This window comes from Eucyclogobius newberryi, unplaced genomic scaffold (genome assembly GCF_026437365.1).
Source record: "Eucyclogobius newberryi isolate DKJ021-1_F unplaced genomic scaffold, fEucNew1.0.hap1 SCAF_20, whole genome shotgun sequence".
Taxonomy (NCBI): domain Eukaryota; kingdom Metazoa; phylum Chordata; class Actinopteri; order Gobiiformes; family Gobiidae; genus Eucyclogobius; species Eucyclogobius newberryi.
In genome coordinates, this window is record NW_027315835.1 from 10310954 (window position 1) to 10375273 (window position 64320).

General features: G+C 39.8%; 2 protein-coding genes across 8 annotated transcripts in view; both read left to right on the top strand.

Annotated features, from left to right (window-relative positions):
- Positions 1 to 12667, top strand: part of sdk2b (sidekick cell adhesion molecule 2b) — a 565983-nt gene extending 553316 nt beyond the window's left edge. For 4 of the 7 annotated variants that reach the window (XM_072455684.1, XM_072455686.1, XM_072455685.1 and 1 more), the window contains 2 exons: positions 11108 to 11164; positions 12201 to 12667. In XM_072455684.1, the coding sequence (XP_072311785.1) occupies positions 11108 to 11164; positions 12201 to 12629 (486 nt within the window). In that variant the 3' untranslated portion in view covers positions 12630 to 12667. The remainder of the gene's footprint in view (positions 1 to 11107; positions 11165 to 12200) is intronic. The other 3 variants (XM_072455687.1, XM_072455689.1, XM_072455690.1) reach the window with 1 other exon arrangement.
- A 9105-nt stretch (positions 12668 to 21772) lies between these two features.
- cdc42ep4b (CDC42 effector protein (Rho GTPase binding) 4b) lies at positions 21773 to 60076 on the top strand. The gene is made up of 2 exons (XM_072455707.1): positions 21773 to 21861; positions 57004 to 60076. Exon 2 carries the CDS (start codon positions 57156 to 57158, stop codon positions 58146 to 58148), a length of 993 nt encoding a protein of 330 aa, XP_072311808.1. The 5' UTR covers positions 21773 to 21861; positions 57004 to 57155; the 3' UTR covers positions 58149 to 60076.
- Positions 60077 to 64320: the final 4244 nt, after the last annotated feature.

Consider the following 64320-nt stretch of genomic DNA (forward strand, 5'->3'; position numbering starts at 1 on the left):
TTACTGTCTAATAGTCAAGTGTTCCCTCATCAGGATTTGGTGTTAGCGTGCCATCTACCTGCAGCAGAGGGAATTACCATGTGAAAAAACAAAACAAAAGCTAGCTTGCCCCCGACATGCTAAGTACTCAGTTGTAAAAGATGTGATTTGACGGCAGAAATGCTTAGCACGAGTCTGGTGATGATTTGTGGACTTAAAAACAGCACAAGAGACCTCAAGATCTCTCGCTATGATGTCACAAATCTGGGAATTTTGTTTTTGAGTTTCTTGTGAGGCGCCGAGGAGACAACCTTGTAAACAGGATAAATGAAAGAAGCTAAATGAAGCAAAATACAACTCCAGATATGTTTTTGGTGATTTTGGAACAATGTTATAAACTCAAACCAAGTTCGATTTGTCAAATATGTGTCCTTTAAAGAACATTAAATTACCATGGTAACAAGGCCACCATTTCCCCGTTCCCCTCTGCAGGTTGCAACCTTATTGACTTCCTCATCTTTACTGTATAGATTGTCATTTTTTACTCCCCAAGGTTTACCCGTGTGGCGTGCAGCTTTGTGTGTGTCGTTTTAAACCGGGTCGAGACGAATGATCTAATCGCAGAAGCTGGGAAGGATTGCAGATGGTTGTCTCTCAGCGGAGTGGCATTCAGCGGGAGAAAAATGGAGGTGTCAGCTTTGGCTCACATGCTCTACTTCTCTGTCTGTCAGACTTTACTGGCAAATATACAGACGGCACGTATCTCTGTAGTAGTAGCGAGCAAAGCTACGGCGCACTTTGTTTTGACTGGATTGAGTCGCGGGTGATGACATGGGTGAAGCAAAGGAAAATTGTGGATTTAGTTTGGAGTTTTTGAGTTGCATAACACAGAATGGGTGAAAGAGGAGGGATTTAACAACCTGATTTTGGAATTAGGAAAATGTTCTAACTATAGAGCCCGACTAAAGCTAATTAAACTGCTGATTAAAACTTTACAAATGCAACACACAGGTTCACAATAATCAGTGCTTTGTAGTTATAAATTGCGTCTTGACACACAATACACAAGAATACACAATTTGACGTAAATCCATCCGTTTCTAGTCAGAAAAACTTGCAGGCGGACGAAGTTAGACTCCCAACCCTATCTCGCAATGTTAAATACATAAAGAATCTTTTAATGACAGGGTTAAACTTATATTTATATTGCAAAATTGACTTTTAAGAGCTTTGAACCATGTTGTAATTATTTCCACTTCTCATTTGTACTCTCAAAGTCGTTCTTTTAGTCCAATAGATCGACGGGTGTCATAGATTAAGACTATAAAGCAGACAAAAGCCCAATATGTCTTGTTTCAGAATAATAAGTGCTCTATTAGTCAGAAAGAAAGCTAAATATATTTTGTTTATGCCTCTAAATTCAAGAAAATTCATATATCATGTCTCTATAGGGATCTGGATTATGTCTGCAATAAATATTCCGCAGCATTGGAAATACACTATTGCAAATCAAAATAACTATAACATGCTGTTCACTTATAGCCTCAAGATGTAAGTTAGTGCGAAACATAAACCCATTTGAGGCGTTGCCATGGCATCCATCATTTTAACATGTGCCCATGCAAGACTGCTCCACTCGTCGTTGGACAAAGTTCAAAGATGAAGAGTTTGACAACTAAAAAACACCCAACTTAACTTTAAATTGATATCCCAGCATGCCTCAGTGCGCTTATTCTCCTGCCCCCAGGTTCTTTCTTCAGCCACAAACCGAGATAAACAGTTGAAAAATGTGTGCGCTCAAATGTGTCAGGATTTTTATAATCTCCCCGTAGTCCATAAACTGTTATTGTCTCTGGGACCCCCGCTGTGCCCACTAAATCAATAAGAGTGTCGTTCGCTGCTCTCCCCCCCTCCCCCCCTTCTCTTCCCCCGCCCTTGCAATAATCCATAACTGAAGGACAAAAGGACTGACCCACTCTGAGTCATCCTCGGGACCGTGAGTTCGTTTTAGGGGGATGGATGCCCGCTTGACCAAAACACCCAATCTCAATCTCATTCCGCTTTTTACTTAAGCCATATTATTACCATTGGGATTGGAGCAGGGGGGTTTAAGAGGCCCACCGCATAAACAACGGTGTCATATTGTGTTTAAGACATGGCGACATCATTTCAGAAAACATCAGACGGATCACAAATAACCACAGACGGGAAAGTCAAAAGGCTTTTCAGAATTTATGCTACATGTCTTTGATTCAGAAGATATACTACAAAGAAGCGCTTGAACTAAAACATCACCACGGTATGTCAACAATAGACCCTTCCAGAGTTTAACGTTAGCCACCAGACATCGCAAACAAGGGAAACCAGGACTATTTCGGCGACTGAAAAATGCAAGTGACATCAGAGTCTTGTGTAGCAGCGTTAAGTTATTGATGCGTAGAGGCAGATAGCGCGCTGACGTCTAGGGACAGTCAATCTAAAAGCGATGTGCCCGTCCCGGAGACGCCTGTCACGCTGGCAATGTCAAATAAAGTGTGCCAGTGTGGTCCGATAGATTTGGTTTTCCATCTGGCGAATCACTAAGCACGAAATTGTTGAATCGAATGAATGGAAATGAAGGTTTTGTGATTTCTGTTTATTTTTTAATCTCTTTTTTTTTTTTTACATGTAAACATACACAGAACAAGGAACACGACCAGAGAGCAAGATAAAAAAAAAGGAATAAAATCATAATACCGTATTTTCCAGAGTATAAGTCGCACCAGCCAAAAAAATGCATAATAGAGAAGAACTGGAGTATGAAACGCGGTTGCAAGTGTGAAAATAACAAATAATATCACCTATAAGTTGCTCCGGAGTATAAGTATATAAGTATAAGTCTGGAATTTCCCCATTATGGAACAAATAAAGGCTTATCTTATCGCACCCCGGCCAAAACTATGAAAAAAGTATAAAAAAAAAAATAATAATATCAACCATAATAATCAGAATAATAAAAGTCATCATAATAAATAATAACTGTGATACAAACGGCACAGTATGACAACATAAACATAATTAAGCACAACTCACTACCCATCGTCACACCTCCTTGACACCTTGCATTTATAGTGATTAAGTTTGGGAGTCGGGTTGTTTAAGGTTCTTATCAAAGCCGGAGCGATGCAGAGTGCCAGCAGACATAAACACGTCGGCTTTGCTGTTGGAGCCAGCGCGCTCCATTGAGAAAATTGCACTAAAGTTTTGCTGTCTCAGTCCATACAGCAGGTTGTTGATGCAATCCAGCAAATAAATTCATTAGAACAACATTTTTTCCTCATTTCTCAGCGGAGGCAATAAAAGACGCGGTTGAAAGTGATGGCGGCGTTTCTCCTGACATTGATTTTCGCGGTTTAAGACATCTGCCCCTGGCTAAGGACATGTATTATTTAGATGCGGATCCACCTGCCTTCATAAAATATTCTCACGGAATCCCCCAGAACTTTCTAATACTTTATACATTCCCAAATTGGTATACATAAAGAATTCATCGCAGACTATGAAGTATCCTGGCTCAAGGTAAAAAGTCAATGCATAGAGACACATGCTTCCTTCTAAAACACAATATTACCTGTTTTAACACAGTTTTTGTGAAATTGGTATGCTCAAGTCGTCCCTAAATAATTTACAAATACTTAACGTATTTTGGGACGACTTCTGTGCCAAAATAAGAAGAAAAACACAAGTATGACATGAGTAGTAGCAGGTAGAACTGTCACGTTAACACATTATTAAGTGCGATTTATTGCTACATCAAAATATCACGATTAGCAATAATTAAACAGCTTTATGCCACGGACACAATAACTCTAAAGCTGCATAATTCCAGTATCTGTATCTACATGTACATTAGCTGTGTAACATGAGTTGCAACATATCCATAATTTGTCGTAGAAGTTGCTTAAAAAGTATAAATAGTCAAGTAGTGCAAAGAAGATAAGATAAGAAAATGTACACTGATTGATTCCAGAAAAATATTGTTCCAACTAATATTTATTGAACCATAAGTCGATGACAGTAGTAATTATCGTAGTTATATAACCATATAAAACCATTAGTTGTAGTAAGTAGGAGTAACAGTAGTTGTTGTGGTTGTACTATAGTTGTAGTTGTAGCTGTTGGAGTAGTTTGAGTAAATAGTGGTAGTTGTACTATAGTTGTAGTTGTAGCTGTTGGAGTAGTTTGAGTATATAGTGGTAGTTGTACTATAGTTGTAGTTGTAGCTGTTGGAGTAGTCTGAGTAAATAGTGGTAGTTGTACTATAGTTGTAGTTGTAGCTGTTGGAGTAGTCTGAGTAAATAGTGGTAGTTGTACTATAGTTGTAGTTGTAGCTGTTGGAGTAGTCTGAGTAAATAGTGGTAGTTGTACTATAGTTGTAGTTGTAGCTGTTGGAGTAGTTTGAGTAAATAGTGGTAGTTGTACTATAGTTGTAGTTGTAGCTGTTGGAGTAGTTTGAGTAAATAGTGGTAGTTGTACTATAGTTGTAGTTGTAGCTGTTGGAGTAGTTTGAGTAAATAGTGGTAGTTGTACTATAGTTGTAGTTGTAGCTGTTGGAGTAGTCTGAGTAAATAGTGGTAGTTTTAGGTCTGCCATAATAAACCCCTATGTTAATAAATTAGAGCTGGAACATAAGTTTTGGAATATTTATCGTGCGCACCTTTTATTTACCTGAATCCTCACGATATTTGTCCATCTGGTCGGGTTTGCGGTGTTCAGTTTGAGGCACACTAAACATTCACGTAAAACAATTTGCGGAGCTCTTTGACTCTTTAACTAATGCTAAATTGACTCAACTCATTTGTTCCAAGTACGTCCCTCATCTTTGTATCCTCGTTGTTTCACGCGTGGAACTCATCGCTGACAACTAAATCTTGTTTGTATAAAAACCACTTAATTGACTTGATTTCTCTCACTTTTGTTCAGCCCAATTGAACACCGTTTCACAGGCAGTATTGTAATCGAATGCTTACAATACTGGTGTCCATCTTCCCCCTTGGTTTTGTGCAAATTGGAGCAGATTCCCCCCGAGGCTCCTCCGCGGCGCCGCATCTCGTGCCTTAAGGCTGTTTTTCCCTGAGCATTCGGCGCTCGTAATTAGCTCGTAATGAGTGGAAGCAGCGAGCGGTGCGTGGCTCACCTCCAAACAGCCCTGTCCTACTGTAGAGACATCTATTTCCACTGGCTGCCATCCAAGTGTTTGCATTGGCTGGTGCGAGCGTGTAATTTTATGTCATAAACAAGGCCGACTTGAATTTGTCTCATTGGATTTGAAGGGGAATCGCGTGTAGTCAGCAGCGCAACATGAATTATTGATATTTATTCGGAAGGGGGCGAACCAGAAAGCGGGACAGAACCAGGAAGTGACCGTGAAGTGAGTCAGGATCAAAAGAAGCTCCCGTGTGAGATCGATGACGTGACAAATGATTCGCAAAAAGACGTGAAAATAACAGGAGCAGGTCAAAGTCTGGTTTAGTTATAATTATTGATTATCACGTGAAAATATATAACCGTTTTCAGTGATTATGCTTACAAAAATACCATTGTTTTAAAGATAAATGGCTTAAAACGGCTTTTACGTCCAGTCATAAGCGAGTAAATGTGATGATGTCATACCTTTCAGAGTCTTTATATAAACAGCTGAGACTTTGATCACAGTTTCTTTACCCTGAGTGATCCGCAAAAGCCAAAAGAATTCATCCAAACAGCGCTAAATCCCGCTCCAGGTCCTCATGTTTCCCTGTCATTCCTGTGGCTGATATTGTACACAGTGCCTCTACAGGCCAGGTGGAGATGCGTCTTTCTGGACATTTAGTTAGATTTTGATGCGGCCTAAATCATAATTTTCACCATTTATTGAGCTGTTTTGTGAAAAGTTTTGACTTTTTGCTGGATGTCTTCTTGATTCATCATTCTTCTTCCAGTGTCTGGGTTTGGGTTGGAACAAATAAGCATTGCATTTAACGGACCATCTTAAAATCACTGCATTACTATAGTAGTAGTAATATTGCATTTTCAAATTGACTTAAGACTGTAAAAACTAACCAACACTCTTAGTAAGTCAACATTTCTTAATAATTAAACATATGACTTTATAATAAGTGAAAAATTCAAATTAATAAGTAAATAAGACAGTTACCTAAAGCCAACAACAGTCAAAGTTTATTCTTGTGAGGGTATATTTTAGTATATTTTTTGGATAGAGATCGGACTACATTTTGTCTTTAAATTTAGCCTATTTTATTTCTGATGTGGACTTGGTTTGGTGCTGTTCTAGTCCTTTTTTGGTCCAGGTTTAGTTGCAGCTTTAGTCCTGGTTTAGTTGCAGCTTTAGTCCTGGTTTAGTTGCAGCTTTAGTCCTGGTTTAGTTCTAATTTTCATGTGGTGAATGTGCGAGTTGGATAATAATCAGATCTTGGTGTACGTGGAAACTGATTTCTGGATTTTTCTAATTATTTAAAGTGAGAGAAAATGATCAGGAAGAAACTTATAAATGTTTTTTTTCTTCTGCCGTTTGCTTATCATTTTATTAATCCTATAACTCCAAACTTGTGATGATCAAAAACTTACAATTTACTTTTTTTCTGGCAGTTTATTTAAAAATTCCATCTCAACTCGAGCAAATAACAAGTTAACAAGCTATTAACTTGTGAGTATCGGAAGAAAAAATAAAGTTGAGAGAATTTTTTGAGAGAAAAGAGAGATCTATTTTTGTAAATGAACTATTATAGTAATACATTTGCTGTGCCAACATTGGGATCGAACAATGAATAATAAACGTTATGCCAAATATCCAATCTTGTACAATTTTTAAATATCGGTACAAGCCTTTAAATAAGGTTGTTCAGTAGAAATATTTGCTCTATAATAAAAAAGTGATGCATATTCTAATTGTATGAACAAAAGTGTCATTTAAAACATTTTATTTCTGAATTACAACAACCAAAATGAAAGCAGGGAGCCACATTTGCATCTCCTGTCTTTTGCATCTATTTCCAACACTGGTTTTGGTCCATACTCTGTGTTTGGAGGGCGATTTGAGGGCGATTGGAGGGCCCGACATCTGCGTTCCACGAGGACAAACACTCTCTGTGTAAACACTTGGGTCGCTCTCATGCGTAAGTGCTTCGTCTCTCTCTTTGCCGTGCTAATTCTTTTCGAGTGAGGTAAGAAAACTCAGAGTAGATCAGCTCTTCTTGTTCGTCGGCCTTGTAGTGCAGTGTCGCTAAATTCACAGGCACGATGGGACTCTCGTGGGCGTCGAGTATTTGAAAGTAGCTCTCTTTATTATTACATGCAGAGAAACGAGGACAAACACTGCTTGTGGAGGATTAGATGTAGTCTTGTAGTTTTTATTTAAGTTCTAGGTAAATCCAAACTGAAAGAGTACGTACTTTGATCTCTTATTTCCTTGTGGTTGCAAATGTAAATTAGTAGTAGTTGTAACTCACAGTACTGCAACGTCTAGTAGTGTTAGTGTAGTAGTTACTAATCAAGATCAAGACCAAGACAGATCGAGACCAAGTCAAGACCAATTGTAAAAACACGCCAAACTAAGACATTGCCCAGGACCAGACGGAGCCCAAATATTTTTTATTTTTAGGATTATGACAATCTTAACGGTCATGCAAAACGAGGCTTAATCTCACTGTCTTAAATGGGCTTGGTTACATCCTCCAGTCACTACTGAACAGAGTCGAGACAAGTCTGAGTCCGTTACCTTCGAGTGAGAGACAAGAACGAGTCTAAGAACTCTCAAGACCAAGACAAGATAGGTCTCCAGGCTGGTCTCGGGTACTACGACACTGAGTAGGAGTAGATGGAGTAGTAGTATACTCATATACCGGAGTAGGAGTAATAGGAATAGTTGTAGTAGTTGTAGTAGTAGGAGTAGTACCAGTAATTGGAGTAGTAGGAGTAATAGGAATAGTTGTAGTAGTAGCTGTAGGAGGAGTAGTTGGAGTAGTAGGAGTAGTAGGAGTAATAGGAATAGTTGTAGGAGTAGTAGGAGTAGAGTGATTTGTGTAGTTTTGCATTGTGTCGATCGTCAAACTTTGTTTGACAAAGTAGAAGTTGTAGTTTTTATTTGTTAGAGTGTAAGTAGGAGTATTGTAGCTATAATAGTATTTCTAGTAGTATTTTGGTAGTTGTATTTATAGTAGTATTAGTGAATGGATTGGAGTTTCAAGTTTAGTCCTGGTTTAGTCCTAGTTTGGACCTGGTTTGGACCTGGTTTAGTCCTGGTTTAGTCTTGGTTTAGTCTTGGTTTAGTCCTGGTTTAGTCCTGGTTTAGTCTCTAAGTTAAATGTCTCTTTATTTTAGTTGCAAATGTTTAGTCTCCTGCTGTTCTTGTACTTTGCAAGTTGAATGTTCCCATTGCGGTACAAATAAAGGTTTATCTTATATAGTAGATGTTGTTGTAGAGAATAAAATACCTTTATTTCTAATAATTGTATGTTGAAAGTTCTTGACACAAACGTCTTCTATCAGAGAAAATATCACTACTAGTATACTTTGGTTGTATGATAAAGTAAAATGAATGTCCAGGAAGTGATATTTGACATAAATACATTGTAATCTTGCCGTGGTGAGTAATGTCAAAACTCAGTCCAATCCTTATGCAAACGTGGCAATAGAAAGAAATTCATTAAGGTGGAAGGAAAAAGCGAGACGGCATAAAAGTTCACAAAATAGACAGCACATATTTTCCATTGACTGAACTTTAATAGGATCTGACAGAGCTTCTCCTGCTCAGTTATAGAAAGAGTGTGTATAGGCGACTGGCATAGGGGACACATGAAGAGGAAACCTGAGCCCAGAGCCATATGCATCACATATGTGCAGCGCAGGAGAAGTTGTCCCGAGAGACTGCCAGCAATCAACAATCAAACCTGGAAACAAACGGACAAACAAATGAATGTGAACGTTTATTTACGGAGCGACATGCACTGGAACCCTGCCCAGCTTCAGACCATCTTGTACTCATTAAATCTTAGCCGTATTGCCGTACTATGTTCACGTAGTTCCGAGCAAGTCGCGAAGTTGTATTTTTGTAACTTATGTAACAAATTGTTGCATTTAAGTGTAATTACCCGGTGCTGCGTTTCGACAAATGTTCTCTAATTGCTGTATAAATGTGACGATTGTTGGGGAAAACTTTCTTTACCTGATGAAAACTCATACTACTTTTCGATTAAGGTGCGCTTACAGGACATTATACTATGCAAATGTGTTAAAATGAGCTTTTAACTATGATATAACACTGTTCCCTCATCAAAAAGTTGCATTTTGCTTCATTTGGGGTGTTTCATTAATCTTGTTTACGAGGTTGTATTCTCTAAACGCTCACAAATCACTCCGTTTGAACTTTCCCTGGATTTTTCTAAAAAATCTGGACTTCTCCTAAGCAGTTTTTAAGTCCATAAACCATCACCAAACTCTAACATGGTTCAAACTGTGTTCACAATGGCACATTAACATAGGTTTCATGTTGCCTAAGTGCTTCATTTAATCATTCTTTTCATTACCCGGTGCTGCGTTTCGACAAATGTTCTCTAATTGCTGTTTAAATATGACGATTGTTGGGGAAAACTTTCTTTACCTGATGAAAACTCGTACTACTTTTCGATTAAGGTGCGTTTACTTTACCATACAACCAAAGAATACTTGTAGTGAACATTATACTATGCAAATGTGTTAAAATGAGCTTTTAACTATGATATAACACTGTTCCCTCATCAAAAAGTTGCATTTTGCTTCATTTGGGATGTTTCATTAATCTTGTTTACAAGGTTGTATTCTCTAAACGCTCACAAATCACTCCGTTTGAACTTTCCCTGGATTTTTCTAAAAAATCTAGACTTCTCCTAAGCAGTTTTTAAGTCCATAAACACCAAACTCTTTCATGGGTCAAACTGTGTTCACAATGGCACATTAACATAGGTTTCATGTTGCCTAAGTGCTTCATTTAATCATTTTATTTCATTTTTTCGTTCCCTCTGGACACCGCTCCAACACTGAAATAGCTCATGGAAACAAAAGGTGCAATGGAAGCGTGTTTTCCAAATGTAGACATTATATTAAGTTAAAAAAAATGGAAATACTAATCCCAAAAGCATGTTTAAACGGAAATTAAAGCCACACAAATGCATTAAATGTCCACTTTAAAGAAAATGCTGAGCACCTGCAAACCAAAGTAATGAACCGATGAAAACTTGAAAAGCAATTTCTGATCCAAAGAGCCGTGTAGTGAGGAAACTTTTCACCAGCCCGTAAAATGTTACGTAATCTGTGTCCAAATCAACAATTAGCCTCTTATTTTCGCCGAAGATAGTTGACCGTGAGGCGCTTTAGTCCGAGTGTTGAGCCCTGGCCGTGCTTTTGCTTTGACAGATGGAATGTTACTTGACACGAATACAATAGCGTTTCAGCTGCTGCCTGCAGCAAGGTGGAGGGTCAGGACGTGCCAGCGGTGCGCGCCAGGGTGAAATGGAAACCAAATTAACTTTAGCGAGCGTTAAGGCATGAAATAAGAAGCTACAAATCTACAAAGACACGTTTTACAATTAACTTTAAGGATGAACTTCATTCGAAAAACGGTTTTGTGGAATTTAATTAGCAAAAGATTGTGACGACTGACTGGTCAACTGAAATAGATTATGTAATTGTGTTTAAAGTTGGGTTATTTTTGGCAGAAAATTGGAAAATGGGGTTCAATCGTATAAAATTAAAGGGTGTGTACTCGATTTTGAAGAGTGAAGAAAATGTTTCAGAATTAACTGTTGGCCTCGCCCTCTTGGTCTGCATCTTTATAGCAACTTTGGGCTTCTATTTTTGGAATGGCACTTGCGACGTCATGAAAGAGGTGATTTTTGTGCCTTTTTTCAGTCCGTATGTTTCCCCAAAATAGGCCCAAAACAAGCGTATCTCAATATAAGCGCGTCTCATTAGCGCTTGTTCAGCAGCGACACACCATATGAAACTAGTTACTTACTGTATATAAGTATATTTTTTAATGCCTAAAGTCATGATCTCACTTCTTTAAAAAAAACGTATTCTGTACTGTAAACCCCATTGTTTTGTCCACCCATAGGAGGCGCTGGTGTTTTCATATGGGACAGGTGGCCTACATACACTACCACTGCATTTGGTGAGGTTCTCGTGGCTGCCTGCTTTTCAATGTTAAACCATACAGTATTTAGTAGTTCCCTGTATATTTAGACTCCCATGTAAAATCCCCATAGCAAACCTCCATGTTGCTGGATGCAGAGGTATTGCCCGTAGTGACATGTTCCAGGGGTAATTAGGGTTAAATCCCCTTTCAGCCCGTAGATGATGGATCAGTTTGCAGTGCACGCTCCAGTTTGAGTCCATGTTTACATCATTTCTCCATTCGGTGTCCATGTGTGCTCGTGTTGTGTAGTAAATGTGAGACGTGTGTGCATGTCTGTGTCCAAAAATGTGTGTGATTCAACGGAAAGTATCAATAACCTCATGTCCATTTGCATTCATACAGTTAAGCCCAAAACAGGTTGATGGAATGTTATTATTTGCAGTTCAATATTATTTTTTGCGCATGAATTTTTGTTTTTTTGTATACAAATGTTAGTTTTGTTTTGCGGTTGAATTTTTTATTTTTTTTGCTTTTCAATTATTATTATTTTGTATTCCAATTTTAGTTTTATTTTGCATTTTATTTTATTTTTTTGCTTTTCAATTGTCATTTTTTGTATTCCAATTTTAGTTTTATTTTTGCATTTGAATATAATTTTTTTGCATTTTTTTTATCTCAATTTGTATTTTTTTAGCATTTCAATAATTTTAATTTTTTTTGTTGCTTTTCAGTAATTTTTTTGATATTTCAATTATATTACTATTTATTTATTTTTTCAATTTTATTAGATTTTTTGTATTTCTTTTTCTTTCTTTTATTGTTGCTAGTTTACTTTTTTTCTTCTTTTTTTTAAACTTTATTTACAATTCCAGTCAGAATTCTTCCTTATTTCAATCCTTTTACCTGACCATCGTTCATTTGGTCCGTGACTTTCACGTGGATGACCAAGACAACTCTTTGGGCTTAGCTGTAGCACTTCTAACTGTCCCATATGAAAACCCTGAATACACATAACCCTTTGCTTATAACGCTGTCTCAAACTATTCTTTTTTTTTTCCTTTTTTGTCCACAGGGGAGCGACAGCGAGTACGAGGTGGACCCCAACCGCCAGAAGACCCACTCCTTCGTGAACCACTACATCAGCGACCCGACCTACTACAACTCGTGGCGCCGTCAACAGAAGGGCATCTCGCGAGCGCAGGCCTACAGCTACACCGAGTCGGAGTCAGGCGAGCCGGAGCACTGCGCGCCCCCGCCTCTGCCCCCCCTGCCGCCGCTGCCGCCCCAGCTCAGCTCCCCCACCCCGCCGCCGCCCCAGCAGCAGGCCCAGGGGCAGCCTCAGGGTCAGGGCACCCTCTTTAGACCCAAAGGCAGCCGGACTCCCACGCCGTCCCAGCAGAGCGCCAATCCGCCCAGCCAGCACAGCACCCTCTACAGGCCACCCAGCAGCCTAGCACCCGGCTCGCGGGCGCCCATCGCCGGTTTCTCCTCCTTTGTTTGAAGAGCGTCAATGTGGACATGTAGGTTTGCGGGAATGTCGAGGAATGTCTTTGGGAAGTCAGCGCAATCAAGTCATTTGCCTTTGTTAGATATAGCTATCTTCATTTTTGTCATTTTTTACGTTTTGTCTCAACTAGGGGTGGGCGATATGGAGAAACGTGAATATATTGATATTTTTTTGAAGTGGAACGATATTATGCACCACGTACTCGATATTCAAATTTTGCATATCTTCAAGACAAAATTCATGATATTATCTCAATTTTGATATATTGCCCACTTCTTGTCTCAAGCAGTAGATTTATCAGCCTAGTTTTTGTGCCACACTTTTCACTGTAGAGTTTGAATTTTTCAGTTTGTAATAGCGACATTTCATTTTTTTTTTTACTTTCACTTTCACTTTGGTCTTGCATGAGTTTGTTTTCTCTTCTTTTGTTTGTTCATTCTAAGGGTTATGTTAGATTCTGTACAAAGTGGCACCAATCTGAATCACAAGTATATAAATGTACAAATATATACTATATATAGTAGGTATACATAGAAGTCTTAGGCGCCGTCCCTGCCTCCAGGATTCAATGGACTCTAATCGTCGGATGGAGCCATATTGTGGAGAACAAAAGAGACGTTTGCTTGGATTTAAATACGAACACGGTTGTAAAAAAAAAAAAAAAAGAAAGAAAAAAAAAGGTCATGACACTCTTGGATAATGCCAAATCGAACAATTTTAAAAGGTCTTGGCCGGGAGACTCAGACTTGTTCGCCGGACAATGAGGATCTAATCATGGGTTTCCGTGGTAACCGCTCTTTGGCCTCAAGCACACACACACACACATCTCAAGCCTGACGATTAACGCTGGTCAAATGTCAGTGACTGTGTGCGGGGCCCGAAGGAGCCAGCGGATATATGAAAGTGGTGTATATCTGCTCGGTGAACGTGTCGTCGTGAGTGTGGTACAATGATGCCTTCATACGAGTCCGCAACTTTAACTGTATTTATGTATCAGAAACTACAAGGACAAGCAGATGTTTTTTGACGTCCGATCCGATGTTACAAGGGGATTTTTTTCAGCCCGGCCCACGCCTAACGACTCCCGGACGGACCGCCAATCTCAAAACTTTCGATCGTGTCCGAGGATTTTTTTCCCCGCCGCTTTTGTTGCTCACGGTGTAGCTGTCCGCTTACCGTGCACTCAAAGCGAAGTGTTGGGTCTGTGGTTGTTTTTTCACGCCGAGAGATGATGTCATCCAACGCCTCACCTCTTTTCTCCCTCTTTTTCGTGTAATCAATCACTGTACACTCCACAATGCTAACGTACGCTAGTGAAAAGAGCGCGTGTCGGGAGCGGCGGAGATTTACAGGTCATTCATCGTGTGGCTGGTTTTCGAATATGACGTCCCGCTGCAATTGTAAACCTGCCCGGAGTAGCGCCGCCTACAGGTCACGGTCCCGGCGCGCTCGTACTTGCTATAGTGAAGACTCAGTGGTGCGCTCTAGACTTCAAACGCTTAAAAATGGAAGAAGAAAAAAAGAAAAAAAAAATATAAGACCATCGACTTCTTTTCTCTGTGAGGTGATTTCATTGTATCAAACGCTTATCATGCAGAGTCTGAATGAATATATGAACACAGTACATTTCTGAAATAAATTATTTTTCAATGTTCGCCTCGTCTGCAACAACGTCGTCTTTTTCTTTTTGCCTGTCGAAAAACAACAGTCCACCTCAAAGTGTCCCATAAACTTAAGAGCAAAAAAACACATTTAAAACTTTAAATTCTTTGAACAGTTTTGTGGTTTATGATGTTTTATAATGAAAAGAAAAACTGTAAAAGAACTGACGAATAGCACCGACCCTGTCTCTGTGTCGACCTTGCACCGACCTGAGATTTAAAACTTGGCCGTCAAAAGAATGATTTTTTTTCACCAAAATCAAATGAAAAGCTTCGATATGTTGAACGAATCCTTCGGTTTACGTGACTTTTAAAGCTATTTTCAAATAAGACGAAACGAAGCAATGGTTATGATACTGAAATCGTTGTTGAGGCAAACAAATCAGAACTTTCAATGGGAATAATATATATAAATGCATTAATGACCTGGACAGCCAATCTACCAAATACATTCAAATGAAATAGGAAAAAGAGGGTAGTTTTGTTCTGACGGACGAGGAATGGGAAAATGTATACATCACAATGGAGGACTACAAAGTCTCATGTTTAGAAAGATTTCCCTTTTTTTTTTTTTATAACACCAAGTGATCATTACTCACTGGGAGGGGCTGAATGTTGGAGAAAATGTAGTTGCGGAGGAGACATCGCCATCCCACTCAATTTCACAACTATGTATTTGGGCCTCGAAACTGCTGGGAAAAGGGCAAGCACAAAAAAAAGGAGGACACAAACTGCAGTGATGACTAAGGACTGGGCCGACACCAGAACTGACACACGGAATGGAAAAAAACACACACACGTACTCAACTTGGAAATGGACAAATTTGAAAAAATCTAGGCTAAACGGGACTCTTATTATTTTGGACCTTGTCTGCCTTAACCTTTCTTTTCTTAGGACGCTTTATTTTTCTTAAAACTTGTTTTTAAACTGATCCATTTAGGGTTTTTCTTCTCAAGTCCTGCCCTTTTTTTCTTTTTTTTTAATGTGAAACAAAAAGAAAAAAATTAAAAACAAGCAAAACAAATCTGTAACTTTGCCTGTTCGCATCACCTGCTTGTTTCCATGGAGATTTAAAAAAAAAAAAAGAAAAAAAAAAAGTTGAATACCATACTGTGGAATATTCCAGAAAATCAATAACATCTGCATCGAAACACTTTTAACATCTTAAGATATCCATTACAATTAGACTCAATTCAGTGAAGTACGACAAATCAGTCCCAATCTTTATTGTTAAATGTTTCTGTGAATGAAAAGGGGGAACAGGAAGTTGGATACCACACTGAAGAGCACGTACCCAGCTGGTTTTGGTTTGGAACATAAGTGATGCATTACCCTCCGCTACACCAACGAGAAACAACGTGCAATTTCAAAAGAATGCAGTACATAAGGTAAGCAACTGTACAACTGCGTAACCAAACCAACATCACGATTGCTACAATCTCTTTGAGTGAAACAGACTCAACATTGAAAGTACCGTATTTTCCAGACTATAAGTCGCACCTTTTTTCATAGTTTTGGCCGGGGTGCGACTTATACTTATATTTATACTTATATATTTATACTCCGGCGCGACTTATATGTGATATTATTTGTTATTTTCACATTTGCAACTGCATTTCATACTCCAGTGCAACTTATATATGTTTTTTTCTTCTCTATTATGCATTTTTTGGCTGGTGCGACTTATACTCCAGTGCGACTTATACTCCGGAAAATATGGGTAACTCATAACAAATTTTTAAAGGATGTGTTTTGACCTTTTGAATGAGTTGCATTTACGCCAGAAAGCTAACATTTTCCTGTCATTTTAAACACAGCAATTAAAAATTCCTGAAGTCTTATCGTCCATGAAAAAAAAAGCACATTGTTTTGGTCCAAAGCCTCGCAAATTACTCCATTTCAAGCAGTAGTTCTCACACATAAATCCAGCTATTTTACGATGCAAAATGCCAGCGTTCCTGACATTTGCTAGCGCCAGTTGATAAAATTACAGCTAGCCTTATACCGTTCTGCGGGTGAGGATAAATTGGATGAGTGCAGTCGCTGTGAAATCCTGTTATCTGGTTACAAATGTGCCCCTGTGACTTGTCCTCGGCTGCTCTTAAACCCGCTATTCATTAGCTCATTATTTGTTCCTCGGGCCGTTCTGCCTCTCCACAGTCGTCACCGTCGCATCGGGGTGTGAGCCACGAGACGCCACGTTGTTTTATCAGATGTCGCACGCGGAACGAGCGCTTTCAGATTTGCGTTCGGGCAAAAGTACAGCGTCGTCATTAGGTTAACGATTGTGTTAATCTCCATGGACATGTTACTACTTTACTACTACTTCAGAATATTGTAATCAACAGTATAGCATGAAAGAAGGTGATTCCACGAAGCAACGTTAAAGGTCGGGGGTCTCATTTATAAAGCGTGCATAAAGTGTGTCGTACGTGATTTTCCACATGAAGTTTGTGATCTGTAAAAGACAATTTGGCGTGTAAAGGAGCTGTCCAGTCCACAAAAGCTGAACTTTGTGCGTTAAGGGTTTTAAGAAGGCAATCTGTGCTGAAAAGTGAGCACGTCTGAGAAGGTTTTAAGGAAGTTTGTGTGCTCACACTTTGTAAGAATTCCACGTAAAGTTCACAAAAGCATCACTGACTGTGCTTTTTACAACTAATATTCTTTGTCAGTAATTTCTACTACTCCAAATACTGCAAGTAGTACCAACAACTGCAGATAACTTTGATTTTATTATAGCCAAAATTTGTTTTCGTTCTTGTGGGCTAATCCTCCAACTACAGATATTTCAAAGATATTTTAAAGTGCCTATGGATTTTATGATTTTCTAATTTTGGCTTTATTTGGTGTATTTATAACTGTTGTACATCTAAATTATAGTTTTACACCAATCAAGTAGGTATTTGTGGAGAAAACGTAAAAAAATTGGTAGGGACACACTAGGGACACTCATTCCAGTCAAAATGTATGCATAATTTACGCAAAAACACAACAACTTTTTTGACTCTCTAAATCATAATATTTTTAATTGTCCAATGAAAAAAAGTGACATTAGATGAGATTTTGCCCAGGGTTAATTTTCTAGTGTGATGTCATCAATTACAAACAGGAAGTGACATTATAAACCTAAAAAATGACATTATAAACCTAAAAAATATTCTATTCTGTGATGAAATGTTTGAAATTTGCAGCAAAATTCAAAATGTATTTATCTTAATTGCATTTTAGTTCAATGAGTCGTCTAATTTGTCATTTGTTAACTTCAAATCAACAAGTAGCGAGTTTGTCTGTATTTGTGTAAAATGTAACTGTTTTTGTTATTCATGTGGCTGATTGTAAAAGTCATGAATATTTGCTTACAATTATGATTTTATTTAATCATTTTTTATTACTTTTTTCATGTAAACAACCTCCAAAACCCAGTACATTACCAATGCTAATGGATATCTAAATCAACAATAAACTACCACTTCCACGGATAAAACTGCAACAACAACAACAACAACAACAACAACAACAACAACAACAACAACAACAACAACAACAACAACAACAACAACAACAACAACAACAACAACAACAACAACAACAACAACAACAACAACAACAACAACAACAACAACAACAACAACCACAACCACCACAACCACAACCACAACCACAACAACAACCACAACCACAACCACAACCACAACCACAACAACAACAACAACAACAACAACCACAACAACAACCACAACAACAACCACAACAACAACCACAACCACAACCACAACCACAACCACAACCACAACCACAACCACAACCACAACCACAACCACAACCACAACCACAGCTATCCATTGCTCACTAAACTGAACATTTAAGTTTAGAGACTACTTGACATTACTTTCCCCCTCTTCCAAAACCTACTCAAGTAAAAGTATCACCTTAGCCGCCTGCGCACCGTGAATCCGATAGCGTTGGATGCTAATTGGATAAGAGTCGAGTGGATCCGGCGCTAACCTACTGAACACAACCGAGCGGGAGGCGCAGATTAGATGAGCTGCGGCGGATCGGGGGAATTGGAACATCCAAACGCTAATCCCTTTTTTGAAAACACATGGGAAATTTCTCTCTCTGACAGAAGGTACGGCTAAAAACCTTCATTTCCTCCCCGGCCGCCGCGCCTCTCGCGTCGACGGCACTATAGAGAGTGAGCTGGTGGTCCCTGGCATAAAGGGAGGTGCCCAGGGTCCTATCGGCCTGATGAGCTCTGAGAACCGCACTTGTGAAATTAAAGGATTCAAACAGGAGGTGGAAGGAAGGGGAAGAAAAAAGCGGATTTAATTGCCTCATTTGAGCGGAAATACACTGAGGGTGGCGAGAGGGTTTGAACTAAGAGGTAATACGAGGCTTCAAAGGTTAGCAAGACTGACGTTATTATTCCCTAAATGCTCTGGCCTTCAAGTACTGTATAAAGAAGGAGCATTTAAACTCATTTTCAAGAGAAATACTCCAGAAAAAGTACTCTAGTAGTAAATATTGGTATTCTTATTTATTGTGAGTTGTATTTAAAGGTGCGTGTTACTTTAAAAGGAGGGTCCACCACCTACTTGTCTCCATGGAGATGTTATTGCTCCACCCGGAATGTTGGCCAAGTTTGATTGACTGCATTTATTTTGAGTTTGTGATAGATATACAGCATCGTTTACGTAAAATACACGCATATTTTAAACAAAAGAAAGGCACATTTCTCGGAAGTCAGATCTGTGGAGAGGTGACCTGTATTTAGAATCATTAACAAACAGTTGAGTTTAATTTCAGGCAAAGCAAAAAACATCTTCATAGGGAAAAGGTGACAGACCCTGTTATAAAAGATACACAGTACACCTTTAAACAAGAAGTAAAAGTATCGGGCGTCACTACTATAACTCTAGTGCGAGTATTTGAAAATATGATACAAGTAGCTCAATTACTACAAATACAACTTTAAACTCACCTTACATCAAGTCATTACTTAGTACTATAAGGCAAAATTACCAGTCAGATCTGTCAAAATCAGGATATGATCTCTGTAGTACTGTGAATGTCACTGTTATTGTCATAAATAAATCTATTCCTATGAGTACTTTTAATGTAAATTTTGTGCATGAATTAAATATAACACTTGTAGTTTTTCTTGGATCTACTTCTAAATTTTGAGCTGATTACTTTAACTTTTTAAATTTTAACTTTAACTCCATCAGGACTCGTCTTCTCTTCTTCACTTTGAGCCCTTTCTTCTCATGTAAAGATTGTATACATTTCATTTACAGTAAATATGCATGTTTTATATTGTGCCTATAAAATATACAAAAAAAAAAACTATTCATATATTTAATTATTTTTGCTAGAACACTATTTATACTAATTATTAAACAGTTGTATGCTCCTGTTTGATTACTGCCATTACAACAATACTATTTCTGATTCTACTTTCGCTTTTACTAACGATACATCTTGCATATTTTTTAAAACCACTGTTATTGTTAGTCCAAGTGTTCGACAATATCTTCCAACAAGTCCGTATGGTAAAGATACATTTTCCGACTCCGAAATCTTGCACACCAGCAAAATGTGCCACTTCTGCAGCAATTTGGGTGATCCAGGCTTTGAAATGGGAGTAATTTCAGCAGCGTTTCCATGCAGTTGTCCCAATTCATCATCAAAAGACCGTCTTTGTTGGCCCGGATTCATTCTGGCTATTCAAACTGTAGCTATTATGCAACACGCAGGCACACAAGGAAGCAATAACCGATTCAGGGGCCCGGGCGGGGGGAATATGCCATCAAAGTCTGCGTTAAAATGTGGACCTGAAGCGCTTAAATAGAGCCGCCTATATGAGCCAGTGGTGCTAATTGGCCCGTGGAGTGGTCCGTAAACCATGATGATATTTACAGGTGGGTGTCTATCGACGTGACACATGAAAAACACGTGACTGCACTCGGAATTAATAGAGTTAAGCAGTGTTAAACTCGCCCAAATGTGGTGCAGAATCTTGCCGCAAAGTTAGGGACAAAAAGAAGATTAAATAGAAATCGTGGAACTGATTTGAAAGATCTCAGAAACAGTTTGAAAATCTCAGAGAGGAGTCAGTGTGTCCTCTCTTTTTCATACGAAATAAGCATTTAGTTTATGATGGACATTAAGTAAGCAGTGGGTGAGGAAGATTAATTCCGGCAAAAAATGAGAAAGTAGACTAATTAGACTCTAATTATGCCATGATATTATGCTGTTTATCATGTTATTATGATGTTCTTTTTGTGGAAATATATTTTGAAGTTTGCCAAACATGTTATACAAATGTTTTAGGTTTATAATTTCACTTCCTGTTTGTAATTGATGAAATTACCCAGCAAACACTGGGCAAAAACTCATCTAATGCCACATTTTTTTTTAATTCAACAAATATAAATAGATGAGAGCACTTTGTTTTGTTGAATTAATGTTTAGAGAGTCAAAAATGTTGTTTATGTGTGTAATACTTTTATCTGATGGACAAATTATGAATACACAATGACTGGAATGACTACAAATGATTATCACTTCGTTCACTTCCTGTAATTTTCTATAGTTTTTTCAACGTTTTCTCCACAAATACCTACTTGATTGGTGTAAGCCTATACATTAAATGCACATCAGGTATAAATACACTAAATAAAGTCAAAATTAGCCAGTCATACGCACTTTAAAGGCCCTAAATCACCTCCAGCGGATGCGCGCCGTACCGTAAATCACCCGAAAGCGTCATAAAAAAAGCTGCATTTGTTGTTGTTGTTGTTGTTTTATGGCAGTTGGCATCCAAGTGTTGCATTACCGCCTGACTTTATTCTTCAGACTTTGTCGTTTGAAGTTGTCCCTCTATTGCAGGGGTGTCCAAACCTTTTTCACCGAGAGCCGCATTTTGAAACTTATACGGAGCAAAGGGCCACAAACAACCTGACAAAATGTCAAATGTCAAATTTGAAAAGTGATTAATTTGAAGTTTTGCATTTGACATAGTTTTGATGAGCCTCTACACCTTTCGTAAGACTTGGAACATTATTATTAAGTTGGTTTTACATCAAAATGCTTGAATCTCTCCAATTTTACAGTAAATGTACTTCTATTTGTTGTTTGCGCCAACTTAGCAGGAAGCCGGAGGGCCAAAAAAAATTGGTCTAAGGGCCGCATTTGGCCCCCGGGCCGTAGTTTGGACATGCCTGCTCTATTGTGATTCATAAATACGTGACTGTCTCTTTAAGACGCAGCGGGGGCGGTGCTTTCCCGCGGAGGGGGCGGTGTTGTCCCGCGGAGAGAGGGGCGGTCTCTGCGGGCAGCAGGGGGCGGAGCCACGGCCGAGTAGGAGGCGCCGCCGCTGCCGCTCCTGCTTTGTGCGCCACACGGACGCGACGAGCGGCTTTTGACGCACCGAGCACTGACAGTCCCGCGGCGCGTGATCACCCGGAGGACGCTACACCCGGGACAGTTTGGACCGCTTTACGACGATCGCCAGACGGCTCAACAAGTTTGGGACAGTGACCGTGGAACTCCAAAACGCGAGGTAAACTTTCACACAAACGTCACGCGCTTTTGTTGAACGAGTAAAGTACAAAGTTGTCCGGGCAAGTCGTCTCAAACTGTATTTAACGAGTATTTCTGTAAGTTTAACGGGGAAATTGACGTGTTTTGGCGCAGCAGCATCTCATTTGGAGCCCCCCATCCCGCTCACATGGGGGGCTCCTGTTGTTGCTCGTGTGGGATCGTCAACAATAGGAACTCATCAGTGCGTGATATAGTGTCACGCGTGTTTATCTGCCCGCTCTTTTGTCTTATGATCCACTGATAAGGATGTTACTTTGAATATTGGGGGTTTAAGTTGAATTTTGATCCCAGACAAACTTTATGTATGCACTAAACTGCTTCACTATTGGAGAAAATGTACTTCGACTGATCCATAAACGCTTTATTATATTGATCATTATGTAACTGGCTGGAGATTCAGGGAAATTAAACAGTTAAGGAAAGTTGGCAGGTAATTTATAAGTGAGCAAACTTTTAGTAATACACAGCCACTTTTTATCAGTCTATACACAGATGTCACCTAATTGATTGGTACTGACAAGTAGAATGAAGGTTGTTTATTCATTTCTGCCACTGAAATGATCAAATTACTAGTATTTCTAACAACAACGTTCAGGATTGTTGGCTGTATTGCATCATTTTTGGTTTAATTTAATTGGCGTGCTATGTAATTTACTGCAAGGCCCCACAATATGGCACTAGACCCATTTATCTAGCATTTATATATTTATAGATGTTAGTTTTTTCTTTATTTTAGTCTTAAATTTAATGTAAAACCATGCATTATGTACAGGCAAAGCAATATCATCTCCATTGCATATCCTCCACCATAAAATTTACACTTTAATTTCAAAAGTAAAAGCAAAAGGGGAGAAGTAGACTCATAATAGTATTAGTAGTAGTACCTGTTATGACTTATTACTTTGCTGTGGAAATTCCTTTTGTGTTTTTTTTAATGCATTTTTACCCCAGAGGTCGCTTTTATTGTTTTCATTCCTCATACAAAGATATTAAACACTCATTCCCCTTGAGAACTGGCTCTATTACGCTCTGTGCCGCTTCTTAAACCCTTCCAGCATTTATCAATATTACAATAATCGTCACACATTCAGTGGGGCCATATTTGCAGTGGCTTGAAAGCGTGTCCCAAATACCTCTTTGTGGATATGGCTTAATGGGACAGATGGAGCATGAGGCTGCACTTCTCTTGAGCGAGTTACGTAATGATAATACTGCGTAGGAGCACAACACACCAGCCCCGGATGCAGTGTCGTCCCGGCGCGGCTCTGCTACTTCCCAGCTGCTGTTCCCGCTCGTCCCCGCTGCCCGGACGTGCACCCGTCGACCATAACGGGGTCTATATTGCTCAAAATAGGCTTGAACTTGGATGTCGTTTACCCCCCGAGGTGGTTATTGTGCCTAATAAGCTGGATAATACGAGCGATGCCAAGTCTTTGCACCTGTACAAGTTGTTTAAAGCTAACTGAAGGGTTCATTGCAGGCTTTTAGATAGAGACCCGTCTTCCCGTATTTTGGACGGGGTATTTTGAAATGTGGACGGGCATTTTTGAGTGCAGGGACGGCCATTTTATTAATAAATCTGAGAAAAAAAGGGAATATTATCATTAAATCGGGCCGGGAAGCATTTGACCATAGTCCACCATTACAGTTTACTGAAAATTTGCATGCTGCGCTGATTGGTCGAGGAAATGTGTGTGCTTGCCTCTGATTGGCTGCCGAGGCGTGGTCCGGAGAATGCCGAAGCTACTAGTTTTTTTCGCCTAGTCGGCCCCATTTTGTCCGGGGTGTTTTCAAATCCTTTCTAAAATCCTGGTTCATTGTTGGTCGGTATCGACAGAATTGGCGATGTTCTCCGTAGATACCAACAATCAGATGATAATTTATTTTACAATCCATCAGAAATGTGTTAAAATGTCCCTGCAGGTTGAGCGTTCCACACGAAAAGTGAACGGAATGGTAAAATAAACAACAATGTGCAAAAATGGCACATTAAATCATTATTTTTGAAGATTGCACGGCAAGTTTTTGTTCTTTTTCCAACTTTATCAGATCAGTTTCTAAGTTAAATATTAATTCTAGACCATAAGTCGGCCATCTTAAACGTCTGTGCTCGACAGTAATCACATTGACCGGCAAACTTAGAGGTCCATTTCATTTCAATCACTTGTTTGTCGCTTGCAATCAATCCACGGAGGCCCTCTTAGCTTAAGTACCTAACGCGTCGACTCTGTTTGTGTGACCTTTGCCCTTTGACCTCTCATACTCCATCCGCACATTACCACACCTTAGCAACAGAGCAGGAGTTGGCCAACATTTGTCACATTGCCAAGTGACTAAACCACGCGTCGATCTTAAGGCAAATTTCTCAAAAATTGAATGATGACCAAAAAAAATAATAGCTTCACGGTCATGGAATGTTTTGGTAACTATTGTGATGTGACAGTGACAATAGGGAACTTGTTTCATTTAATTAGATTTCATGAGAACTTCCCTGACAACGTACTGGTAAATTATGTTGTCAATGACTCTTACAGTAGAAGCCAAACTTAACTTGATCAAGATGTACAGTATAATCGCAATTCATTTCTATTCAAAACACTTTTTATTGTCAAATGTCTAATGGATTTTGTTGAAAGCATTTGTAAGTTGAGAGCCGTGTGAGAGCCGGGGTTGCCAGGTCTGCTTCTGTATTGTGTTTTATGTGTTTTAAGTCGCTGGGAAAGTTGTAGAGTAGCGGGTTGTGTTTTTTTGGGTCTTGCACCATCATTTATATATATATAAAAGTCAGTGGTGACACACAACGTTTAGCTAATTGTTTATTTTATTTACTTATTTTTGTGGCTTGCTGCCCTTTGAAAATCTGGCAACCCTGGAGCTGCTTAAAAATCGAAAAATACACCGATAAATCTCAATGCCCCGTTCACGATTTGGCACGACGAGCGAATGTTGGCGTATTCGCAACTAATCCAAAAACAACATTGTGGGTGTTGGTGAGATTTGTGGTTTAATTGCTGTTTGCTTATGAATAAAGTTATCTAAGACGTGTAATCCCAGACTGATGATGGCTACCGGACCGGACGTTTGAGAGATCACGATGACAATCTTTAACAAAAACACAAACTATAAGACCGCTGGCAAGGTCACATCTCAATTTACGGTAATTCGTTGTTTGCTTGCTAAGAAGTATTGTCTGCGTGTTGTCCAAGCTTCGTTGCTGGACTTAAGTAGAACGTTTCAGTCCAAGGACGGACTCGGCTCAGCTTTACGTCACCGGTCTCGAGTCACTCCACGCTTAGTTATTTCTTTTTATACCGTCCCTTTTGCTACAGTAGCGCATTATCACACGTACTCCCATATCTATTCAGTGCCGTGGAGTTCCGTCCGTCCGTTACCAGGCACATATCTCCCCGTTACGATCTATTGTGTGGAAGTGGAGAGAGCGAAAGAGGGGGTGGGGCCCGTGCATGTGTCATATGGCTTTTCTGATGGTACTGTGCGGTTTTAGTGCGCCCCGGAGACTGGCGTAGCGAGTGAGCTGGCTACCTGCCCGTCTGTGAGGTCATCGCTGTTTTATATTGGAATACGGGAGGAATGGAGGGGGGGGGGGAAGGGACAGACAAGCACGGTCCATTTACAGGCATGGAGTAGCGTACTGCGCACTTCATTAGAGTTGGACTAGTTGTGGTTCTGTACAATGTTATGGTATGTTGTTTTTCAGAAAGTCGTTTCGCTTTTCAAGATTTAGATTCTAATTGATGGTAGTTTTCCGAAATGGGACAACTATTTTATAGGTCTAAAATAGTTCAACATTGCCTTAAAGAACATAATTATTCTAGTAGAAACAATAACACATTTTGAAGACTGTTATGTTGATACAGACAGTATTGGCATAAATCATCATGTTGAAACTATTCCATGCCACTGAGAGCAGGGGAATCCCCCCAAAAACCTGTCAAAAAACTTGAGCTGTAATAAACAGATAATAAATAATAATAAAATAATAATAAAAACACATTTGTTGTTAGTTGGTGTCAATGATGAGCCCTAAATATATGTCTTTCGGTCATTTATTGAACGATATAGTATAGTTATTATTGAGACAGGGCTAGTATAGTTATTATTGTGAAAGGACTAGGTACAAGAAAAAGCTATTTTATTAATTATTTATTTTATTTATTTTATTTACTTTTTTAGTTGTAAAAGCTACACTAACATTTTAAATTATAGCTAAACAAATAGAACTAAAACAGGAGCACTTTGGGGGTCAAACCATTGTCGGAACAATAATCAAACGTGAAATATTGGGTCTAAATAACAAACTAATAGTCTAAACCAGGCAAAAATGAGTTGAATCGGGTTAAACCAGGGCTTGAGACTTCTGAGTTCCACTGGAAGACCCACTGGCCCTTGTGTACTTCCTTCCTGTGCTGTGTATGCTTTATAAAGGGAACATAAACTTTGACTTATTAGGAAAGTACTCATTAGTTCCACACGCAATCTTAACTGTAGAAGACTGTGGCTTCCCATGCTACAGGAAATGCCTTTTGTAAATGATCTTTTCGTCTAATCCGCCCTCAAATGCTCCACAGAGGGAAATGCTGGGATGGAACAAGTGACATGTTGTCCTTTTTGTAGATTTACTGTTCGTTTGGCGCGCTCAAAATGTCAAAGTTGTTGGCGAAACGTTTGCCAAATGGTCTGAAAGGTTTAAACTTTGAAGCGCAGCGGTGGTGACGGCAAATTCCTGTTCAGTGTCATCAGCTTCTCGACTTCCAGCTGAAATAGAAGCTAGTTTCAGGCCAGGACGCAATCGTTAGACTGGGAAAGGTCATATTACTCTTTAAAGATGTGGAATCGAATGAGTGTTCCACATTAGGGCATTAAACTTATTTTACTTGCATTTGTTCAAGTATATGTGTTTTTAAATTGATTAAAAAAACACGCTTTCTTCTTGTTAACCTCTAAAAAGTCAAATGCCATTCTGTGGGACATTCATAGAAAAACAGGTGGCGGACCTTATGTCTGAAAAGTTACATATTGCATCTTTAATTTAACTCCATAACATACTTTAAAGTTACATATTGCACCTTTAATGTACGGTAACTCCATAAAATACCTTAAAGTTACATATTGCACCTTAAATGTAACTCCATAAAATACAAATGCAATGCAGAAGTGCTGAATGACTATATTTACTTTACATTATTCTACATCTTGAGTTCACAAAATAGTTAATGAACATTGTGTATTTTAGCTCCATTTGTTGTTTCTTGGAACATTTCAAAGACACAATTGTAATTTGAGGAAAAAATTATCAAAAAAATGTATTTCAGCCCTATAATAATTCACTTTATAGTTGTCTTAGCAAAACATAATAAAGTATCAAATTTTTAAGTTCTGGCGTGTAACTTTCTTGCCGAATTACACAAATATTATGTTTTTATTGCACTAAAATGTGTAAAGAAAAAGAAAAACCTGTGTCCTTCGCATCAAAGAGCTGCATAAATTAACCATTACTTGTCTCCTGCTTGTTTAAATGGAATGTCGTTCCTTTGGCTTTAAAACCAGTCCATCTCCACAAAGAATGCATGTTTTTTACTTTCTTTTTCCATGGAATCATGCAGGGGACTTTCCACCTCCTGCAACTTACAGTCCCATGTTTATTATTTCGATAAAACATATTTTTTCACTTACTACTTTTGAGCTACTGCACTTCTTCACAGCACAAAACATGCTCCACCCCTGAACTTTACCCCGACAGAACAGAACAATAAAACTCTCTCTCCGTCCTTGAGCAGCAGATAATAACCGTTCGGCCGCAGATACAGCTTTGTTTGGGCTGAAAGAAAAATAACAGGTAGAACAGGACGTGACGAGTGCCTACAAAGTGGAAAAGAACACTGTCATTGCTTTTTGTTTTCTCTGTTTATGTTATACCACAGTTTATAACCTTTTGTCGTTGTTAATACGCTGTACTAAGTGGCGATTGTTGAACTGGTTTGACTGATTGACGTGTCGGAGCGGTGGTTCCGGTGAAGGCGACTCGTTTGGTGGGTCTGTGTAAAGCTTTGCAGAATGTGGTTCCGGCGTAATGTGATCGCATTGGAACTCAATCTGTCATCGCACCTGTCTCACCTGACACGCCCGTCTCACCTGTCTCCTGTACGGTCAACACGTCAAGGCGCATCGCGCGACAATGAGCGCCGGTTGAATATGTATTATGTGATCGATTGTTACAGTTGGAGGTGTCGCGATATATGTCTAATTTTAATGTGAAAAAAACGTTTATTTTTCACGATTATTACGGAGAATGAGCGAAATCTCGTCGAACGCGTTTCTATTTTTCAAGTTTGTGAACAGTTTTGTGAAATTGAACTGTCAGAAATATGGCATGAACTGCATCGACGATTAAGGAGTCACATCAATAAATAAATCTATAATGCTTATTTAGAATCTTTCTTTTCTTGGGATGTTTAAAAAAAATAAAATAATATTAAGTATGTTTAAATTTACCCAATTTGTTTTTCTGTTTTTTTTTTGTTTTCTTTCATTTTTATAATTGATAATTGATTAAAAATATTCAAATAAATAAAGATAAATAAATTGAACTGTCTGATTGAAAACATAATGTAAACGTGACAATATATAAAAGTACTTTATATATATATATTTGTTTTAACTCTAGATTGACTTAAAACTACTTCTTTTTGCTTCTAAAATAGTCACAATTATTAGTATTATTTTAATTCTCATTATCTTACAGTTATAGTGTGACCCAAATAATCACAATTATCGATTTAACCAAATAATCTTGACGTCCCTGGTTACAGTTATCAAATAGTCAAAAATGTATCTTCTAGAGACGAAAAACACCACAGGAATTTTGGAACTAATCCCGGACATAAACATGGACTAGAACAGGATCAAACTAAGTCTTCATTAGGACTAAATCAGATCAAACCAGGACCGAACCACATGATCAAACAGCTGTATCTGATTTGTCTTTGGGCAGTAACTGTACGGATACACAATAATTCACAAATGTTACATACAATCGCACAGAATACATTTTTTTTTTTAGTTAATGACAATTGCGAAAAACCCAAAATTTCTACGTCTAACTTGGCTTATTTCCATTCCATTAAAAAAAAAAAAAATCACTAATCTTAAACCCTTGCAAAATGTCTTTACGCAAAACATAAATGAAATAATCAATTTTTTTTACAGCTTCAATTAAATAAGCAAAAACATGGCTCTATAGTTTATACAAATATTTCCTCTGTATCTACCTATGTTGCAACAATGAAATTTCCCCAAATGTGGACAATAAAGGAATATCTTATCTTATCAAATCTCTCCAGCGTTACATTTTTGTAGCTATGTTCTAGCGATTGAATGAATTGTTAACATTTCCTTTTTAACTTTGTGAATCACTCAAGCTTTTATTTAAAAATTTCAGTCCAAACTTGTCTCAAATTATTGATGATAAACTTACTGTCCACCTTTTGTGCACTTGTAATCCCCCTCATGAGGATTTTTATTCACATTTCACTCATTTTTCTCACTCATTTTCATTTTTCTCACTCATTTTCACCGTCTCAATCGCAGAAAGTGCCATTTGGTCCCACTTTGTAGCGCTTTGTTGCAAATCTTCCCTTAAGCTTTGAACAGTTTTATCTTTGTGTGTAAAGTGAACATCTCAAAGCTTTTTCTTTGGTGTTGGGCTCTTTTGAAATCCAATATCCAAGTATAATCAGAGCTGCCTGAGCCCTGCATCTGCACCACAGTCTGCCGTACAGTACCACGCTAAGAAACAACCAAAAGGAATCGGATCCTTCTTCTAAACGGGCTGCGTTTACTTGGAATTTGATGTCGTACTTGGAATTTGATGTCGTACTTTGGGTAATTTACTGTGTTTGAAAGAAATGTTCAAACACAAAATCTATTTAAAAAGCTCAAAACTAAAATGTGAAAGAGTTGATGCACTCTAACAAACCATAAAGATCTACAACTCTGCTAAATATTTAGTTTGTACCTGGGATTTTAAAGAACTGATGCATAGGATCACTGATGCATCTGTTGGGATCGCACACAGTTGAACTCATTTCATTTCTTTCCTTAAATAAGATCATTTTTGACTAAATTAAATGCTGTGAAAGGAGTTGAAGTGTCCTGAATCTGCCACTGCCATTAGCAAATTAAGCTGTGCACAGTCGGAGAAATAGCAGAGTTCATTTGAGCAAAATAAACGCTCCGTGGACAAAAATGAGGCCAGAGAAAAAAAAGAGGCAAATGAACAGATTTTTAGTTGCACTGCCAGTAATTCTGCCACCGAGTTGGAATATTGAGAAGCACTTTCTGTAACCCTATAAACCAGGGGTGTCCAAACTGTGGCCCTGAGGCTTCCAAACAAGAAAAAGTAGTACATTTTACTGTAAAATTGGAAGAATTCAAACATGTTAATGTCACACCAACCCAGTGTTAATGTTCTAAGTCTTATGAAAGGTGTGGAGGCGCATCGAAACTATGTCAAATGCAAAATGTCATTGTCCGTGGCCCTCTGCTCCGTATAAGTTTCAAATTGTGGCCCTCTGTGGAAAAAGTTTGGTCTCCCCTGCTATAAACTCTCTATTATTGGACCCGGTGCACTGACAGGGAGGAAAAGTACAAGCGGATTGCATATTTTTCAATGTAAAAAGGAAGAATTTAGGTTCACAATTCATTCCCAAGTCTACCGTTCTGATGTGGTCCATATAAATCCTTTAAAATCCCCCCCAAAAATGTGCTGAATACTAAAAATGTGGGTTGACAAAGACGCCATTGAGTGAATAATTGACTTAAGAAGTTTTCATCCTGTCAAATTATTGGCGTTTTTTGACACATGACCAAACTGCAGTGAAATCCTTTACTTTCTTTAGTAAATCAAGTCTGTAACGCTTATTGAGCCGTAGAGTTTATGAAATCAAACTTTTCAAATGACAAAGTAAAGATAACATGACATAAGAAGCCAGAAAATAAAGCACTTTACATTAAGATCTAATTTGTAGCCGTGTAGTTTTTAATTGAAATCAACTTTTATGTCAAATGTAATGATGATTGCTTTTCAGTTTAATTAAATTATAACCTGGATATCACAATTGTTGGTTTATCAAATAATCTTGGCATTGTTAAGATTAAGAGAGAACTTTAGCTTCATATATACCAAAAAGTGACCGATATGAGCACTAAACTACCTAATGTTAATGTTTTACCCAAACAACGTATTACAAACTAAATCAATTCTGAAAGTAGTATTGAAATTGAGCAGGTATTGATGCAAAATAACGCATAAACAGGGCAAAATTTGACCTTTCTTGAGTAGTTTTAGTATGATCTTGAGCTTTCTTAGTACTAGTATAAGATCACATTGTATAACAAAGATAGTACTACTAGTTTGTGTTGAAAATTACATTCTTTATTATACCATGTGATCTCTGACATTGCAATTCCTTTCTGAATTTTAGAAGTATGTGCTTGGGCCTCAAAACTCCTGCCATGTACAATAAATGGATACCTTTGGAATATTGGAAATGGACAAATTTGAATGGACCAACTGGGACTTTTTATTTGAATTCATCCGTCGTGATTTAGTTTCTTTTGTTGGTTAATGTATTTGTAATTTTATTTGTAATTTCGCTCACTGGTCCTGTTTTTGTCTTTAAACTTTAAAAAACTGGGGGGGGAAAATTAAAAAGAAAATTAATTATATTATTGTCTAATAATAATAATAACAACAATAATAATAATACAAATAATAATACAAAAAATAATAATAATACAAATAATAATACAAATGATACAAATAATACTACTACAAATAATACAAATAATAATAATAATAAAAAATAATACAAATACAAATAATAATAATAATAATACAAATAATAATACAAATAACTATAAAAAAATAATAATAGTGTAATCAGTGTGAGCTTGTCCTTTATCCTAATTTCATACATTTTCAAATCATGACAGCACTAGCCCACACTACGTATTGCAATAAAGCACCGCGCTGACACCAGATTTAGCCCGGGCTGAAAACACACGGCTCTGCGTTGGCTTTGGCTGTGTTTACGGTCCAGTTAGCGCTCATTGTTTTTGCAGGGGAGGAACAGGTGGTCCAACCCAAGCGTGCACCGCCGAGACAAAGGCAGGCTGTTGCTTTAACCGCGCTCACCTCTGGCTGTACGCGAGTGGAAACATGGAGAAGGACACACTTATCAAAAGCGATACATCTGAAAAGCACATTTGTAATAAAACAAGAAAAGCAAAAAAGTCTGTTCTTTTCATAACATCACGTCAAAGTGCCCATTATTCACAGAGAAATACAGATTGTTGGAGAAGTTGAGGCAGCAAAAAGGCAAACCACTATCACGGATTCTGGACTGTCCTGTGGTTCAAAAAAAATTGGACGCACTGCAGACAGTTTTTGACATTGCCATTCCACTCTAGTTTGGAACTATGTGCATGGGACTGAGAACTCCTGCCGTGGATACAATAAACAGTTACCTCTGGATATCATACTCTTGGCACCGGCGAAAAAGGCACTCACACTCAAAAATGGATGACAGAAATTACACGGACAGTCAGGGAATTTGGACATTTGTAAAATGGAAAGGATTACTTCCGGATTTAATATGTAAATGGACAAATTTGACAGACTATGGACTAATTGGAACGTTTTCTTTCTCTGTCTGTCATGATTTATCTTCTTTTCTTTTTTTTTTGCTTTGTTTTTGTTGGATGTCTGCTTTTTTCTCTCGTCTTATTCTCTTTCTTTCGTGTTTGTTCAAAATCGAAAGAAAAAAAAGTCTGTTCTGCACATGTTCTTTCTCACACAAGGATGTTTCCAGGTCGTCAGGCAGTTTATTTGACTCTTAAAGCTGTTGATCTGGAGATTGTTCGGTTAACTGGTAATTGTGGTGTAGGCGTCACGATGTTACGATGTATTGAGAGAAAAAACATCATGATTTTAAGAATTTATCACGAATATCGAGACCGTGACCAAACAACAATGACATTTTTGAATTTACATGTTACTGTTCCTCAAGTTTGTGACCGGCTTTAAAAATTTAACTGAACTTTCTGAAAGACAAAATGAAGTAAAATGTGACAAAAACGCCAGATAAAATAAAGTTCTATACATATATGTCTATTTTTGTGCTATTTAATGAACAAAAAATACTTAATTTGCTTCTAAAATTGTCACATTTATCATTTTTTGGTTCTTACTGTTATATTTTGACCTGAACAATCATAATTATCGATTAACTTCATAATCTTGACAAGAAATGTGACGATTTTCGAAGCAAAATTAAATCCTTTCTGCTCAGCCTTTCCTCAAAAAAGTAAAAAGGAGTTTAAAAAAGTTCAGAAAGTTTGATTTCATAAAGCAGGTCACATATTGAGGAGCGTTAATGCGTTAAGAAACAAGAATGAAAGAACATTTTTGAGGATGTTATTGTTGTTTTGATTATGATGTTAATAATCGCGAAAAATTATGATTTAATCCCGACGTTTACTCTCACAATAATCGTTACACTAAAATGACAAATCGTGACAACCCTACCCACCAGGGAAGTTACTTTTCCTTTGCTTTTGGCGGCGTGCACTGCTCGTAGGCCACACAAGGACATTTTCAGGTCAACAAACCCTGAGTCATGCATGAACAACAATACAGCTTTAGACCGGGACCAGGCTCTTGTATTGTTGCGTAAAAAGTACTTCCGGATGCTTTGTGCGCGTATACATTTGTTGTTGTAGCTTTGCTGTCGTAGTTTGCGTACGTTTTTGGGCGTGGGCCGAAAGGGTTTGGTCCCGTCTTCCTCTGAACTACGCAGCTTTCCTTTGTCTTTGTACTTTGGTCATTGTCGTGCTCGGTATTGTACATTTGTAAATATGTTATAAACCGTCATGTGGTTAAATTGTGGCTGTAAGGACAATAAAACGACAATAAATTCAATAAACGTAATGGGAAGCAACTAAATCAACTCATTGTTCAATAAATAAAAGTTGGATCCATATTTTTTTGTTTTTTTGTCTAGTTTAGTTTAGCAATTGCACCTTTTTCTTTATCTTTTCTTAATTTTTTTTGTCATTTATTAGCATTTGAGCTTCTACGACTCATTAATAATCAACTAAAGTGTTTCCTGTTGATATTCTTTTTTTTTTATGACTCTTTTAAAGCTCTTCATAAAAAAAGGTTTAATGCAGCTGTCCAACTTTATGGTTATTGCGTGTTGGCATAAAGTAGTTTTAAATAAAACGTTTAACCGTGATTAAAAAAGAAAAAGGATAATCGTGCAATGGAAACAGACGCGCTCGTAACCACTAAAGATTGGCAACACTGATTTTCAACTCTTCAAAAAAGAGCTTATTAAAACATGTATAAACACGTTTTAATATGCTCAAATTAATCCATTAATCACAACAATCCATTAAGCGATCGGATAATCGTCGTGATCTGAGAGGAGAGATTCTATTGACAGCAATAAACACATAGAAAAATGATGGAAAATTATGTAAAATAGCCTTTCATCTGTAAATAAAGTATAAAGCAAAAAAAATCTCATTCACGTTCTAAACAACTAATCAATTACCGTATTTTCCGGACTATAAGTCGCACCAGCCAAAAAAAAAGCATAATAGAGAAGAAAACAACATATATAAGTTGCACTGGAGTATGAAATGCGGTTGCAAGTGTGAAAATAACAAATAATATCACACATAAGTCGCTCTGGAGTATATAAGTATAAATATAAGTATAAGTTGCATAAGTCAAAGCCAAAAAATGCATAATAGAGAAGAAAAAAACATATATAAGTTGCGCTGGAGTATGAAATGCGGTTGCAAGTGTGAAAACAACAAATAATATCACATATAAGTCACTCCGGAGTATAAGTATATAAGTATAAATATAAGTATAAGTTGCACCCTGGCCAAAACTTCCGACTTATAGTCCGGAAAATACGGTAATCAAAAGAATAATCACTAGACTAATCGATTACCAAAATAAATAGTTAGTTTTCAGCTCTAAACACATTTACGGTCTCTATTTCAGGCATATACTGTACTTCTCTCTACGTGTAGTTTGGCTTGGAATTAATTGAATTCATCGTGAATTAAATACGTTTTTTTGTATCTGCTTCAGTTTAATTGTAATCGCCCAATGACCCCCGAGTCGATGGCAGCGGACCGCCCTCATCAAACTGAACAGCTTTACTTTTGACTCCGCAAACATCGGCACGAGGGGCCATCTGCGTCCCGCTCTCCCAAAACGCGCCATTTCCAGGGTTTTTTCGACTCCGCTGCCAAATCCGAGAGGCAGTGATGAAAGGAAAACGGCTTTAAAAAAAAATAAAAAATGAAAAAGTAGCCCACCATATGACGAGTCTAATGATACTGATGGGTTCCTGATGAAGCGAGTGGATTAGTTCTCTGTCTGGAAAGCCCCAGAAGTTGCCAGTCCTTCTGCTACTTGTTGCTGTTTGTGGTGTGTTGTGTTGAGTTGTGCAGATGGGAGTTTTTGGATGAGAAATAATAGAACTTCTCCAGGCTAAAAAAAAAAAAAAAAAAAGTTCCAGATGGCTCTTGATTTATTGACTTTGAATTTCATGATAAAAAAAAACGGCTCAATGAAAAGACTTTAGGCGGCTGTGTTGTTCAATTGTTTCGCAGCGATAACAGGATCTAGTTGAGATAAATTGAAATGTACAATTCTGTTTTATGACCTTTCAAGTAAATATATTTGTTTGAAACCAGAAGATTCCCTTTTGATGGATGTATGGAGTTAATTAAACACACACACACCAAAAAAAACGTAATATTCAAAACATTTTAGGGTAATTACATGTCCTCTTTAAGAAGTTATGATATTATATAAGATTAAAAAAAAATACTAAAAGAGGAATTTTGGTGTAAATTGGTTTGTTCAAAAAGTCGAAATATTTCACATGGATTTTAATAAACGAGAAAAATTTCATCTTTCTCGTTAATGTGATCTAACTAGTATTAGTGTTGGGCTTGAACTCAAAACGCTTTGAGCAGGATGTCACCATTAATGTGCTAAAAAATAACCTCAAGAAAATTACTTTTGACTTCTCTGTCCAGTTTGTAATGGAGTAACTACTGTGTACTAGTGAGTAAAAGTAAAATAGGGGAGATACCTCAAACATTTCCTCTTGTACAGTACTTTTACGTTTGTCCTATGTTAATTTCCAATATTGTTTAAAGCTAAAAAAATATTTTAGCCAAACTTTACCTACATAGCATTAAATACAGCTATACAATTGAGACTAAATTGAGAAAAACATTCAGATTATTATTATAAAATGTAAATGATTATTATTTTATCCACAGTTTCATTCTAAGCTTTATAAGGAAGAAAATTGTCTCCTGTTATAACAATAATTCAGCGCTTTTGCCAGATTTTGCTCTCTGGACCGGCACAAAAGTCAATCCCGAAAGTGAAAGTTGGCGTTTTTTGTCATCCAAATATTGACTTGGATAATGACAAAAACAACATTGCGTCATTGTGGCTTGGCGGTTCTGTGCAGTCAGCGTTGTGGTATGTTTTAACGAGCTAGACAGAGTCACCCAGCTGCCGTCGCCACGCGCCGTCGCCACGCGCCGTCACCACGCTGACCTTCCATCTCTGCTCCGAGATAAATGTATCTGCTCCGAATAACAAGAGCCCCCGACACATGACCTGCCACGATGCCTGCAAAGTCATGTAGGGTCCCGGCAACGTCTGTGGACTCTTTACTTTTGGTTAAATATTGTTTCTTGTCATTTTGGCTGGCAGAAAAAATGAATCACAATTGTATTTCTCCTGTTTGTTGATCTCGATTTTCAAAACTTGTTTTTTAGTGTTGATTTTGTGATCATAAACATACGGACACAAAAGAAATAGCCCGGTTTCTTCGTCCAAAGTCTGAACTGGACACTTTTCTGACACACGATTGAATGTAAACCTCTTGATTTAAAAAACATATTTGACGTGACTGAAACTCAATCTCGATTAAAATCCTTTTAATTTCCCAGCCTTTTTCCTCACAATGATCGGAAAACACAAATATTATATATCATGACACCCCTATATGTGTCTTTCAGATTCTAAAAAGTTATTACGTAGATGCTGTTTCCCATTGTCATTCTTCCTTCCTGATAATTGTGATCTTTCTGGTCACATTAAAATCATAACTAAAAATCTTAATAATCGTGACAATTTGTGAAGCTGAATGTAGTCTTTTTAATTCAATTATAGTCCCAAAAAAGGCCTCTAAATGTAAAGTACTTTTTTATCTAGCAGTTTATTCTATTTTTCAGAAAGTTACAGACTTCTTTGTTGTTTGGTTATGACCTCAGTAATTGTGAAAAATCAATAAATCGTAGTGTTTTTTCTCACAATCGCAGCACTAAAAATTCAAATCATCACATCGATTTGCAAAGAACTTATGTCCACTTAAAAGACATAATGTTTTGATTTAATTCATTTTTATAGCAACTATCCTGATTCGGAACTTTTATAAAACGAAAGGAAAATATGCAAACGTCGAATATGATAATTTTTTGTACTTAGCTAAGCCCTTGAATTAAAATTGCGCTTTTTTTTTTTTTTATGTTTAAGGCACTCTAGGCACTTTACATCACACACACAGTCACACACCTACACACACATTCACACACCGGTGCAGGGAGAGTCTGGGGGCGTTGCAGTGTCCCCCCCGAGGCGATCGCACCTCTAACCTGTGGGTCAGTGGATCCACCATGTGCAGATCTGACCTCAGAGGACGAGCCGCTGCCCGACTCAGATCCATTACAACAGGAATCTGCACACGCTCCCTTCTCCATTACAGGTGCACGATGGAGAGCACCACCTGTTTGTCGCCATGGAGATGGTGTTACTCTGCTTGTCAAAAGTTAAGAATTTTAGATATTAGGGGTGTGCCAAAATATTGAAATATCGATACTAAATCCGGTGATACAGTTTCGATATCGTGGGCTGCTGTATCGATATATCGCCATTAGTCATTTTTGGTATAATTGTTTTGTGACCGCACTACAGTTGTCTCGCTCGTTTAAAGAAAGGACACTTTTTTTAAGCAAACCATTTGACATTTGGACTGTTTTGATGATTAAAATGGGTGTAGTTCAGTTTGTGTTTGCGCAGGTCGTGGTTTAACACAGAAAAATGTTGTTCAAATGTATTGGGTTCTTGGAAAAATAGTGATATCGTAGAATATCATGAGCAATATATCAATTATCGCACGTATCGCAGAATTGTGATATTATCGTATCGTGAGGCGTGTATCGTGAGGCGTGTATCGTGAGGCGTGTATCGTGAGGCGTGTATCATGTATTGTGAGGCGTGTATCGTGAGGCGTGTATCGTGAGGCGTGTATCGGATCGTGGGGGACCCTGTGATTCCCAGCCCTATTAGATAGAGCATATAAGTTGCTCTGGAGTATAAGTCGCACCCCGGCCAAACAATGAAAAAAGACGTATAGTCCAGAAAATTTTGATTGAGAACAGCCTCATTTTTGATATTTGAACTTGTCTATTTTCAGTTTTATATACATATAGCTAAAAGATACCTTAAAAAACATGCATTCTTCGTGGGCAGGGTCACCTCTCCACAGATCCGACCTGTATCTTGACAAGCAGGCGGCAGACCCTCCACCTAAAAAGTTACATAGTGCACTTTTTAACAAGCTATTCCCTCTGTAACGCAACATCAAGCGGGGAAGTAATAACGTTAGCCATGTAGCTTTGTGGCCACGCTCCGGTCTTGATCTCGGGGTCTTTTTTCTGCCATTACTCGTGTGAAGTGGCCCCTGTTCGCCGAGGCTTGTTGGCTCATTAAAGCTCGCACCATGGGGTTTATGAACTCGTCTTGTTGGTTCAGTGCTTTGGTGCCTGCTGTGAGTTTGTTTGGCTTTTGGCCGGGACACTGCGGATTCAAAAAAAAAAAAAAAAAGGGAAAAATAAAAGCCAGAAGGTGCTCAGAAGTTGACACGGCGCAGAGACGGTCACTTATCTTTTTTGAGCCGCGATGAAAAGCCCCTCGCGGAAAATTTGACAAAATAGACTTGAAAGGTGGTCTCCAAGGAATCGGCCTACTTATCCTTTTGGTTTGCCATAAGGTCTTCGTGAAACTAAGCAATAAGAAGATTTGCAAAGGTTTTGATTTTTGAACAAAGTGCTAACTACAAGTGCACACAAAGGAACTGGATGTATCTAATTATGGTAAAGGAAGTACAGAATGTGGACTTTTCTACTGTGGATTGCTCTCTTCACTTCGATGTTTCGACTCCTACTTCTGCAACAACGTCTTCTCCCACTACTTCTATACTTTGACAATACGGTCTGATGCTAACACCAATGTTTTAAGTTTAGAGCAGCCAATGGCCAAAAGGTTCTGCTTGTATTCTGAAGCCAATCTGTTGGAAAGCTTTTGATCATTTTCTCCAAAAGTATTCACTATACAATTACTATGAACTCTGGTACTGTCAATAACATACAGTGCTTTACTTTAAGTGTAATACGATACAATAAATGCCAATGATTATTTAAGAACGGTGTTTTCAGGAGTATTTGTTGTCAAGCACTGCATAATAGAGAAGAAAAAACGTATATAAGTTTCACTGGAGTATAAGTCGCATTTTTGGGGGAAATTGATTTGATAAGATCCAAGACCATGAACAGACATTTAATCTTGAAATGCAATTTAAAATAATACAAGTTTAGAGAACGTGATGAATAAGTGTCTGGCATGTTAACGTAATATATTAAGTTATTCAGATAACTATAGCATAAAGAACATGCTAACAAGTTTACCAAAGCATCAGCTTTACCCCAAATCACTAAATCCATTGAATTCTGTCACTTCTAAACAACTCCACAAACTCCAGAGGTAGAGGAAGTGCAGATTCTTCTTATGCGGCACTTAGAGCCTAGAGCGCCCTCTTGTGGTTGCCAGTGTGAAAATAATCAACATGTGAAAAGTAGTTGCCAGTGTGAAAATAACTTATAATATCACATATAAGTTGCTCTGGAGTAGAAGTCCGGCCCCGGCCAAAACTATGAAAAAGGGTGCGATTTATAATCCGGAAAATACTGTATTTCCTTTAGTCATATGATTTTCCCAAAGAAAATATCAGCCCATAATGTAGCTTTTAAGGCGATAACCTATAGCCGAGAAGTGCAAACATTGGACATCGATCTATTGCTACTACTATTATGACCAGGTTCTGACCTTTCCTGCAACAAATAAAACATCCTTTGTATTCTTCTTGGTAATTCTGATGCTTAAGTTGGAAAAATACCACTACTTCTGCTATTATTTGTACTACATCTCCAGCTGCTTTATCACTTCTGCTACTACAGTTGGACCATTCACTGACCTTTCTCGAAAAGATCGTAAAGTGATTTGTATTCACGTCTCAAACTTGTAGCTTCCCAAAAACATCACCTCCTTGGCCGCTCTACGTCCTTGTCATGCCCAGTTGCTGTTGGACATTGGCTTTTTCTTTTGTCAGATAACTCTTGGGAGGATTGTGGTAATTAATTGGACGCGTTTTCCAAATCAAACGGCGCGCCACAGTCCCTTTTGCCGTAGTTTTATCGAGGATTTTTGGGTACATTTCGCTGCAGACGGGGGTGAAAGAGCGTCTGTCACTGTGGCTTGGCATGGCCCGCCGCAGATTGGATCCAAAAAGTTGTGACATTCCCGGCCGCTCCTCGGAGGCCGCGGTTCTGTCCCCTTCTTCCTCCATCTGTGCGATCGTCTCGCTGTGAACTCCCGACGGTCAGGCTGTCTCCGAAACACACTGGCATTTTTACATTTCTCTTCCGCACATTTTCCTGACATCAGAAGAAAATAAGTTCTTTATCATAAGCTTTGACATTTTCTGCAGTCTGTACTTCTGTGACCCAAATTGTCGACCAGGAACACGGTTTGGGGATATGCGATATGTTGGTTCCAATATCGGTATCGGAGAGACATATTGGTATTGTTCGATTTAGAAAACATTAGTCGATTGAAGCTGATAATTTTGCGTTGATATTATTCTTAGATGTTATTAATTGATTACTTAATGACTTTTTTATTTATTTTACAAAATTGAAAGTTTAATTTGTGAACTTTAATATAACTTCACTTAAAGGAGACATTTTGTGAGTGTTTCAAGTACATCATTATGTAAATCATTATTTTACATTCTGTTCCTTGTACAATGGCAAATTTTAGAGTTATAAACATGATATGAGATTATTTTATATGTTTTTTTCACTACTAGCATTAATTCACCACGCCATGTAACTTTGTATCGCTGTATTGTTTTACCTGTACTGCATCGTAATACTTGTATTATGTTGTACTTGAAATCCTGAAATGACTTGAATCATGTTTTCCAGGTACTTACATTCCTTAATATTTAATCATTTTAGGACTGCAACAATTTATCAACTAATTGTGAGAGTTTTAATTGTTGATATTAAATTATCTAAAAATCAAACAAAAATACCTTTTTATTTATGACAAAAACAATAACAAACATTTGTATCTATAGTATGTAGACGCCTTCAATCCCCATATTTCAACCTTTAAAAGTGCAATACAAATACTTACTTTGTTTACTTCGTTAGTTACAGCCGTTTGAATCTTCACCTCTGAAAGGTTAAATTGCCCTTTAAATACTTTTGCGTCTTTATTAGTGATGATTAATTACATCATTGATTATCCCGACATGTGCTTAGCGTCTGGGGCCCTCGTGCCGGGGCAGAGGCCAGCCTGGGCATGCCGGTTTTATTTGCTCGTCCTGAACGCGCCGCCCTTAATCCTCGGGTGGTTTTGTTTCTGCCTGTGTGGCATCGGGCCCCCGGAGGCCGTGTGTTCCAGTGCGCACACACACACACAGAGGTGCTTGGTACTTGGGCGGCAGGACTGCTGATGTCGGGATATTTGCCCAGTTCGGCTGTTTGGACATGCCTTTTTTGCATGAATGTGGCGACTGTTCATCTTGTTGTCAGGTGGGACCCGAATACGCCTTTGACCCTTGTGCGGGACCTCCTCAGGCATGTTTCAAGGTTAAATAGTATGTGTAAAGTGAGACGTTTCCTCTGACAGCTCCTGTTTATCAAGTTTTACACGATTGGCACAGTTACAGAGAGCTATTTTCAAATTGTGTGTACTTAAGCCAGTTTAATTGGAGGATATGACACAAAGGCCATATGCAAAATCACAGTAAGAGCAGAAGTGTCAAAAAATATAAACTCATAAATTGATACTGGGAGAAATAACATGAAAAAGATCAAAAGTGACCTTTTCTGAATAGTTTTAGAATGTTAGTTCTACACAGTTATACTATTAAATGTGCACTTTTCTGTCTTGTCTTGACTTATGGAGATGTTACTGCTTTGCCAAAAACATTCCGCTTTTTAATGCAAGATGTTTAATGCCTTCCAGCAAACATCTGAGACAAGACAACACTACATAACCAGAAAAGTGACTAAATGCACCTTTCTGTAATAAGTGTCTTATTTTGAAAATGACATTCAAGTCTTTTCTTTGCTTGCATTGTTAATATCATGACGACACTTTTCACACTACATCAAATCAGCTGCCAATTTGACACCGTTTTCATTTATCTGGGCTCAGGAGACATTTATAAAACGCTAACGAAAGCTTTTGAATTGAGGCATTTACATGAAGTATGCTTTGAGTGCAGTGGGTTTGGTGCTAACTTATTTCATTTTGACTGGGGGGGATTAGATCTAAACGACCCACAAACGTGTTCAGTATTTACTTTGCACCTTTTCACCGGCGCAGACATTCCTTGGGAGCAGTTGAAAAGTGTTTTATTCCAGCAAAACGTTTTACTTCCCGTAACATTGCTAGCATTTGTTGCATTTTGTTCTTCCGAATTAACTGTTGTAATTCAATATTGTCATTACCTTGTGTCTAGTCGTGGGCACAATATGTAATGCATTTGTGCTGCGCCGGCTGTAAACCGCTGCGTTCTCAAATTGGCCCCGGGCGAGACTACCTGTCGTCCTAATGGTGTTTACTCTGGATTTGCGTTTGCTAATAACCCGACTTACCTCTGTCAAATAGCTCCTCGGCGCTACCTTCTTCTGAGAACCCCATTCAGAGTCCATTGTGTTTCGAGATATTTGCGTCGTTTGTCACCCAAGACGAAGCCTGGGAGTTGTCAATATTGCTCGGACAAGTTAAACCGGTGCTGTAAAGACAATGAAAGTGCAGTGTGTTGTAGACTTTCTCTCATTTACTGTGAACATAACCGTCTAATTGTGTTAAGCGGCACCTTGAGGAGGATTAGCTGATATTTGCATGCGGCACGGCGATGGCGCCAACTGAAACTGAAACGGACTCGAAAGCGCCTTGGAGGTTTGTCGCGCTTACCGTATGTTATCCGCGCGCCGCTTTGAAGCATCGCCGTAGAGTTTGTGGTAATATGGCAAATGGTAAAGCATAAATCAGCAGCTCGCTCAATTTGAAGAGAATATGTTTGACAGAGGCAGAAGATGTACTCTGCTACTCAAGGGGAAGTGAAGAGATGAGAAATGAAAAGCACAAAGAGTCCATGGAAGTTTTTCTCTACTGCTGATGATAAAAATATTGTATAGGGCCATATTATATTGCTGGTGATGATATATTGTTTAAGATATTGTGATGAATTACTAAATACCACTAAACACGGACTGTGGAGACTAAAAACGTAATAATGAAAGAGATTTGAGAACTTAAAGTGACAGCTCGGACGACTCATTGAACTTAAAGATGCAGTTAAGATAAATATATTTTTAATTTTGATTAAAAAAAATGTTTAAATATAATGACAGAGTAGCACATTTATTAGGTTTATATATTAGGTTTATTTCACTTCCTGTTTGTATTTGATGACATCACACTAGGAAATACCCAGAAAACCAATGGGCCAAGCATTTTTTATTTTTATTTTACAAATAAAGATGTATGAGAGCACCTTTTTTTTTGTTGAGGTAATGTTTAGAGGGTCAAAAATGTGTTTTTTTGTGTAAATTATGCATAAATTTGACTGGAATCCCTAGTGTGTTGTCACTTCCTGTCATTTTCTACAGATTTTTCAACGTTTTCTCCACAAAGATCAACTCAATTGGTGTAAAACTATAATTTATATGTACGACAGGCATAAATACACCAAATAAAGTCAAAATTAGAACGTTGTTAAAAACTTGCCATATGCACTTTAAAGCTATAATTTAAATAATATCTATCTAAAATGACATCGGAAATGTTCTCCGTTATATCATGCTTCCCCTCGACAATAACATTTCAAGAACAAATGTTACACAGGCTCGTTTTATCGTAGCAAACGTTGAATTGAGAAAAAAAACAAATATCACAATTTACTTGGAGCCAGATCACAATTTTGATTGTGTCCCGATTCATTTTTAAGACTTTTTTCTGTCTACAAAAGTTAAATGTAGTCATCCGATTCTTCTATAAGCTGTCACACATGAAAAACCTTATTAATTGGAGAAATGGGTGGTAAAAAGTGACTGTATTTCAGTATAGAGATGCATCTAATGGAGAAAAAGTGCAGACGATATGATTAAAACGGCTCAAACATGCTTGACTCACTCCAAAAAACACTCACACATGAGGGTAAAACATCATTAAACATAATACCTTTAGAGCAGAGTGCAGTAAAAGGCAGCCTACAGTTTCAAATAACTTTCCACCTCTGTTATTTAACTTCACATTGTTTAACTCTACTTCCTGGAGGATAATGCTAATAGTCTTAACTGAGCGGTGTCGTTGGTCTCCCTTCCCCCCCGTGAGAATCCCGTGTTTGGGCTGGAGGTTATGGGCCTCATCCCGCTGGGCCAAATTAGGTTTGTCCTCCTCTTTGTCCCCCTTATATTCTATTCTTACGCCGCCCCCATTGATTAATTGATTATGAAATGTTACCGAGGCTAGGCTAACTTGTATACTCATTATCACATCAATGGCGCTGGCGATGGGGCTGCGTGGTTCTATTGTTATGGACTTTAACAATGGAGGAGATTGTCCTTATTTCAAGGTTAAGCCACAGGGTTATGTTAATGCGTGAGATGTTGTGCCTAAGGTGCATTTTTGTGGTTCTTTTGTCTTTCTTTATTGCATTTCTGGTGCGATTTGAGCCAAAACTTCACGCCAGTTTGTTTTGCAGCTATTGAGCTTGTTAGTTTCTCTGACTGTTATTTATTTTCCAACTACTTTAGAGCAATAGACCTCTGTCTCCGAATGTTTTCAGAATCAAGAAAACATTGAATAAATACATAAAGTACTATATGAATTAAAAACAAAACGAGTTGTAGTACATTTACGTCCTTAAGTATGTTTTACAAGATCATTCTGGACATTAATATGATTCAAATAAGAAAACATAGAAATAATCGGCAATATTTAGGGGGAACTATGTGTGAGATCAAAAAATGTTGAACTTAGTAAAGGACGAGCAAATACAATAAGTTCACAATCGTTATTACAGTGTGAAAATAACAAATACCGTATTTTCCGGACTATAAGTTGCACTGGAGTATAAGTCGCACCAGCCAAAAAATGCATAATAGAGACGAAAAAAAACATATTTAAGTCACACTGGAGTATGAAATGCGGTTGCAAGTATGAAAATAACAAATAATATCACATATAAGTCGCTCCGGAGTATAAGTATAAGTATAAATATAAGTATAAGTCGCACCCCAGGGAAAACTATGAAAAAAGGTGCAACTTATTGTCCGGAAAATACGGTAATATCACAAATAAGTCGCTCCGGAGTAAAAGTATATGTATAAATATAAGTATAAGTCGCACCCCGGGCAAAACTATGATAAAAGGTGCAACTTCTTGTCTGGAAAATACAGTAATATCACATATAAGTATATAAGTATAAATATAAGTATAAGTCACACCCCGGGCATAACTATGAAAAAAGGTGCAACTTATTGTCCGGAAAATACGGTAATATCACATATAAGTCGCTCCGGAGTATAAGTATAAATATAAGTATAAGTCACACCCCGGGCAAAACTATGAAAAAAGGTGCGTCCCATTGTCTGGAAAATACGGTAAACAATATTGGTATCTTCGTCACGTTACGATACAGTTTGCTAAATCATCCCATACAAACCATTGAAGAAGTCCTTGCAACCATTAGAAACCATCAGAAGTGTGTCAAGTTATTTTTAGCGTCGGTATTACATTTTTCAAGCTAAGAACAAGTGCTGGACTTTACAGGAGGAAGTGGACTCACAAAGCCATCGCTCCTACTGCTTCCCATCTTTTCAGAAACCACCGTTTACCTGACACAGCTGGGAGTCTCCCGCACGGCATTAATAAATGATAATCTCCTCTCTTCCTGTTAAAATATTCAAATGCTGTTTAGAGCACGCCCGTCGGTGTTGCCCGGGCCACAGCCGGAGCCGGTTCAGCCCCGCGTCGCCTGTGCGAGCGAGCGAAGCGGCGGATTACACCGGCGAGTGTCTGGGAGCCTTCGGAGCGAGCTGGTGATGTCACTGCTGCTGGCGCTGAATCATTTATGGCCCTTTCAGCACTCTCTCTGTCTGAAGCGTCTGAGTCCTGTTGCTATTTCAGATCTCGGCTGCAGAAAGAAGGATCAAGGCCGGGAGAATAGCCAAAGATAACCCCGTTGATTATATTTTCGGTTGATTTAACAAAAAGCATGAGGGATAACGGACTTGCAAAGTACTATTAACAACAACAAATTGAATTAAATTAGCCAAAAGTTAATATGTTTTCAGTGTAGAAGTGGGCAAGATTATCCAAGTCTAGATAATACTATGAATGTTGTTTTGAAGATGTGCAAAAGTTCAATTACTCTTTTTTTTTTTTTTTTTATAGGACAAAAATGCAAAATTTGAACAAAAATCAAGTTTTAATCTTAATATAAACTGAGATTTCTGCACTTTTCTGATTAATGTTACAGACTTTGCCCATTTGTCTGATGAATAAACCTCAACTTGCATGTTTAAAAAGATGTCTTGACACATTTCTGTTGGATTGACAAAATATCGTCTGACTAACAATATCGGGACACTTTAAAGTTATTCAGTTTTGTCATATTCACATTAATTCAAAGAGACTTAAGTCATTCTATATGAGGATTACACCAAATAAACCAGTAGTTAACCATGACAAATCTAGGTTTAAACCAGCAAGACTAGATCAGAACTAAGCCAGCACTCAACCAGGACAAAACTGGGTGTATGCAGTTCTCTACATTCATATTTAATAGATGCACTTCTGGAACCATGTCCTTTTCATGCTGGTTTACTCCACTGGGCTGAAGGAACAAAACCGGTGCATGAAACGCCAATGGATTGAATGGAAGAGTTCTTTTACAAAAGCCTCGTCGAATGCTTTCAATTTATTCTAATCTGAAACTGTCCTAGTGCAGTACAAATACTGTTAATGATGTAAAAAGGTAAACAAAATGATATCTTTGTGACTAATATGGACGTCACAATATCACATTTTACTGTTACGATTATTGTCAAATAAAAGCAAAATCCTTGATTTTCTTTACTTCTAATACATCACTGTTCCATTACTACTTGACCAGCTTAGAAATCAAACTTTCTGACTGCAAAAGTAAAGTTATTGTGATAGCTATACATTTGGGTGTACTTTTTGGGGTTTAATTTAATAGAATTTACATAATTTTGCTTCTAAAATAGTCATGATTATTTAGTTTTTAGTTCTTATGATTATATTGCAACCTGAATAATCACAATTATCGATTAACCGGTTTAATCTTGACATCCCTAGTGACTCATTTTCAAAACTGGCATATGTATTTCACAAATGTTTAACAATTATTTAGATATTGTATGTAGATTGATGGCATTGACTTCGACAGCGCTGACCCCTCCTTCAGCTTGACCCTTGACCCCCTCTGTGCCGTGCAACAACTATCATCGCCACACAAGCTTAAGTTCTACTCCACAGTCGCACAATCGCACGCTAATCTTGAAACGTTGCTTCTCGAAAGTCTCCCACGCAAAACCTCGACGTCTCCGCTTTAGTTTTCGCCGTTGCCGAGTCCAAACGCTCGCATCACGGGACACTTTATATGCTAAACATGCTTTACCGTCAATCCAGAGTGTTTAGCTGTTGTATTCCGAAACAGCAATGCCCTTGACGTTGCCTTTCTGTTTCAAAAAAGTCCATTGAAAAGCGAGTTATGCGTTTGAGGGGGGTTTTGCCTGCGGGGGCGGTCCTTCATCCTTAGTCATGCCCACAATATTGGAGATGTGATGATCCTTGGGGAGGGTCCTTTTAAAACTAGACCTCATCAGAAACACCCAACGACCCCAAATAACTTATTGATATTCGAGCACGGAGCGACACCGTCTTTTTAGTAAGTTCGACTGTCCTCCGGGGACAACGACTTGAAACGCATTCCCTGTAACTGTAGCGTTGGTCGGACCCCCTGCTCGTGGCCTCCGCGAAGGATTAATCCGTCTCCTCTGAAGTTCCGTACGGCAAAGAGAAGGAAAATATGCCTCTCTCTCTCCAGCTCGGGGAACCTTGGTTTGGTCGACGCGCCGCTCGTGTTGCCATAGAGAACCACAAAGCGTTTTCCAACAGGGGGCAGTGTATCCATTGGGGGTCTTTCTTCAGCGGTCAGTCATACAGTCAGTGAGCTTTGTGCGGCACAGACTAATTGGCGGTTTCACAAGGCATTAAGTAATAAAGGATTCCGCTAATGGTGATTCTATGTTAATCTAACGACTGCCGATCTGCTCTCTGGGCCTCGCTTGGCATTTCGTTGTTTGTTTTAAGCTATAATCTTATAAATTGGCAATGTTGTCGCAGCCTAAACGGCTTTCGATGCAACAATGCAATGATTCGGTTGCAAGCTGGTTACATACAGTGTTTTGTCTGTTTGTCAGCCCTTTTGTTTGTTGTTGTTTATTTGCCATGAGTGATTTAAAAAGCTATCGTTTGTACGTTTGACATTTTGTATCCAGCAAGTGAGGTGGAATACAAATGTCGGATGCAAAGGGAATCGTGAAAGAATCTGGAAAATGTAGGAAAGGAAATAGATAAAGAAGTGAGGAAGGATGCGAGCGACGAATTCATCAAATCACTGACAGAAAATGATGGCTTTTGCTATAGGTCACGGATCTCAAAGGTAAATTATGTCCTTGGTGCATAGATACAATTATTATTATTATCTGTGTTTGTCCTTTCTTCTTACATCTTACAGATGATTTCATAACTTTTTACTATGGTAATTAAGTCAATACTGTTAAAATGATCATGATTAAAATGATTTGCACCCAGTGTTGTTGGACCTATTTATTAAAAAAAAAAAAAAAAAAATTCAACTCAAATTACACAAACGTTTTTCATCAATCAGATTATCACAAATTTAAAATCACCACAGTTTTGAACGTTGACTTAAACCTTACAATTATTAGCCCAATTAAAATCATTGGACATCAAATTAATTAGGTAACGTGTTCTCGTTCTTGCGCAGTAGCCAGTGTAGTCATGACAACCAGGATTAACACAATCACAGCCAAAAAGAAAGGGATTTATGGCACTATATTTTGTTGCATAGCTTGAGATGTATGTACAAATCGATAATATCTCATAATATATCGTTTTGGAAATATGTTGAATTAAGATATTGAGTATATCTTCGTCTCCTCCTTGAACCGACACCTTAACGTGGTGGAGGGGTTTGAGTGCCCGAATGATCCCGGGAGCTATGTTGTCGGGGGCTTCATGCCCCTGGTAGGGTCTCCCAAGGCAAACAGGTCCTAGGTGACGGGTCAGACAAAGATCGGTTCAGAAGCCTCTTATGACGACGACACAATCAAGGCAGTTCACGTCGCCCGGATCGGCGTCACCGGGGCCCCATCCTGGAGCCAGGCCTGGGATGGGTGCTCCATGGCGAGCGCCTGGTGGCCGGGTCTTACCCCACGGGGCCCGGCCGGGCACAGCCCGAAAGAGCGACGTGGGGCCGCCCTCCCGTGGGCCCACCACCCGCAGGAGGATCCATAAGGGGCCGGTGCAGAGAGATCTGGGCGGCAGTCGACGGCAGGGGCCTCGGCGACCAGATCTCCAGACACAGAGACTAACTCTGGGGACATGGAATGTCACCTCGCTGGGGGGGAAAGAGCCTGAGCTTGTGCGGGAGGTTGAGCGATACCGACTAGATATAGTCGGCCTCACCTCCACGCACAGTTTGGGCTCTGGAACCCATCTCCTCGAGAGGGGCTGGACGCTCCACTTCTCTGGTGTTGCCCGCGGGGAGAGGCGGCGGGCTGGTGTGGGCTTGCTGATAGCCCCTCAGCTCAGCCGCCACGTGTTGGAGTTTACCCCGGTGAACGAGAGGGTCGCGTCCCTCCGCCTTCGGGTGGGGTACAGGTCTCTCACTGTTGTGGCGGCCTACGGGCCGAACAGCAGTGCAGAGTACCCGGCCTTCTTGGAGTCCTTGGGAGGGGTACTGGACAGTGCACCGACCGGGGACTCCGTTGTTCTACTGGGGGACTTCAACGCCCACGTGGGCAATGACAGTGACACCTGGAGAGGGGTGATCGGGAAGAACGGCTTCCCCGATCTGAACCCGAGCGGTGTTCAGTTATTGGACTTCTGTGCTAGCCACGGATTGTCCATAACGAACACCATGTTCAAGCACAAGGGTGTCCATCAGTGCACGTGGCACCAGGACACCCTAGGCCGGAGGTCAATGATCGACTTAGTTGTCGTGTCATCAGACCTCCGGCCGCGTGTCTTGGACACTCGGGTGAAGAGAGGGGCAGAGTTGTCAACCGATCACCACCTGGTGGTGAGTTGGATCCGCTGGCGGAGGAGGAAGCCGGACAGACTTGGCAGACCCAAGCGCATTGTGAGGGTCTGTTGGGAACGTCTAGTGGAGCCCTCTGTCAGTAGGGTATTCAACTCGCACCTCCGGGAGAGCTTCTCCCATGTCCCGGGGGAGGCTGGGGACATTGAGTCCGAGTGGACCATGTTCTCCGCCTCCATTGTTGATGCGGCTGCTCGGAGCTGTGGTCGCAAGGTCTCCGGTGCCTGTCGTGGCGGCAACCCCCGAACCCGGGGTGGACACCGGAAGTAAGGGATGCCGTCAGACTAAAGAAGGAGGCCTATCAGGCCACTCTGGCTTGTAGGTCTCCGGAGGTCATCGACGGGTATCGGCAGGCCAAGCGAGCCGCGGCTCGTGCTGTCGCAGAGGCAAAAACCCGGGCCTGGGAGGAGTTCGGGGAGGCCATGGAGGAGGACTATCGGTCGGCACCAAAGAAATTCTGGCAAACCGTCCGGCGCCTCAGGAAGGGGAAGCAGTGTCTCACAAACACCGTTTAAGGTGCGGGTGGAGGCCTGCTGACCTCGACTGGGGATGTCGTCGGACGGTGGAAGGAATACTTTGAGGATCTCCTTAATCCCTCAGTCACGTCTTCTGAAGAGGAAGTAGAGACCGGGGACTCGGAGGCTGGCTCATCCATCACCCAAGCTGAAGTCACTGAGGTTGTCCGCAAACTCCTCGGTGGCAGGGCTCCGGGGGTGGATGAGATCCGCCCTGAGTACCTAAAGTATCTGGATGTTGTAGGACTGTCTTGGTTGACACGTCTCTGCAACATCGCGTGGCGTTCGGGGACCGTGCCTCTGGACTGGCAGACCGGGGTGGTGGTCCCTCTGTTCAAGAAGGGGGACCGGAGGGTGTGTTCCAACTACAGAGGGATCACACTCCTCAGCCTCCCGGGTAAGGTCTATTCCAAGGTACTGGAGAGGAGAATCCGACCGATAGTCGAACCTCGGATTCAGGAGGAGCAGAGTGGTTTTCGTCCCGGTCGTGGAACACTGGACCAGCTCTATACCCTCCATCGGGTGCTCGAGGGTTCATGGGAGTTTGCCCAACCAGTCCACATGTGCTTTGTGGATCTGGAGAAGGCTTTTGACCGTGTCCCTCGGGGTGTCCTTTGGGGGGTGCTCCGGGAGTACGGGGTCCGGGGCCCTTTGCTCAGGGCTGTCCGGTCCCTGTATGACCGGAGCAGGAGCTGTGTTCGCATTGCCGGCAGTAAGTCAGACCTGTTCCCAGTGCATGTTGGACTCCGCCAGGGCTGCCCTGTGTCACCGGTTCTGTTCATAATTTTTATGGACAGAATTTCTAGGCGCAGTCAGGGGTCGGAGGGGGTCCGGTTTGGGGACCACAGGATCTCATCTCTGCTGTTTGCAGACGATGTTGTCCTGATGGCTCCATCAAACCCGGACCTGCAACATGCACTGGGACGGTTTGCAGCCGAGTGTGAAGCGGCTGGGATGAGAATCAGCACCTCCAAATCCGAGGCCATGGTTCTCGACCGGAAAAAGGTGGCTTGCCCTCTCCAGGTGGGTGGGGTGTCCTTGCCCCAAGTGGAGGAGTTCAAGTATCTCGGGGTCTTGTTCACGAGTGAGGGAAGGATGGAGCGTGAGATCGACAGGCGGATCGGTGCAGCGGCTGCAGTGATGCAGTCGCTGCATCGGACCGTTGTGGTAAAGAGGGAGCTGAGCCGAAAGGCAAAGCTCTCTATTTACCGGTCGGTCTACGTTCCTACCCTCACCTATGGTCATGAGCTTTGGGTAGTGACCGAAAGAACAAGATCGCGGATACAAGCGGTCGAAATGAGTTTCCTCCGCCGTGTGGCTGGGCGCTCCCTTAGAGATAAGGTGAGGAGCTCGGCCACACGGGGGGAGCTCGGAGTAGAGCCGCTGCTCCTCCACGTCGAGAGGAGCCAGCTGAGGTGGCTCGGGCATCTGTTCCGGATGCCTCCTGGGCGCCTCCCTCGGGAGGTGTTTCAGGCATGTCCCACCGGGAAGAGGCCCCGGGGAAGACCCAGGACACGCTGGAGAGACTATGTCTCTCGGCTGGCCTGGGAACGCCTCGGGATCCCCCCGGAGGAGTTAGAGGAAGTGTCTGGGGAGAGGGAAGTCTGGGAGTCCCTGCTCAGACTGCTGCCCCCGCGACCCGGCCCCGGATAAAGCGGCAGAAGATGGATGGATGGATGGATGGAGTATATCTTCGTATATCGTGAAACTATGAAAAATTCCTCAGAAAAGACAGAAACATGTCATTAATTCCCTTTTTTGAGATGTACTTGAACCTCAACCAAGACATTTACAGGCACATTTCAGCACATTTCTTCTGCTTTGTTAAATAATTGTGCGAGAATGTTGAGCTACGGTGACGATCATTTCTGTCAATAACCCTATGACCACAGACAAGGCGAAAACGACTCCATCACGTCACTCATCGTCGTCGATAGACTACTCCGGCGACTATATAATTACGGCGCAGATTCACTCGCAGCACTCCAGCCCTATCTCGTGAAAAATCTCTTGAATGAAGTAGCCCGGCGCTGAACAATGCCCTCGTCATGCGCATTATGCAGTTCTCGTAGACCCACTCACGGTCTCTCAAATCCGCACTCTGTTCCCTCTAGTGCCGCCGTCGCCGTTCCGATTCAATGGCGTCTTGTTGGGTGGGGGGGGTGCAAATGTTTTCGCTGCTGACGTTGCTGCTTTCGGAATATACTGAAGGAGGCTCATTCACGGGCAGGCAAGGGAGCGTGGGTATTGTTGGCTCGGTTTAGAAAACAAGAAAAAAACACAACCGGGTTCCAACAATTGACTGCCTTGTTCATGTCAGTAACACACAAGGCTTGTGGGTGTTTTAAACTGTGGCTTCCAGTAGATGATAAGAGCGAGATGATGTCATGGGTGACTTAAGGACACTTGCGTGAAATCCTGCTGAAACTGGTTATTTGTTGGTCCTGTGCACAAGGCGACTTTTATTATTATTGAAAGTGGATATTAAACTGTGAATTTAACTTATGAGCTCATTTGGCAGTATATATTCCGTATTTTTTTCATAGTTTTTTCATAGTTTTGGCCTAGGTGCGACTTATACTTATATTTATACTTATATACTTATACTCCGGTGCGACTTATATGTGATATTATTTGTTATTTTCACACTTGCAACCGCATTTCCTACTCCAGTGCGTGTTTTTTTCTTCTCTATTATGCATTTTTTGGCTGGTGCGACTTATACTCCAGTGCGACTTATAGTCCGAAAAAATATTTATTTAAATGTGTTTTTTGTATCCATCTGTTATATTTTTTGTGACCAATTTCCACAACATCACTGACTGAAAACAATCAATATTCTGCTGTAATGAAATAGGTAATTTGTATTTTTCTATTGCTTTTTAATATTAAAGATAAGATATTCCTTTGAGCGTCGGCCACCTGCTTGTCTCCATGGAGATGTTATTGCTTTGCTTAAGTAATACATAGTTTGGCATAAAACATATCAAACGTTATGGAGAGAAACTGGTCAATATAGCGATAATAAATACAGCTGTAATTGAATGAGTTGAAAGGTCGTGAAGTTTAATGCCATACTGTGGAACATTCCGGGATGAGGAACTGTCATGGAGACGAGCGGGAAAAGTCAGAGTGAAAGGTTACTGCTCGTTAGCATGGGGCAGGTAATAAATGTGTTTGAAAATATTAATTGCAAATGGGAAAACGAACATTCGGACTGAATTTGGAAATGTTTGACCCACTCTTAATTTGTCATTTTATTTTTAATTGAGCTCTCTGCTCCTGTTTTGTTTGCGTTCTATATTTTTTGTTTTAAACTTGATAATGATAAAAAGAAGGGAGAAAAAATTAAAAGAAAATATTTTTACCATTTCAGCACGTAATCCTATTATTGGTATTTACAGCTTTGTCATCAACAACAACATCTCAACTTATCTGAAAAAAGATTATTTTCAAATCAATAACAGCTGAATTCTATGAAACGTGTTCTTTTGTAACAACCAAGACCATACCCTGTTAAAAAAGAAAAAAATCTGTATCGTTTACCTTATTTTGCCGCTCAGGTTTATGCTGACTTTGCACTGACCTTTGAGAATACTGTCCATTTTAACCACATTTCCCCCACATTTCCCCAGCACTGCCCCCCCTCACCCCCCCGTCTCTTTAAACAAAACAGACTCGGTTGTGACGAGTGGTGTGAGACATTCAGCTGGACATGTTGAAATATTTGCTGAAACACAAACCGAAATCTTATCTCCCGGCGATTGCGCGGCTCCAACGCAATGTCGACGGTCTCTGCTTCTCCGAGCTGCAAATGCTGCCCCCCCCCCCGCCCTATCCGTTTTCTTTCCTCGCTGCGTGAACTGCGGGCGTCCCGTGTCTCGCTGCTTATGTAACAGCGACGGGGCCCGAACGCATTCTAAAGCACAGTAGAGATCGTCCGCTCGGGAAAAAACGAAAGCGGCATATTAAAGTTTTTAATGAGAGCCCCCAAAAATGGAAGGAACGGGATCGGTAACCTCAACTGCGGCTCGTCCTATCGGCCGGCTCGAGGCTTTGTGAACTTTAGCCCAGAGAGCTTTTCTTCACTTATTATGTAACGGGCCGCTGAATAAAAGAAAACACTCGACTGGTTCAAGGGCTTATTGGCAACGGCGGACAAAAAGTTTCAGTGTCCCAGTCTGCAGGGTGCGAAGTGAGTGAAATGAATACAGAGAAGCATCTGGAGTGTCAATTTGTGTAACGCGATGGCTCATGATTAGCTTCTAAGCAGAATGTTATTTCAATAGAGCTCACGGCAACAGACGAGACTGAAATATGTTTGAAGGAGCGAGTCTAGACCATTGTACGGTGTCGAGAGAAGTGATTAATGGTCAATGGGAGTCATGTTTGTGGAAAAAAATGTGATTCTTCTGTAACATGAAGAGCCTGATCTAATGCTTTATCCACGGCTTTATTTGTGATGGAAAATCTTGAACGTTTGGTATTGTTATTGGGTTCCAGCATGATAAATAAATAATGATCGTGACAATTTTGGAATTCAAATTAATATGTAAATTTTTACATTATTTTATCATTCTGATTTGTTTGATTTCATAACTATTGGCACATACCTTTGGAATTGTAAACTACTACTACTACTACTACTACTACTACTACTACTACTACTACTACTACTACTACTACTACTACTACTACTACTACTACTACTACTACTACTTCTTCTACTACTTCTACTACTACTACTTCTTCTACTTCCACAGACATTGTCTGACCCACAGACATTGTCTGACTCCATCGCCACCACAGACATTGTTGATTCATTTCTCCCTGTGGCCCTCAGAGGCAACTGTTGTTGTGATTTTGGGCCTTACAAAAATAAATTGATTTGATTTGATTTGATACTACTTCTTCTACTTTTAACTGAAAAAATAAAAATAAAAGTGCAGCCCTGTCCCGTCTAATAAAGCCTACCAGCAAAAGTCCTTTAAAAAAAAAAAAATCAAAAACGATTTCAAGATGTTTAAGTGAATTGAGATTTTTTTTTAGAAGTTTCCCCATGTGTGGACAATAAAGGAATATCTTATCTTATCTAATAAAAAAAAGTCCTGATATTGCGTCAACCGCAACATAAAAAGTTTAGATTGTGATCCTTATTTCCATAGCAGTTCATCTTGGACAGTACACACAATTGCAGACTTTGCTCACAGTATAGTTCATAAGCTTGTGATGGTACTGTACAAAAGGCCCCGTACTTTCTTTGTTTTCCATGCACTTGTAGTAAGTGGCGCATCCAGTAGAGGGCCGCGCGCTTTATGACATCACCTGCATTCCTTTCCTTTCCGCTTTGCAAGGGCCCTCCCTCCCTCCTTTGCATGATTAGGACTCCACACGTGCTTTATGACATCACATGTGCTTTGAAGATGAAAGTACGAGTCCAGAGCAGAATGTTCAGAGAATAAAGCTCCTGAGCCCGTCCCCGAGTCTCCTCATTGTCTCATTGTCGTGCACCCTACTCAGTCTCGAGTTATCTCTCCAACATGAATGGTTCTTCAAGAGGACAGGTACATTTAAATATGTGCGACGCCATCGACGCACAGCGATACTAACAGACGATTGAAGTTATAGTTTCTAATGTTGCTCTCTTCTCTTTCGCAGATCTCTTCTCCTGACTTCGACGTTGTGGACATTATGGACGTATACTGTAAACTCCTGGGATTCTTTTTATTCTGAAAACTCAAATACCAACGTATCCAAGGCTCTCTTTTCCGACTACTTCCCTTGTTTTTCCCCCCGTGGAGACTGCAGTCATGCCGATTCTCAAGCAGCTGGTGTCTAACTCCCAGTCGAAAAGGCGGTCTCGCATCGACCTGACTCCAGAGATGATCAGCGCTCCAATGGGAGATTTCCGGCACACTATGCACGTCGGACGGGGCGGAGATGCGTTCGGGGACACGTCTTTCCTGAGCACCCGGTCGGGGGAACCGCCGAGGGAGCAAGAGACGACACAAGTCTATCCGGCATCCAAACCCAGCCTTCTGTCCCGCACGTTCCGCAGCAGCAAACGTACCCAATCCGTGAACCGCGCCGACAACTACAACATGGCACCCAATAATGGATCGGCTCCGTATGTCAAAAACGCCATCTCCCTGCCGTATCTGAACGAGGACGTCGGCCACAATGGCGCTCACCGCATGCCAAAAAGCGTCTCGTCGAGTCCGATGAAGAGGCTATCGGAAATCGAAACAAAACCGCCGGCGAACGGAGCCGCGGCGGCCATGGCTACGCTGGACGCCGAATTCGACGAGCGAAACTTCGGCGAGCTGACGGATTTGCCGCCGCCCAAGCCCAAGCCGACCGGGATGAAGCACGCGGAGTCCATGATGTCGTTCCACATCGACCTGGGGCCGTCCATGCTCGACGACATCTTGGGCGTCATGGAGAAAAAGGCGTGGGAGGACGCCGACGACTTGGGATTCGAAGAGGACAAAGTCAGCGACGGCAGAGCCTCGCCGTCCTCCATCCCGCACATCGACGACGACGACGCCGAGGTGAGGGCGCCGACCCGGCCGCCGAGAAGCATCGACAACTACGCGCACGAGATCCAAGCCAGGAACGGCATGGACGACCGCGACGACCACGACGACGATAGCTGCTCGGTCTCTAGCGGCGAATCGGTGGGCAATGACAAGCGCCAGTACATCCACGACGACACGGATAGCGCAAAGTACAGTTCGCCGCGCCACGGGGAGGATGGAGAGTTCACCTTTATGGACGAAGACGACGATGAAATTCGCGTGTAAGTGCATCGTTCGACCGGACTAGGCGTAGAAGTATCTGAAGACCTTAAAAAAAGACTTGAAGAAGGTCGTACTTGCTTCCAGAAGTCGTACCTTGACATCAGCAGTAATCGTTAAAGCCTTACGCGCGAGGGAGATTCAGCTCTTTAGAGAGTTCTCCTTTCAATTAATAATAAAAGGACCTTGTATTTGAAATGCACCCTTCTCTCAAGAGTGAAGACAGAGATGATATTCGAACAAGCCGTCGGGATATTTGAAGCAAAGAGCTTTTGACCACAAGGTTAAAGAACTGTGATGGGCCCTCACATGAAATCCACAAGGAGACCCCGAGATTTAAAAGTTATATGTCGGGGAAGAAAATAACAATTTGTACAGTACACTACAGAGAAGCGGAAGTGAAACCAACTGCAAGGAGGATATCCTTTTTTTTGCTACATGCTGTTTATAGACTTATAGGAGACATTTTGGAATTGGATGAATCGTAATAGGTTTGGGCACAATTGTATGTTCATTATTATTATAAGGGAAAAGTTGTATGTACGATGCAGTATCTTGCAGGTTTTATTGCATATGTTGAGAAAAATGGCTACATCTTGGCACTTACTTGACACTATGAACACTCCTAACACTATAAAGGTATTTTAGCTGGCGTGTAATATCACTCTCGGTTGCTGAATATTGAAAATGTGAAGTTAAAAAAAAAGTATATTGTTGAGCGCGTGGGACAAGGACACATGGTAATCGTTAGGTCCAGTTGGAGAAAGTCAGAAGCAGAAGTGACAAGATTTGAAATAGATATTAAACATATCAAGATGAAGAAGATATGTTGCTCGAAATATTATTAAAAGTTCCAAAAAAAGGCAGGAAAAGTGGACATTTTGTATGATTTTTGTACATTTTTACACAAATCAAAAGCAACAGACAATAATTACATAAACCTACCAATCAGTCTGCACTTTTCCCGTAAACAACTCCTGAAAACGGACTTTGGCCCCGCTCCCTAAAAAGCAGAAGACAGGTGTGCGTTTGTACCGTTTCGCACGCGGCTTTTTCATCATTTAACACGTAGTCAATAATTACAAGTTCACACAACTTGTTCCGATCGACGCCTGTTTTTTTTTTCTTTCATTCCGTGTAAAAAAACGCTGTAATTGCCGTGTACAAAACCCCGCTTCCTGTAAAACCGTTTCGACGCAGGTGTGAGCGGCGGCGCGAGCCCCTACGGACTTTGCGATGTTTTCAAACGGAGATGAAAGCGAAACGGAAAAAGTAGCCAAGTGTATTTTTTAACATCGGTTATGCGACGTTGTTTATTTTTCTACTTTTGTATAGATAAGCAGTCTTAATCGTCGAAGTTGACGCCGTTTTCCTATGATTGTCGCCATCGTTTAGTCAGCGGCTGCCATTTTTCACTATCCTGTGTACATACCGTAGTAGAACATCTTGTACATTTTCTTTTTTTTCTTTTTTTTCTTTTTTTTTTTTATCGCTGTTTATAAAGCTTACAATGTGAAGAAATAACGTTATCTGCTATTTGACCTCGCGGTACCGAACGGCGAACGCCAGGGACGAACGCCGCGGCTTTTGTCACACTAAATCGTGCACCTGTGGCCAAACTATTCGAAAAGAAATGTGTGTTTAACAAGTTTCATTTGTCAGACTTTGATATTATCTCGGAATGTAAATTGAAAAATGTGCTGAATTTTGCCAGAAAGTCGACCAAATTCACGCTAAAAGGAATTTACAGTAAGTGCCCCCGATGAGATGAGCTAAAGCTACAATGTTTTTTGTTCGGCCGTAGCGCTATGCCAAGTATTTCCTTTTCTCTTCTCTGGTTTTTACAGTATATTAATATATTCACCTCCTTTCATTTTCCTTCCTTTTGAAATAACAGCTCTATTTTTCAATAAATAAAAGCTGCTAATCTTTTACGTTGCTTCTGGTGTTTTTGAATATTTACATGAAGCCTTGATGTTTGTTCTGGTAATTTGCCCACATATATATGCTAATCTCCTTTTGGAAAGACACTTATTACTCGACTATAAAAATACATGGCTTACAAATGAAGTTGAGGAGTTTTACACTTTTTGAAATCGATGTCAATGCAATGCCAATGCACATTTAAAAAAGTTCTTGTTTCTTGATGGAAAACTTCACTGTATCGCTATAAATACAGTAATCTATTTCTTATTATTATCTATTTATTTAGTAATCTATATTAGCCCAGTGCCATTAGTGGTTCCTGTGGTCCAGTCTAAAAATAACATTGCATATCTTTACTTCACATTACATTTCACAAAAAAAGAAAAGGAAAGTGGATTGCGATGGTAGAGATGTTAAATTACCGTATTTTCCGGACTACAACTCGCACCTTTTTTCATAGTTTTGGCCGGGGTGCGACTTATACTTACACTTATATACTGATACTTATACTCCGGAGCGACTTATATGTGATATTATTTGTTATTTTCACACTTGCAACTGCATTTCATACTCCAGTGCAACTTGTATATGTTTTTTTCTTCTCTATTATGCATTTTTTGGCTGGTGCGACTTATACTCCGGAAAATACGGTATTCATAGCAGTAGAATTATTGACTACATTCATGGGTTTCGATTCAAATTTCAAGAATCGATTCAATTCCGATTTTTACGTTTCAAAATCGAATTTTTCCGATTTCTCAGATCCCATCCGATTCGATACGATTTCGATTCGATCCGGGGGTTAATGTTATTAAAAATGAAAAATATATTTGAACGGTTTCCTTCACTTCATGACTGTGTAGAGAAGCAACATATTAAAACTAGTATTATATCAATATGTGGGACAATAAAGGATTATCTTATATTAAACAGCAAATCTTACGAGTATTGGTAGTTACTGATGGAAGACTGATGAAAAGGTTAAGGGTCAATCTACCTTCAAGAAAGATAATCCAGGAGTCCTGAATTATCTTTCTTGAAGGTAGATTGAAGTTCACTGAGGGAAATGTAGAAAATAATTTTAATTTAAAAAAAAAAAAAAAAACGATCTTTGGACGTACGAATCGATAATCGGTCATTAATATGCGAATCGATTAAAAATTGGAAAATCAATTATTTCAACCCAGCTCTAATTAGAAGAAGGATAAAGGTAGAAGTGAGTGGACGGCCAAACCACCTTGAGAATGCCTGATCCAAGCGAAGCAGGGATGGTCCTGGTCCTGGTCAGAACTGGGATGTGAGACCAGAGACCACTGGGAACACTCGATTCCCATTGGTTCAGTGCGAGCGAGCGACTGGAAATGCTCCGAGGGGCCGATGGTACAGTCTGTCAGTCTACAATAGGAGCTTACCTCATGAGGAGCGAATGAATAATGCAATATAAAGCATTCAAGTGGCCAATACATGTAATATTATGAGTAATATAAGCCAAAGTTAAATGCATTTTATGAAGTAACAGTACTTTTCCTTACATTGGGATTGCTTTTTACTTTCAGTAGATCTACCCTTGATGTTGGTGCATTCAATTAAGTGCGTGGGAAGCTTGAATATAGACTTGTACATACATGAATAACCATCTCTGGATATTGAATAACATTATGGCGAGATGAGGCTTGTGACTCACGGCAGAGCTGGATCTCAGGAGTATCTGGAAACACCACCAAACCTTTGACTTCACTATTGGCACAAGTGGGTTCAGTGAAGAACTACTAATACTTTTGAAAACCCTGTGGACTATTTCATATTCTAAATTCAGACAACAAGAGTATTTATCACTAGCATGCTCTTTTTATACAATAGTTTAATGGCTGGTGGTGGACTGAGTGTCATGAGATTTAACTGTGATCTTTGAGCGCCCTCTAGTGTTGTAAGAGGAGCGGTGTTAATCAAGGATGGAATCAAGTAGTTTGATGTCATTTAGATTAGAGTGTAGCCTTTTTCTTTTTAGGTTCTTTCTTTTGTTTAAGAAAGTGGGAACAAATACATCATAAACATGATGTATTCACAAAACATTAAAATAAATGTAAGTATGCCAGATAAATTAATCGGAAAACAAAACAGATTATTTACTCAAACGACACAAAACAGTTGGATAAAACGTGAAGATGAACAGTGTCATGTCAGTACAAACACACTCGATCAACATGTTAAATAAATTATGCCTAACCAAATGATCATATGACTAAGAGGAAATATTTCTAACAAATAATAAGGAGTAATAACACCAACTTAATTGAAAATAACAATATATATAACAATATAACAATATATATATAACAATATATATATATAAATATATATATATATATATATATATATAAATAACTGAATATAGTTGACATCCCGACAAATCAAATTATTTAAATAGAACTTTTTTTTGTTTATACAAGTGTAGAATTCTTTGAGCAATCTTTTTGTTTTATTAGTATTATATTTATTATTATTATTATGATTATTACGTTTTTTAATTCATTCATTGTATTCATATTCATATAGGGCTGTAACAATAACCTAATGTTGTGATATTGTAACGTTAAAAGCCTCACAATATAATTTTTTTAATTATAACCTCCTTTGTTTACAAAAAAAAACACACAAGAAACATCATAGACCATGATCCATTGCAGCATTTCAGTGCAGACAACATGAAGAAAAACATTTTTTTTAAACACTTTTATGTCTTAATTCTGTGGAATATGAACAAGGCATTTAAAAAGATAACATTCTCAAATTCTGTCGGTGTAATCCCTCATTCGTCCAGGCGTGTTCCATAGTAGAAAAAGCTTCAGTTGTAGTCATCTGGACTCAGTTTGAAAAAGTAGACGTTTCGACTCTCATCCAAGAGTCATTGTCCACCCTCTCCCCAGTAACGCAGGGGGTCCCCCAGGGCTCAGTCCTCGGCCCCCTCCTCTTCATCTGCTACATCTTCCCCCTTGGTCACATCCTCCGCCAACTCAACCTGGACTTTCACTGCTACGCTGACGACACCCAGATATACCTCACCACCAAATCCACCCAAAACCCTCCCCTCAGCCACATCGAAACCTGCATCTCTACAATAAAATCATGGCTCACTCTCAACTTCCTCAAACTGAACAGTGACAAAACAGAGCTCCTCCTCATTGGCACCAAATCCACTCTCAATAAAACTGGTCCCTTCTCACTCAGCATCGACACCTCGACCATCACCCCCTCTACCCTGGTACGCAATCTCGGTGTCATCATGGACCCCACCCTCTCCTTCACTCCCCATGTCAGCCACATTGTCAAGACCTCATACTTCCACCTCCGCCGCATCGCCAAAATCCGACACTGCCTCACCCTCCCCGCTGCTGAATCCCTCATCCATGCCTTCATCTCCTCCCGCCTTGACTACTGCAACTCCCTCCTCACTGGCATCTCCTCCCATTCCCTCCACAGACTCCAAATGGTCCAAAACTCCGCTGCCCGCCTCCTCACCCACACCCGGTCCCGTGATCACATCACTCCCGTTCTCTGCTCTCTCCACTGGCTCCCCATCTTCTTATAGCCCATTAAGATTCTGAATAGGTTAGCTCGGTAGATACAAAGGGGGAGTTTCTGTTGAAACAAACAACTCTTTCTACTTCAGGAAGGCTCCTCCCAATGGGCGGGTCTTACCACAGAACAGTATTAATATCGGAGTTCTCGACCTAAATTCTGTTATTGACAATGACTCTTGGATGAGAGTCGAAACGTCTACTTTTTCAAACTGAGTCCAGATGACTACAACTGAAGCTTTTTCTACAATTCTCAAATTCTGTTATCTCAAATATCACAATAAATACCGTGAACTGAATATTGTGATTACATCGTACTTTTAAATTTTCATATCGTTACATCTATATATGTATTTATATCCAGAGCACAGATAGTAAAAAAACATTGAAAAGTTTGAGAGGGAATAACACATTTTACATACAGTGCAATACAGCTCGTGTTATGCTCACTACAACCACCAGATGGCGCCAGAGCATCTCCTTTTGCACACTGTATTCCTGTCTGTGCCTTATCTTTTTTATACTCTTCAAGGTGCCTTCAAAATGTGTCCCTCCAGAAGCATTTGAGACAATCACAGGCATGTTTATAGAGTCCTGTTTAGTCTGGAGCCGTAAATCCTTGTAATCTACCGCTTTAGACTGTAATAACGTCACAAACGCAGGTCACAATCTTC

Bases quoted from the DNA above. Each gene is read 5' to 3' on its own strand.
- cdc42ep4b (XM_072455707.1), top strand. From the start codon at position 57,156: ATGCCGATTCTCAAGCAGCTGGTGTCTAACTCCCAGTCGAAAAGGCGG.